Source organism: Rana temporaria, chromosome 3 (assembly GCF_905171775.1).
Source record: "Rana temporaria chromosome 3, aRanTem1.1, whole genome shotgun sequence".
In the NCBI taxonomy this organism is placed as follows: Eukaryota; Metazoa; Chordata; class Amphibia; order Anura; family Ranidae; genus Rana; species Rana temporaria.
The window spans coordinates 323,732,849-323,804,937 of NC_053491.1; positions in this window are offsets into that span (position 1 = coordinate 323,732,849).

Genomic DNA, 72,089 nt, shown 5'->3' on the forward strand with positions numbered 1-72,089 from the left:
TATATATTTTTTCTAGATTTACATGCAGGTCAAACAGTCCAATGAAATTGAAAGTGGCAGGTGTTTAGTCACACTACAGAACTGCTAGGACTGCATAAAATCCAGCGAAATTTGGAAATTATCCCTTGCAGTTAGGCTGTGTCCACACTGCAAGGGTTAACTGCTCATTTTTTCTAGGGGAGTAGAGAAAAATGCCTCCTCTTCCCTGGAAGATGGCGCTTTCCACTGCCCCTCTGTGTCATCATGTCCAGTGCAGGGTTTTTGGCCTTGATGACATAAGGACCTTAGACTGCTGGAGCATAGGAGATACTGCAAGGACCAGTTTAGCAGCATGGAGGATCAGGTAAGTAAATGTACTTTGACAGACCTAAACCAGAAATTGCACGTGCAGTGCAAGGGATAATTTTTAAGTTACCTGTTATTAGGCTTTAAAGTATTATTAAAGTGGTTGTGAACTGACTGGCCTCAGGTGATACACAGAGATGAAACAAATCCTGCTACATAGCTTATGTACCTGTTTATCCGCAGTCTTTTCTTCTCTACATACATTCAAAGTCCAGAATTTATAAAGCTTGTCTGAGCTGCTAGAAAAAGGTGGCAGAGAATTGAAGTTGCACTCTGGAGGGCTCAGCGGGGAGAGCTCTGAGAACTAATTGGAGGGAAGGGACACACCCTCCTTTACACAGCACATGGGAAAAGAACCGAGGCTGTCAATCCGCTGGAGGTCCGGTGTTTGGAGAACAGCTTGGTGTCAGAAGTGACTCATGCTGATAACAGAGGAACAAAGCAGCAGACAGAAATTACACTTAGTGCACATACTTGAGACAACCACACACTATAGAGGGATATGCTTTGTTCATATTTTATGTCTTAAGGCTTACAACCACTTTAGTATTGTTGAAAAACAAATCTTTCATTTAGAAAGCTGTTAATATCCTCCAAAATGTCATTACTTTTTCCTAACTTCTCCTAGCTTCTGACCAGGGAATGTGCGTCTAATCTTCCCCCCGTGCCTGGCAACACCCATAATACATTGCCTGCGTGATTCTAATACGCATGCGTATTACAATCAGAGTTTCAGTTGCTCCTTCCTTGCTTGTTATTTAAAATCATGTGGGCAGATCACGATTCTTCACGGATTGACTGAATGAGTCACATCTATGTGTCCTCACAGAGATTGATGTTTCACTGCAGGGAGGAGCACAAATGTTGTAGTGACTCCATAAGGACCAACTAGTGTAGTTAGCTTCCAGAAAAATCAGACGTCAGCTTGAGGTATACAATAAATCAGTCCTTAGAAGAGCAGATGACAGTGACAGCAAAGAGAAAGAACTTACCGCGCCGTAAAAACCTTTTGTTATGTGATCATGGCGTTTTTGATGTGGGATTATCACTTTAAAGCTTAACTCCAGACAGATGTAAAAAATGTAATGCAATTTTTATTTCTTTTAAAATAATTAAATGTATTTTTAAACAACTATCATATTCACTTAAACTCTACCCACCACTTCCACCACTCACCAATATACTCCAAGAGCCTAAAGAGTTATTTCAGAACCCTATTTACATATTGAAAGCATAATTCAATGGATTTGGAATAAACTGTCTACAGTACATTTTGACTTACCTTTCTGACAGGCTGACAAATGCGGTGGCTGTACACAAATATTACACACAGCAAGTGGTAACTGCACCCAGGGATGTATGCACTGCCCCTAACACAGACTGTATGTTTTCAGAGCAGCGCATATTTCTCTGTACAAAGTCACTGGGATGTGTGTAATACAGTGTAACGGTATCCTGAGTATGAGAGGTTTTAAAGTCGTTTAGGACAGTCCATTCCCGAACACCAAGGCAGCTACCGACACCCCAGTCAGGCGAACAAGAAACCCATACGAATAATTCTTCCCCAAATATGAGACAAGGCTCTGTATGAGGTTCAAGCAGGAATCACAATCTTTATTGAGGAATACAGGATCTTATATACACCAAAAGAGGAGGGACCTATAGTCTGCTCATATTACTCTAGCAATACACAGAGACATAAATTAACATGAGATTATTAACTAATTAATCCCTTTAAGCAGCCAAAATGACTCATATGCATGACCTTTGAGTTTCCTAGCCTGGCTGTCTCCTCTCCCTAACTATAGTACACATTAACACAGTACTCTTTCACACAATTACGGCGTCAATTGGCACAAGCCACAATGAAAGATCCTTAGAAGTTATCCTAGACTCATTTACATTATAACAGACAGACAGGTGGCTGGAGTTGAACACACAGGGCCGATGCTACCACTAGGCAAACTAGGCAGCCACCTAGGGGCGCACTGCTGCCTAGGGGCGCCTGGCCACTGGTTTCCCTCCGTGTCTGCATGCTCTGCAGGCTGCAGCATGCAACCAACTTAGGCAGCTGCTCCATCCGACCGGTTGTGTAGTTAGAGGCACAGTGCAGCACTGGAGCCAGCGCTAGAGGAAGCAGAGCCAATGCTTTGTGTATAGCGTCGCCTCCTGTCACATAGGAAGGGTAGGGAAAAGGGGGTGGGGTCAGGGGTGGGGCCAATGGGGGCAGCAAAACGAGGTTTCGCCTAGGGTGTCAAAAATCCTTGCACCAGCTCTGTGAACACATTAGCATCTCCTTACAGTATATGTCCAAACAGTATGAATGAGTCACGCTTTCTAATATGGCATATATCCTGGGAGATATTGTGGATAAACATCACTGTCCCATTTTAAGTAATCCATAACATTTCTTAGGTCTTGTACACACGACCGAACATGTCCGCTGAAACTGGTCTGTCGGACCAGTTTCCGCGGACATGTCCGACCGTGTGTAGCGCCTACCGGACAGTTTTCCGGCCTAGCGGACAGGTTTCCAGTGGACAAAAGTTTCTTAGCATGCTAAGAAACTTGTCCGCTGGAAGCCTGTCCATCGGACATGTCCAATGGTTAGTACGACTCATCGGACATGTCCGCTGGCCTGAAATCCCGCGCATGCGTCAAATTGATTTGACGCATGCGTGGAAGCATTGACCTTCCGTGTCAGAGAACGTTGGTGTCGTCTACGCCACCACGTTCTCTGTCCGCGGGGATTTTGGTCTGATGGTGTGTACACACATCAGACCAAAACCTCCCAGCAGACATGTCCGATGAAAACGGTCCGCGGACCGTTTTCATCGGACATGTCTGCTCGTCTGTACAAGGCCTGAATGTCCGTTATTTTCTTGCTCACCCTGTGCCCCTAATAGACACAGGGTCATTTAGACATAAGAGGTTCATAGGGAGCTGAAGCAAGGGTATCCCATACTTTCTAAGGGATTCTGGGTTCCACAGGCCCTCCCGTTACATACAGCATATGTGTAAAGCCATAGAGTCTCTCAGCCTGTCATTGGGGTAGTAAGGCTGGCTGGCTGCACCTGTACGCTGCACCAGTGACTCCGGGATGGAGAAGCACTTAAAAAAATGCTTGTTTGGCTATGTGCATGAACCCTTTGTGTTACTGTAGTTCACACACAGTATGTGTATTTCAACTGTCTATCTAGTTGCTTGTCTGACATTTAGCTTTAAACAGTTGCACCAACAGTTTATTTTTTTTTTAGTTACACCATGTCAATAACTAGTGACTGCTGCAGGCACCTCTGGATATGTTATCATTTTTCCTAAACTCTGTTACTGTTACATTTGCAGAACAGCTTTGTCAGCGTATAAATGTGAGAAAAAAAATAACATGAATGTGAAAAAAAAAGTGTTTCTATACAGCGTTCTATCATTACATATATAAAGTCCATATACTGTAACTCCTGAATAGAGTTATGAATTTTATAGAGGTCCTTTAATAACTAACAATTGAAGTTTTTTCCCTTTTTACATTATCACCTTGTGTTGCATAAGAAGTGTCCTAAAAGAGAAGCAAACAGTGGATCGTTCTCTAGACTTGGCACCACCCTGTTCCGAAACCCAATGCTATCAAAAAGCATTTGGTTATTATTTTTTCTACGCTCTCTAACTCCACTATCATGCTGGTTCTGGCTCTTGGAGGCTGATCTATATTCATTGCTGTTACAGATACACAAGCTGCTCGTAACCCAACCATCCTACTGTATCTCTATGATGTAGTTCCTTATGAATGACTTCATACAGGATTTCTATATCTTAGTCTTCCAGCTGCATGGTAAGAAAAATATTCCAGCAAGACTTTCAAAAGGAAATAACACATTAAAAAAGGAACTGAATTAGCTTTTTTTTCTTCCTTCTTTTTTGGTAAGTGTGAAGCATTCGTAAGACTCCCTGATTACCGACACTCCTGTTTCAGCAGTCGGTTAATGGGTAGTGCCCACACCCCCACCTCCTACCCACAAACATTAGCACAAATCAAATGGGTACATTCAAGCCCCATATAAATGTTTTAAATACTTCTTTGATTCCCATGTGATCCCGTTCAATTTCCTCACTAAGCTGAGATCATTAATATGTTTTATTTATTTATTGTAGCGAATGAGAAAAAATTGCTTGTTGGGCCCTCTGCCAGTCTGAGATACCACCTTTTTCATGCCTACTTATATCCTGTAATTTCATTTTCAGCACCTGCAGATTATTTTTTTTTTATCACATCCTTAACCCTTTTCCATAAGAGGGGCAAAGTATTACATCGCTGAAAACCTCCGCCATCCGGGGGATTAGCGACATCACACAGCAATAACATGGAGGCATGAAACCGATTAATCCTTTTTTATTGGTAGAGAGAAGACAGCAATGGAACTGAATAATTAAACGCATATGCAGACTTTAGCATGGGGCTCAGCAGCAGCCAACCACTACAACTTTAAATAATTACAATGAAAAATATAATCTAGCAGAGATTGGGATGCTCAGAACACAGACGACCATCTGCAAGGCTTTGGCAATGTAATCCATTTATTTTTACCGCCTGAATGTGGACCATTGCATTCATTATTGAATAGGTATCATTATGTTTCATATGAATGAAGACAGCAGGCAAATTAAACATTTTATAATGATGTTTATCCAGACAATGCCATTTCCTATGATTAAGGTGGATTTTTATGCTTGTTTTAGAACCCACCATTCTGTAGAGTTATACTTTTGTTTTCTGGCTATGAAAACAGGCATGGAAGAAATATCAGCGCTAAGAGTGTTGTCGTTGGAATTTCCAGCACCATACAATTGGAAGAAGAAATGAAAGCGTATCTCCCAACTTTTGAACTTCAGAATGAGGGACAGTTGAGGAAGGAAGTAACCTTACATAGTATGCCACGACAAATGTGGGCGTGGTCAAACTCCTGACAGTGGGAGGAGCATAAGGGGCATAATTAACCACTTAAAGCGGAGTTCCAACCACAATTAGCATTTTTTAAATGTATGTCCTTTCATCCTGCGTTTTTATAATATAAATCTGGTCACTTACTATTTTACAATCCGCTGCAGATCCGCATAGATATTCAAAAAAGATATCTACACCGTTGTCATTTTGCTTGTGGGCATTGTGAAGCCTACAGGCACTTACTTCCTGGAAGTCTTGGATGGGGAGTGATAATTGGACAGCACACTGCATCCTGGGAAATGATGACACACATTTCCCAGGAGTATTAGACGGAGATGATGTCAGAATCCTAGGTGGTTTCAAAGGCAGATTTTGTGGGACCGCATAGCAACAGGCATTTCCAGATGAGTAAAAAAAAAAAAAAAAAAAATTTCTTTTTTAGTCGTAAGCTACAGTTTAAAGCAAAATTGTTTTTTTGATGAAACCTCCACTTTAAGGACTGCCTAACGCCGATATACGTCGGCAGAATGGCACGGCTGGGCACAGGCACGTACAGGTACGTCGCCTTCAAGAGCCAAGCCGTGAGTCACACCCGCGGGAAGCTCCGTGACCGCGCCCGCGGGACCCGCAGACCTGATCGCCGCCGGTGTCCCACGATCGGTCACAGGAGCTGAAGAACGGGGAGAAGTGTGTGTACAAAATTTTGCAAATAAGTAATTTATCTTCACTGATGTGTACCGATGAGAATGCATTGATGGGCACTGATGTGCACTAATGAGGCTGCACTGATATGCACTGATGAGGCTGCACTGATATGCACTGATGAGGCTGCACTGATGGGCACTGATGAGGCTGCACTGATGGGCACTAATGAGGCTGCATTGATGGGCACTGATGAGGCTTCACTGATAAGGCTGCACTGACAAGACATCACTGATGGGGCTGCAATGATAATCAGGGCACTGATGGAGCTGAAATTATAATCAGGGCACTGATGAGGCTGCACTTATGATCAGGGCATTGTGTACTGCTGTAAAAAAAATGTACTCACTGCTCCAATCACAGATTCAGCTCTCCTTCCCTTCCATACACATACAGAGAACCATTAGCAGGCAAAGACCTGTTGTATTTACATCTGTGATTGCTTGTGCTAGGACACAGTGATCAGGGCCCTTTCCCCCCGCTCTTTGATGCGCTTTGTCCTGGGCACACAGCGGTCACAGTGAGTTCCCAACACCCTCCCAATACTAGAGAATGTCCATGAGGCCGTATATCAAATATAGTGTGGGCGGGAAGTGGTTAAGGCCTGCCCACAAACTGATTTAATTTACCACAGAAAAACATGAAGTCATAGGTATGGAACCACCGGGGAGAAGAGGTTGTGGGACCAGTTTAGCAGCATGGATGAGTCTATGGGAGCAGAGGATCAGGTGATTAAAACTGCTTTACCCGGTACCTTATGCCGCATACACACGATCATTTTTCGGCATGAAAAAAACTTTGTTTTTCAAAAACGTCATTTAAAATGATCGTGTGTGGGCTACACATCATTTTTCAGGTTCTGAAAAATGACGGGAAAAAAATCGAACATGCTGCATTTTTTAAAGTCATTTTAAACTATGTCGTTTTTCGGGTCGTAAAAAATGATCGTGTGTGGGCTAAAACGACGTAAAAAACCCGCGCATGCTCAGAAGCAAGTTATGAGATGGGAGCGCTCGTTCTGGTAAAACTATCGTTCATAATGGAGTAAGCACATTCATCACGCTGTAACAGACAGAAAAGTGCGAATTGTCTTTTACTAACACGGAATTAGCTAAAAGCAGCCCAAAGGCGAATGGAACTTCCCCTTTATAGTGCCGTCGTACGTGTTGTACGTCACCGCGTTTTGCTAGATCATTTTTTTAAAACGATGGTGTGTAGGCAACGTTGTTTTAACAATGAAGTTGGAAAAACGTTGTTTTTTGGACATGCTGAAAAACAATGTTTTTTTTTGCTGAAAAATGATCGTGTGTACACAGCATTGGACTTTAAAGAGGATGTCCACTGAAAAAAAAATATTAAAAGCCAGCAGCTACAAATACTGCAGCTGCTGACTTTTAATATTAGGACACTTACCTGTCCTGGAGTCCAGCGCCGTCCGCAGCAGAGGATGAGCGATTGCTCGTCACTCTGCTGCTCCCCCCGCCATCCTCGGTGAGGGAACCAGGAAGTGAAGCGATCCGGCTTCACTGCCCGGTTCCCTACGGCGCATGCGCGAGTTGCGCTGCGGCTGCTGATTGTCTCCCGCTGTGAGACAAGTGTTCCCAGCACACAACGGGGGGGGGGGGGAGTTGACGTAATGCCCGCAGTCTGCCCGAGACTGTGTGGCCGGAAGTGGGTGCAAATACTGGGGTAGATTCAGGTACATTTGCGCCCTCTTACGGAGGCGCAGCGTACCGTTTTTACGCTACGCCTCCGTAAATTAGGTGCGCTACGCTTCATTTACGAAGCAGTAGCTCCGTAATTTGCGGGGGCGCTCCATAAAACTGGCCGGCGTAAGCACGCGTAATTTAAATGATCCCGTAGGAGGGCGTGGATCATTTAAATTAGGCACGTTCCCGCGCCGAACGTAGTGCGCATGCTCCGTCGGGAAACTTTCCCGACGTGCATTGTGGTAAATGACGTCGCAAGGACGTCATTTGCTTCAACGTGAACGTAAATGGAGTCCAGCGCCATTCACGATTCACTTACGCAAACAACGTAATTTTTAAAAATCGCAACGCGAGAACGACGGGTATACTTAGCATTGGCTGCCCCTGCTAATAGCATGGGCAGCCTTACGCAAACTACGTAAAATGCGAACGCAGGGCGCGCGTACGGTTGTGAATGGGCGTGAGTATGCAATTTGCATACTCTACGCTGACCACTACGGGAACGCCACCTAGCGGCCATCGTAAGAATGCAGCCTGCGATACGACGGCATAAGAGCCTTATGCCAGTCTTATCTTAGGCTGCAGTCGGCGTATCGAGCTTTCTGAATATAGAAAAGTCGATACGCCGGCGCAACTAAGCAATTGCGCTGCGTATCTATAGATACGCAGACGCAATTGCTTACTGAATCTACCCCACTGTCTTTAGACAGGTATCTGCACCCCCTCCGATCAGCGGGAGTTTCACTTTAGGGTGGAGCTCCGCTTTAACGAGCTGAATACTGGGGTAGTATGGGCAGTATTAAAAGTCAGTATTTACTTTCTTCTTTGCAGGTAAGTCTATTATTCTGGTATTTATTTTTGTGACAGGGTCACTTTAACTGCAGTCTGTAGGGAGATCCTTGGCAAGGTGGTGCAGTCCGGCAAGGGTGTCTGCATCACATGAGTGGCTGAACAGAATTACAATTTTCTTAGTGGGTAAACAAGTTCATGTGTATTTCTGTTTGCCTGAAGTTCAGCTTTAAAGTGTCAGCTTAATCTATCACAAATTCCCCAAACTCTATTGAGTTATAGAGATAGTTTTCCCACAATTGCCCATGAAACTAACATTCGTCATCAGCTCCATATAGAATAAACTAGCGCATGCCTCTATTTAGGTACTAAACTGGGAATCTTAAAGCATTCCATTCTGTAGCAATACATCGATTTCTGCAGTAAATGTGTTTGGTGTGTTGGAAGGCATTATCCATAATACGTTGGCCCTTTATTTCTCTGTTCTTTTTTCACTTCTTGTCTATTTAATTCTTACTGTGAAAAACATCATATAATGTCCATCTAATTGTTATCCCCAGAAAACCATAAAAAAAAGATCATTGCAACGCAAAAAAAGCTGCTAGTAGTTTATTAAAGATATGGTTTAGTGTCCAATATATCAACCTAATGACGAAAGATCTAAAGGGATTTCTGCAGTTGATGGCATATGAGTCACCTGCATTACATCTTGTACTTGTATGCAATGTAATAACAAGTCTATATGCATGTGTGAAGCCAATTAGGATTGTGACAGAAAGTAATTAGAGATAAACAAGTCCTTGTTATTAGTGGAGCTACAACCAAGCAAGAGCTCAGTTACAGGTAGTGGGGCAGATCCACAAAGAAAATACGCCGGCGTATCTACTGATACGCCAGCGTACTTTCAAATTTCCCACGTCGTATCTTTGTTTTGAATCCTCAAACCAAGATACGACGGCATCTGGGTTAGATCCGACAGGCGTACGTCTTCGTACGCCTTCGGATCTTAGATGCAATTCTTCGGCGTCCGCTGGGTGGCGTTCCCGTCGTATTCCGCGTTGAGTATGCAAATGAGCTATTTCCGACGATCCACGAACGTACGAGCGGCCGTCGCATTATTTTACGTCGTTTCCGTACGGCTTTTTTCGGCATATAGTTAAAGCTGCTATTTGGTGGCGTACGCAATGTTAAGTATGGCCGTCGTTCCCGCGTCGAATTTGAAAATACTTTATTTTGTTTGCGTAAGTCGTCCGTGAATGGGGCTGGATGTAATTTACGTCCACGTCAAAACAATGACGTCCGTGCAACGTCATTTAGCGCAATGCACGGCGGGAAATTTAGGGACGTCGCATTCGCAGTTCGTTCGGCGCGGGGACGCGCTTCATTTAAATGAAACACGCCCCCTACTCGCCGATTTGAATTACGCACCGTTACGCTGCGAGAGATACACTACGCCGCCGTAACTTACGACGCAAATTCTTTCTGGATTCAAAAAGTAAGTTACAGCGGCGTAGCGTATCTCACATACGCTGCGCCCATGCAATTGTACGAGGATCTGCCCCAGTGTGTGCTTTGCTATTACATCCTTGTCATCTCTAAACTCTTGGTTTGAAGACCCAGCACACATGGGCATTTTTTAATCTTAGCATGTGTAGCGATGGCCCCGTGGGGTTGCTATGTGTTACAGCATCCACACATTTTACCCTGCTCCCAGACATCCATTAGACACACTTCTCAGTCAATGAACAGTCTCTTGTTGCTTGTTTTTGTTGTTTTTATAAAGCCTCATACACACGATCGGACTTCCATCTGACATTTCCGTGAATTTTTGTTCGAAGGGCATTGGCCATGAACTTGTTTGCATATACACGGCAGGATTTTCTCAGCCAACTTTCTCCAAATTACGTGTTTTTTTTAGCTCTTTACCGCCACCGTTAGAGCAACTTCTGCTATTGTTGTCTGATTTTTAGCATTGGTTCTGAGCATGCGTGTTTGTACTTTGGACTTTAGTCCGATGGACTTGTGTACACACGATTGGATTAGCTGATGTAGGATATTTGTTGGCAGTGTGGTGGAGGTAAATAAAATGAATATTTTTGTGTTATGATTACTTTCCTCCTGAGCTACTCAAATGTTACATACAGTATGTATGTGTGAAAATATGTTGCAATACTGTTACTTTCCTTAAAAGACATTATAGAGTTAAAAAAACCTTCAGGAAGTGATTAAGTGAAGACAGCTGTTATCCCTCCCTTGTACGCACTCCTAAACAGCTCCTCCCATGACTCCCTCCATCGACTAAAACAAATATGGCGATTGTGGAAGGAAAGAATGTGCCATGAGGGCTCCATGCCATATATGGACTGTATGAACTGACCTATCAAATGTGCTCTGCTCATGTGTGTGATGTCATGTTGTTTATAAAAGACCAATAAAAAGTCCAGCCCCTTCTCTATGCTCCTCACTCTCTGAATGCTTTCACGATTTGGGTCAAACGGCAGAATGGGGTTAAGCCCTGAGGTTGTGTCAGGGGTCAATCTTTATCAGCAGAAAGTTTGTCTGTTCTCACAGCGAACATTTGTCCGATGAAAAAGTTTGTCCGATGGAGCGTACACACAGTCGGATTGTCCGCTAAAACAGGTCCGTCGGACATTTGTTGTCAAAAAGTCAGATCGTATGTATGGGCCTTTAGGGGATTGAACTATGGCTAAAATAAGAATCACTATTTTTTTGCTTAGAATAAAGATCACAATTCTCTCATGATTTTTGAAGTATAACATCACATTATACAAAAAAATTGGCTACAAAAGAATTGCGTTTGAAAAGACCGCTGTGCAAATACAGTGTGGCATTAAATATTGCAACAATCACCATTTTATTATCTAGGGCCTCTGGTAAAAACAATATATAATGGCCCAGATTCAGGTAGATTCGCGCAATATTTGCGTGGGCAAAGAGCAAATATTTTTCTCTGCGCCCACGCAAATATTGCGCTTTGCCCGCGATTCACGGAGCAATTGCTCCGTAAATTGCGCGGGCGATATGTTAATCAGCCGTGCGTAAGGCTGCCTAATGTAAATGATCCCGCCGGGGGCGGGAATCATTTAAATTAGGCGCGCTCCCGCGCCGAGCGAACAGCGCATGCTCCGTCGGGAAACTTTCCCGACGTGCATTGCGGCAAATGACGTCGCAAGGACGTCATTTGCTTCTAAGTGAACGTGAATGGCGTCCAGCGCCATTCACGGTTCACTTACGTAAACGACGTTAAATTTGAACGTCGCGAGCGGGAAGCGCAGCTATACTTTAGCATTGGTTGCGCCTGCTATTAGCAGGAGCAGCCTTATGCTAAAGTCGCCGTACGGAAACTCCGTACCTTGCGTGCGCAGGGCCCGCGCAACTTTTGTGAATCGGTGGTAGTATGCAATTTGCATACTATACGCCGATCACAAAGGCCGCGCCCCCTAACGGCCAACGCAAGAATGCAGCCTGGGATGTGAAGGCATAAGGAGGCTTATGTCTGTCACATCCTAGGCTGCAGTCGGTGTAACGAGGTTCCTGAATCAGGAGCACTCGTTACACCGGAGCAAGTAAGCCCTTGCGCCGCGCAACCTATGGATCTGGGCCACTGATTTTAACATGTAAGCAACAAGTGTCAAAATAGGTTTAGTATTTAGCTACTTCAATAGTGGGAACTTTCACCCCCTTCCTACCCAGGCCAATTTTTAGCTTTCAGCGCTGTCACACTGATTGAATGACAATTGCGCAGTCATGCAACACTGTACCCAAAATCATTTTTTATCATTTTATTCACACAAATAGAGCTTTCTTTTGGTGGTATTAAATCACTGCTGTTTTTTTTTTTATAAAAAAATACAGAAAAAATAAAAGTTTCTTAGTTTTGGTGGTCAGTAAATGTTGTAAATAAGTAATTTTTCTCCTTAAGGGTCGGTTCACAGCATCGCCGCATCCGTCGCACAGCAGGGGTCCGGTGCGTGCTGGTTCACCGTTTCAGGTCCGATTTCAGCCCGAATTATGGTCTGAATTCTAACCTGAAACGCACCAAAAAAGGCACAAGTTTTTCCAGCAATTCGCACCAGACCTGCTGCGGAATTATGTGAACCAGCTCCATAGAGAGCCAGTCACATTCTCCTGCTATGCAAATTTAATGCGGAAAAACTTGCATTCAATTTGCATAGGTGTGAACCGAGCTTTACTGATGGGTGCTGATGACGCTGCACTAATAGGCTGCATTCATGGGCACTTATGGTGTGGCACTTATGGGCACTGATTAGGTGGCACAGATGAGGAGGCACTAATATGCCACACTGATAGGTGGCACTGATGAGCACTGATAGGGGGCACTGATAGGCAGCACTGGTGGGCACTAATGGGTGGCATGGATAGGCGGCACTGATGGAAACCTAAAGGCAGCATTGCCTGGCATCAATAAAGAGCACTAATTGGTGTCATTGGTGGGCACGAATTGGTGGCACTGATGGGCACTTTACAGTAATCAAGGCACTGATGATCAGTGCCCTGATTACATGTCCATGTGTTCCCAGCAAGGAGATGCCACTGATCGGCTCTACTCGAGACACACTCTGTCAGTGTGAGGTGATGAGAGCCGATCACTGGCACTTCCGTGTTTACATGTGACCGACTGTGACTGGACACAGCCGATCACATGGTTAGAGCCGCGTGATTGGCTCTTTACAGAGATCGGGGTTGCGTCGTGTCCTAGCCCTATTGCTTTGAGCCCTCCAGGTTCCGATGCAGGTCGAGAGAAATAGGTGGGAGCAAGGTAGAGTTGTATTGTCCTCCCCTACATCCATTTCACTCAAACAGATGGAACAGGTGGTAACCTCCTGATACTCCCTGGCCGCTGGTCTGGCTGGTGCAGGCTGGTCCTCAGCATCGACGCGGTCCCTTGGAGATCGACTTCGATTGTACCTGCCATTCTCTCCCTGCTGCCGAAGGGCTGCTGATGTTCGGTGAGCAATGGGTGAATACATGCCTGTAATAACAATGGCAGAGATTTCAGCATTTCTGTCATGTAACCCTTTCTATCACAATTTAAAACTTAAATGACAAGGGCAAGTGTCTTATTATCTAATTTTTAACAGATTTCAAGTGTGACAGGTGGCTGTCTCATAGATAAACCTGAAAATAGGAGATAATTCATGACTTCAGCCTCCACAGTGTACCCATACATCGCCAAATTGAATGTGATCATACCGGAATAATGCCTACAGCTACAGGCAACATCTCAGTATTATTTTATTTTTTTTTTTAGCCAGCAACACTCTTTAATGTAAAGCTGTCCACATAGACCAGTCTCCTCACCACCATTGATGTTACCCCTTCCACGCTGCGCTACATGAGTGGTTTAAGCCTTGCTTTCAGATTGCTCTACAGCAGGGTAGTCTTGCTGGTCACGATTGCAGACTGATAGCGGTGAGAGCCAGCGGTGAGGAGGACGGTCTATGTGGATTGCTTTACCCCGGATGCCTGCATACTTAGATGTGCCCCCTTTAATCATCAACCATGTGTTTTGCTAAATGTTGTACCTTCATTAATTGTAACCATGTTGCTACACTTGGAGGTGCCTCTCTTCTCTTTTATACTCTGTAGCTCCTGCTGGATTTTGCTTCTAATCCCCTTGTGGAGGCTTCCATTTGTGGATGGACATTTTATGGTTACACAACTCATCACATTGCTATAATCTTTTTATATGGACTATAAACTGAAGGACTTATGAAGAAATGGTTGTGGAAGAATCATCTGAGTTTCCATTATTTCTTATGGTGAAATTCGCTTTAATGTACAAGTTCTTTGGATTACAAGCATGTTTCCGGAACGAATTATGCTCGCAACCCAAGGTTTTACTGTAGCTCCGAAATTAGCCATTTTGGCAAAAGTGTGTTTAAACAGTTCATAACTTAAATCAAACTGATTCATGGATAACATGATCCAGTGCAGGTCACATGGTGACATTCAACAAAATTGCCTACAGGCGACACACAGTTTTAGAAATGAGGTCTACAGCCTCAGTATGAGACTCATCTTTTCTTTTGAGGTATATAAAGTAGTTTGTATGCAAACATTGAGCCGACATTTCACAGTAAAACACTATAAATCGGCAAAATCTGATGATATAAAAAAATCTGTGATGGATTATAAAAATGAAAATGATCACAAGCTCCCATTTCCCCAAATATCATTATGATTCCCTGGCACTTCCACTGAACAGTCCCCTATGTTGCTCTGTGAAAACTATACATTCTGTGTTAGAGGCTTCCATGTGTCCATTTTGTGATTCTTCTTTGATGACTTTTTGCTTATGCTTGCAACGGTCTCCTTGGCGGCATCGTCCAGGTTTTCGGAAGAGGTGATTGACAAGCCGCTCTCATCCAGAATTCGCTTGGCCTCGTGGACGTTTTTTCCTGGTGTGACAGGAAGTCAGGTAAATCTGTGGGTGTTGTCACAGACGGGACATGCATTTCTGCCTTGTTTAGACAATACACAAATTGTTATTGGGCGTCGGCTGCAAAAATAGCCAGACAAGGTCTAAGGGCGTTGAAAGACTCCAGACTCCAGAATGAGGCAATTTAGGCCTCTATAAGTAGTCCAATGGATTACCACTGAATGGCTGCATCATTCCTAAGGCTTTGTGAGTAGGAGAGCAGCACTGAAAGTCTTCTGAGGAGGTGAGGAGAGGAGTGATTTTTCTGTGTGATAAAAATCAAAAGACTATTGTTTTGTGCTGTACGACCAGCACTGTCTGCCCAGCGCTAGGCTGAGTCAGACTCCATAGATAGGTTCCTGTGTGGAAGGTAGACGCCCAAAGTGGCTAGGGTTTATTTCATGTTTGATTTTATTTATGCTGTTTGGATGCTTGCAATTGTTTTTCAGCAAGATGGAAAAATGAACCAAAAACGTTGTTTTCAACCGTCTTCGACTGCCAGTCTGCATACATTCAGTGTGTGGTGAACCCATTCAAGGGGTCACACACCCCGCTACCGAGCTAACCCCTTACACTGGGGAGAAATGAAAAAGATTCCTTGTTAAGAAATCCCCACCCGAAAACATACTTCTTAGCTTCGCAGTTACAACATCTTGCAAATTGCGGATTGGAGGGAGAGGGGAATCCCGGTACATTGATGCTAATAGGGGCACCACATAGGACATTAATGGAGGCACTCGAGGCTGGCTCGTTTATTCACAAATGTCCAACTATAAAACTTATCCTTAAAGTATGGCAAACAACAAAAACATTGATGGGCTATAAGGGAATAACAACGTTTGCCCCTCTCTGGTGTAACCAAAACTTAAGGGAATTAAAAGATATTGAGAGATGTAAGGAATGGGAGAGACAAGGGATAAATCGTTTAAACCAATTGTACGATGGAGAACACATGAAATCCTTCGCAGATTTGCGACAGGAATTCAATATAGCAAACAAAACATTTTACAGATACCTCCAGATCCGGCACGGTATCCAAGCCCAGTTTGGGTCACAACCCATTGTATGGTCCTCTGCCCCCACCCTCCTGAAAATAACCTCTTCAAAAACAACTAAAGGCCTGATCTCCGAACTGTATTCCAGAATAGGAGCCAAGACAATAAGCAGGGCAGGCCCCATCAAGAGTAGGATAGGGTGGGAGAGAGACTTAGGGCAAATGTCCACGGAACAGTGGAGCGCGATTTTGAGGAGGGGGGTATTGGTCTCGATCTCCCCATCCCAGCAAGTATCACACTTGTTCCTCCTGCATAGAGTATACTATACCCCTAGGAGAATGTTCAATCTCGGGTGGAGAAGTACTGACGAATGCCCAAGGTGCAGAGCGACCGGCAGCCTCATCCACATGTTGTGGAAATGCCCTAAGTTATTCAGATACTGGGAGGAGGTGATAGACATAATAAATAAAACTTTTAAAACAAATTTGAAAGCTGAATCCAAGGCATGTCTATTAGGTAGTATTGAGGAGGATAGAGTGCCCGTCGGCACCCTTGAGGTAGTGCTGAGATGCCTCTTCCAGGCAAGGAAGCAAATCGCGTGGAGGTGGCAGGCCCAGACTCCACCCACTGTTAAATCCTGGGTTGAAACCATTAATACAATGATCTGGAGCGAGAGAGTGACACTTACTAAACAGGGCAATTATAGAAAATTTGTAAGGATGTGGAAACCTTGGCTAGATATAACGGGATGCTCGATATAAGAAGAAGTCTCTCAAATTTAATAGATACTTTAACCCGCTATGGGACATCCCTTTACGGGGGGAGGACGTATTTTAACGAAGCAAATTAACCTAAAAAAACGGCTTAAGGTGTGATGGGAGGGTGGATGGGAGGGTGAGGGGTGGAGGGGGGGTGGGGGGGACGGCGGACATAAGGGTAGACAATTTGGAATTAAAGAGGTTTTTCTTTTTTCACACAATTATAAAGATACAGAGATAGGGGGAGGGGAAAAATGTATGCTTGTATATGCACTATGTTAAGTCCTTGCAATTGGACGCACTATTTTTTGTACTTTACATATGCAAACAACAATAAAAAAATGTTATAATGAAAAAAAAAAAAAAAAGAATTAAAAGGACATGTACAGATTTGTGCATGATCTGACAAATAAACAAATACGAAGTAGACAATGGGGTAAAAAGTAATGGCAGTCAAAAAGGTAAAGGATTGCCATTAAAAATTCAGATGAATTTCCATTTGCTGTTCCACTGTTATGCACTAGAGATGTAGTAGATTGTACATATTTACTAGACATGTCGTAGATTGTACAAAGATGCCACAGAGACTTTGCCTCCCTTTTTGTGCAGATGGTTACATTGATAACATCTCTTGTACATGGCTCTGTCTCAAGAACCAATTTGCATCCTGTTGGAAGATCAGTTTGCTTGAAATCTGCCAGTACTTCATTTCTGTCGCAACCCTTTCTTTACAGTGGGGAAATAATTATTTGATCCCCTGCAGATTTTGTAAGTTTGTCCACTTACAAAGAAATGAAGAGTCTTTCATTTTTTATCATAGGTGTATTTTAAATGATTGAGACAGTATATCAACCACAAATCCAGACAACACACAATACAAATATTAAACATTGAGTTGCAGTTCAGTGAGTAAAATAAGTATTTGATCCAAAAGCAAAACATGACTTAGTACTTGGTAAAGAAACCCTTGTTAGCACAAGGTGACCAGATTTTAAAATGTAATCCGTGGACATATTATATTTATTGGCAAATGATAAACAATTTTATCTGCATATCCCTGCCTGAGAAACACCCCCCCCCCCAGAAAGGTGGTTCCCTCAGACATGACAGTCTAACACTCCATCACCCAGTTCACCCACTTGACAACAACTCCTCCCACAGCAGGCTGACCATGGGTATATGTAGGAGGCCTGCCCCTGCCAATCCTAGTTGGGGATTGGTCAGGGCTCCCACATGCACCCCGTGTCACTCCAGCTCTCTGCCCTGCCCCTTTTCCAAAACGTTCTCCCTGGAAACAGAGAAGGTGCCCAATTTACCTGCGCTGGCAGCTTACAAAAAAACCCTCCACTTAGCACCTAACTACCTAAGGTAGAGGGTGCTACACATGTAAATACATTTACAAGAAGCATTTTAAAAAGACTACAAAGCATCAATCAACTGTCACTTTGCACTTTACCTGCAATAGGCAATGCAACAGGGATTGATTGAAAGGCTCCACAAAGAACATATACTTACCTTTGCCTCTGCCATGCTTCCCTACCACCCAGCATCTACAGCCCTTGAAATTTCCTTAGAAATGTTGATGTGACATTAGCACTTAGGCCTTGTGATTTACTGTTCAGGTTTCAAGCACTGCTCCGTGGGCAACAACAAGAGGAACTGTCATTCCACCACACTCAGAAATACAATTATTTTTTTTTTTACTAATTGCAAAGACAGATTGGGGTGATGAATGCGCATAGATGTCAGGATGGGCATGCCAGTAGACAAGATGGCTCCTCTGGACAGACTTCTGTGCATTTTCACAGACTAATCTACATTCTTTCTTGTGGATGTAGATATTGGGCACATGCTAATAATCATGTGCATACACATCCGTGTGCATACACGTGGGCGTTGGCATGCTCATGTGCCCCAGTGACATATAGTGGTGCCAAATAGGCTATTTAAACTAAGCCAGTGCTCAAGTTTAGTGCTGTTTTGTCTTCAGCCTTCTGTGTCCTGAGAGCATGTGATCCTGTATCCTGACTCCAGTTGCTGATTTGTCTTGTCTTAACTACTACTTGAACTCTGTACCTGATCTGTCTTGCCAGTGTATGACCTTGCCTAGAATCTACCTACCACTACCAACCAGCTGTGTCTACTCACCCACTGTCTGCTTACAGTATATGACTCACCTCCTGCCTGTTATTGCCAGTACCAGCCTGCTTCAGTCTACTGCTCACCAGCTGCCACCCAGCCTAACTGCTTCTTTGAAGACCTCTGGCGACTACCCCTGCCTGGCGTTGACTTACAAGTACTTGTGCCACTCTGCACTTCTGCACCTTCTGTTCACACTATCACACACTATAGGCTCTGTGTGTGAATAGACACGCAGAGCAGCGGCTCGAGAGTAAGCTTGCTGTGGGGGCACTCGGCAGGAGGGAGGGGCCAGGAGCACAAGTGGGGGACCCAAGAAGAGGAGGACCGGGGCTACTCTGTGCAAAACCACTGCACAGAGCAGGTTAGTATGACATGTTTATTATTTTAATGTAAAAAAAAAAAAACCTTTAATATCACTTTAAACCCGAAAGGTTTATTTTTGGAACTACTTTTCCTTCATATTGCTATAATTTAAAGGTTGGATGAAAATTTTATTGCAGTATAGCACTTTTGGTAGTAAAATAATACATTTTACTGAGTTCTATAAGTCAGGCAAATAAGAGAAATATGGGAGCTATGGCAGATTAGCATATATAATTTTAATGTGATTAGTGCGTTGAAAGCAAATTTGTGGCTAGTTAAACAAATCTGTAGCTAGTTGATAAATTTAACCTATTGTTTTTCTTTTTCTTTATATTGTTCTTTTTTTTTTCATTTTTGTGAATTTTGTTTTTTTAGGATATTCTGTAGGATGATGTTGGGATAAAGTACAAATAAGAGTAAGAGACCACCATATGCCATAGCTACAAAAGCCAAATGAGCCAAACTTATTAATTATTTGGTTATAGATAAAATGGGGAAAGTTTAGATCCTCTAGTAGGATTTTATTGCTGTCTACTGTTCCCTTTACTTTGCAATCACATAATGGCTGTGAGAAAGAACATAAAGATAACTAAAATCTTGGGGTCATAGTCTTAATTTATTATCAAATTATCTCAACTTAATGAGAACACAGACAGAGTTTAAAATCTGATAGAAGTTGTTTTAAAAAAGTTTAGACTGGAGTTGTACATTAACTTCACCACTTCTGAACATATGGGGAGATCCTTTAAATATTTTACAATGTGCAGTACCATCCTCTTCACTTGCAGGGAAAAATGAAAACCGTATTTAACCATCTTGTTGCCTTTGGGGAAGGAACATATGACAATTCTTTAGACACAACACAATACAAAAGAAGGGTATATGAAAATAGTTTTGTATACAGTTAACCTTGTCCCTGCTGGCATGAAGAAAGTATGGTATATGTATCTGAGATTCTGACTAATCGCTCTCTGGCCAATAGAGAGGGAGAATTGAACAAATTATTAATAAGGGGTGTGGTAGGTTCTCTAAGTTGTCATTTCCAGTGCTTTTGATGCTTAGTATCACTAAACAACAGCAGGATTCAACACAGGATTGAAACACTGCTACAATCAGACAGTCCCTCAATCAAAATGCATGAGTTTTTTGAAGGTGGTCTATTTTGTCAATATAGGTTGTGATATTGATCTCAAAATTGGGTTCCCTGGTTTATTTCTTTATTGTCAATAGAATTTCCTTGCTACAATTGCAATTTAGTGTTACTGTCAAATTCTAGTTCAATGTGCAGCCATTGGTGGGTTTCTGAATCTGGCAAAAAGAAACAAACATGGCTTCCTTGAATGAGGACATTATGTATAGGGCTGGTCTACAGAAGTTCCTCAGAAATGTAATCTCCTGTTCATATGATTTGTTAACTGCTATTACCAGCAATTTCTTATTACAACAATAATAGGATGGATCAAGTAACTATAGCAGGAAGCAGTGGCTGCAAGAAACAGGAAGTGAACAAAATCCATGTATACGTTTCAGAGCAATTGGGGATCATAGGACTTTTCGATGCTAAATATCCTTGCAATGATGAAGATGGGAGGAGAAAATATATATTGTTCCTGGAAATTACGCTTTAAGCAAAACATACTATCTGCAAAGGGATATTTTATACTCAATATCTTGCAATGGTCTATTCTGTAGATTTCAAACTTATCACATAAAAGTAAACTTTTGCTTAACAAATGAATAAAGTATATTAAATGCCCAAAAAAAGTTTTTTGGCAGATAAGGGAAGAGTTTAAATCAATGTCAGGTTTGTATTGCTGTCTGTGTTCTCACTGATAAGATTTACCCTCTGTTTGTTATGGTGTTCATTGTCACAGAGACTAAAAATGAATGAAATTCTAAAATGATGCGTTATCATCAGAACAGGGGGGGCAAATTCATTGATTGAGGGACATTTGTTTAAATAATATCTACCCAAGAGTGGATTTCACTTACATTGGAGAGATTTCCTTAATTTCCTGTTGTATCTCAAGCCAGAAAGTGAAGAAAAATCTACAAAGAGTGGCTATATCCAAAACTAAAATTTTGGGCTTTGCATATACTTTAACCTTGGGGGGGGGGGGGCACAGGCGTATTCGTCATAATGTAAAGGATGCACAGGATGCCTTCCTCCCGCAACACTGTCATCTTTTCGATGCTTCTTAAATGTGTTGTAAAGAAAAAAAAATTCCCCTAAATAGCTTCCTTTACCTTAGTGCAGTCCTCCTTCACTTACCTCATCCTTCGATTTTGTTTTTAAATGTCCTTATTTCTTCTGAGAAATCCTCACTTCCTGTTCTTCTGTCTGTAACTACACACCGTAATGCAAGGCTTTCTCCCTGGTGTGGAGAAAGCCTCTTGAGGGGGCGAGCAGGCAAGTCAGGACACTCTCTACTTCGCAGATAGAGAAAGGAGCTGTGTGTTAGTGGGCGTCCTGACACTCCTACTCACCCCCTCCCCCCTCAAGAGGCTTTCTCCACACCAGGAAGAAAGCCTTGCATTACGGTGTGTAGTTACAGACAGAAGAACAGGAAGTGAGCATTTCTCAGAAGAAATAAGGACATTTAAAAGCAAAATCGAAGGATGAGGTAAGTGAAGGAGGATTGCACTAAGGTAAAGGAAGCTATTTTGGGAAAAAGAAAATTCCTATACAACCCCTTTAAGCATCCAATGTCTTCCTTCTTTGGCCATTGAGTAGCTACTGAAGATGTAACTTCAGGTTTTGCTGGAATGTATCTTGGCAATCAGGAGAGGAGAGCCATTCTATACAAAGTCTATTCTACCACTCTGCATACATTTTTTTTTTACTTTTGTTTTCGCTTAAGGTCTGAGCATTTGCCTAATATCAATAGTGGATCAATGGCATAGGTTCATTTACTCCTAGCAGTGGGTGCCGCCTCTGCCTATCCTCGGGATTAGAGCTGTTTGTTCAGGGATTAAAGCTCGTTTTAGCAGCGCTGTAGTTACAGAAGAGAAGTATCCCTGCACTGTTTTAATGATCTCCAGAGTCTTCCGTAAAGATTAATTCTGTGTTCACAGGGATTACAGGCTTTAGATATATTGTTGTTTAGGAATCTGATGGATACACGATACAAAATTGTTATAGCACAGGCAAGCTTGTACAGTGAGATGGGAAGAAAATCTGGTTATGACATATCGTGGAGCCACTTGTCTGCTTTCTAACGAGGACACTCAGGAATTTAAAATGGTTTGTACATTTTCTTGTCAGTGGTGATTTATGCAATTTTTAGGAATTAGAAACATAAAAACGCATAATAAATCACCACATAGCAATCAGGTACAATAAATTGCAAGCAAAGGAATCACTACAGATGGTATTCGCATGAGTCATCAGCAACCGTTGGAGGGGAGACAAAATATCTTGTAAAATTGTTCTTTTGCCAGTTTCTTTGATGAGAAGGGGTGCTGGCATGGTTTTGAGGCCTGTTTATAAAAGAAAAATGCTTTTGCAAACTACTGTATTTGTAATAATTTTATCAATGTACGCAGTCAACCACAGATCTGTTACACACAACCATTTTCATAGTAAGAGCTGTGAAAATGTGGAATAGACTCTGTCCAGCTCAGTAGATTGCATTAAAGAAGGCCTGGATTATTTTCTAAATGTACATAATATTACATAATGGACAAAATGGATACTAACATTTATAGGTAAAGTTGAACCCGGGGAATGTCCGACTGCCTCTCGGAGGATCAGGAAGGAATTTTTATCCCTGCTGGAGCCAATTGGATCATGCTTTGGGGTTTTTTGCCTTCCTCTGGATCAACTGTGGATATAGTATTGTGTATATGGGATTGTATGATATTTTTTTTCCCCCTTTATAGGTTGAACCAGATGGACTTGTGTCTTTTTTTCAACCAGACTAAAGCCCCATACACACGATCAGAATATCGTACAAAAAATACCGCTTTCAAAATGATCATATGATAATCTGATCGTTAGAACACAGTTGTCTTCCGAAATTTTCGGAACAGACAAATACAAAAAAAATTCTCGTACAATATGAGATCGTCCAATTTTCGTTTTACTCGGTACAGTTTTGGTTTGAAAATACAATACAATACATCACTTCCGAATTTTTACTCTGTTAAAGGAGAATTTTCGTACTTTAGTAAACTAAATGTAGATTAGGGTCCAGGATCATGTATTAGGGGGGCAGCGCCGCCACTGTTCATAGGGCAGCAAGGGTTGCCACAAGTGTAAAAGAGACTTTAGTGATCATTTGGGAAATTCCATTGTTGCTAGGGGAGGTCAGTAAGGGCTTGTTTACATTTGCTTCAAAATGTGGCATTTGTCACACTTTTTTAAAGCACTCTGGATGTCAATCAAAGCACTTATCACTATATAAAATGTATACCCTACAGTCCTGTTCATACATTGTGTTTACTTTGCTTTGTTAAAAAAATTATACCCCATGTCACTTTCTTGGTGCTTCAAAGCATCTTCAAAGTCTCTATAGAAGTCTATGACAAAGCTCACTTACAGCATCTGAAGCTTTTGAGGGGCTTTTATTCAGTGTTAGCTTCACTTTGTTTTGTAGGTATGAGATATCCCAGGATGCACTTGGAAACCTACAAGCGAACTGGAAAGACGTCATCAGCAGTCACTTCTGGTTCATTTGTATATTATTAGCCAGATTCACGTAGTTTGTCGTATGTTTAAGCCGGCGTAGCGCAGCTCATTTGCACTACGCCAACGTAAAATAGAGAGGCAAGTACAGTATTCACGAAGCACTTGCTCCGCAAGTTACATCGGCGTAGCGCAAATGGGCCGGCGTAATCACGCTTAATTCAAAGTAGGCATGTAGTGGACGGGCTACATTTAAATTAACCGTGACCCCATGTAAATGAAGGATGTTCGTACGGCGCATGCGTGCGCATGCTCAGAATCATGTCGCAAATACTCAATGCTTTGGACGTGAACGTAACCTACGCACAGCCCCATTCACGTACGCTTACGCAAACAACGTAAAATACGACGGCTGTTCCGTCATCCATACCTTGCATGGGCTGCGCCATCTTTTTGGTGGTTTATCTTTACGCCGGCGTATGTCTTACGTAAACGGTGTATCTTACTGCGACGGGCGTACGTACGTTCGCGAATCGGCGTATCTTGCTCATTTACATATTCGACGCATAAATCCATGTACACGCCCCTAGCGGCCAGCATAAATATGCACATAAGATACGACGGCGTAGGAGACTTCTGTCGGTCGTATCTTGGCCAAATTTAAGCGTATCTGGTTTCCAGAATACGCTTAAATATACGACGGCGCTCATTCGGACTTACGATGGCGTATCTACTGATACGCCGCCGTAAGTCTACCTGAATCCGGCTAATTGTATATATTAGACATGTGCACAGAAAATGTTTTCGTTTTTTTTTGTTCTGTTTTGTATCGTTCCGTAGGTTCGTTTCCGTTCGTTTTTCGTAAGACGCCCGTTTTCCTGTTCGTTCCCGTTCGTTTTTCGTACGACGAGATTTTTTCATATTCCGATCGTTTCGTATTTTCGTTACCATTTTATTTTCGTACATGCGGGATGGTTCGTTATTCTGTTTAATTCATGTTCGTTACTTGTTAGACAATAATTTTCGTGAATTTTCGTCAATGATTTGCATTCTGTGTTTTGGATTCCTTTTTCTGTTCGTGTTTTCGGTCGTGTGTTCGTGTGACATCTATGACAATTTGTTGTGGATGTCATGTGGGCATGCGACTGAAGATACGAACAGAAAAAGGATTTTCGTCATTTTGTACTTTCGTAAATATATTGCGTGATTCGCGGCACTTTCAACACGCGGCTCATCCATATTAACGATTGTTAAGCCCCATACACCTGTTCAGACTTTTTTAACAACAAACATAAAAACAATCGTTTTCTGTTCGTTCTCAGAAAATTTGTTTGTTTTTAAACTCCATCAGAAAACCATTTTTGGGTTCAAAAGTCTGGCCAACTGATCTCCCTTCAGATGAAAATCCACAGAAAAGTTTATTTGGCTTTACTGTACTACTCAGCACAAAAGAGAAGCTGCTTTACTAACTACACTCACTGCCCATTCAAAAAAACGAAAATTACATCTGTGGCAAGGGATTTGCATTCTGTGTTTTGGGTCCTTTTTCTTTTGGTGTTTTCGGTCGTGTGTTCGTGTGACATCTGTGGCAAAAGATTTGCATTCTGTTGAATCCAAAATACGAACAGAAAAAAGGAATTCAAAATACAGGGTGCGGGTCTTTTGTTGTGAATGTCGTGTGAGCATACGACTGAGGGTGCGAACAGAGAAGGGATTCAAACAAGATACAGAGTGCAAATCTTTTGTTGTGGATGTCGTGTGAACATACGGCTGAGGATACGAGCAGAGAGGGGATTCAAACAGGATACAGAATGTAAATCTTTTGTTGTGGATGTCGTGTGAGCATGCTACTGGGGATGCGGACAGGGAAAGGATTCAAACAAAATGCAGAGTGCGGGTCTTTTGTTGTGGATGTCATATGAGCATACGACTGAGGGTGCGAACAGAGAAGGGATTCAAACAAGATACAGAGTGCAAATCTTTTGTTGTGGATGTCGTGTGAACATACGGCTGAGGAGACGAGCAGAATGCAAATCTTTTGTTATAGATGTAATTTTCGTTCTTTTGCCGTTTTCGTTTTGTCGTATTTTCGTCAGATCGTTCGTTCGTATTTGCGGTTGTTCGTTATGCGGCTCATTCGTAATCCCGTCGTTTTCGTATTTTGGTGCTTTAATTTTTTCGTATGTACACATTATTCTGCGGGTACGAAAATGAACATTTTCGTACGAAATTAACATTCGTACAAACGGGAATGCACATATCTAGTATATATGCAGACGTCACAGCGTGGAGCATCTGGAGCAGAGCAGACTGGAGCAGAGCAACTAGCAGATCACACATGTGGTGTATAGAGTTTGGCCGAACACCTCCCGGTTCGATTTGTGCCATAGCTCTCGAACGTCGCAAAAATTCGGACCTGAATTCAGACTTGATTTTTCAAGTTATTTGCCATAAAAAGGGTATGGGGGCCCGGCTATTGCCTGGGGGGCATGTATCAATGCAAAAATGGGAACAGCTCCCCTCCAGCCATTGGCTGAGAGCGCTGATCAGATGCTGATCAGCAGACCTTTTTCAGTCACGCCCCTTCGACAGTTTTCGGCCCAATGGCTGGCTTCTGTCAGACTAACTGCTGTATACACAGGCCAAATGTCAGCCAATTTCTATTAAACCAGCCGATGTCACCAGATATGTGTACTAATCTAATCTAATTTGTCTCATTACTATAGAAAGCCTAATCTGCCAAGGCTGTTTACATTTCTTTTAAACATATCTCCTTTTTTCCGAGCTATGTTTTGTAGTTTTCCATTCAAGTGTTTACAGTCACAGTAATAAACTCTGAACACGGTTGCACTGAGCTATATGATGAAGTTGCGCTTCACAGCTTTGACTATGTCAACCGAGCATTTCAAGTTCTTCATTTATGATGCTTTATTTTAAAGCACAACTTTTTACAGCTCACCCCTCCCCACATCTCCTCTTCTCCTATAGCTGTTCTTTATTTTTACATTCTGTGTAAGATATCTGCTTGTATTTTTTTTTTTTTTTTTTTAAGGTGAAATGTAAAAATGTCGGCACTTTGCAATCGTAAGATGTAATGGTTGTCGAAAAGCCTATTATAAGGATTTGAAAAATAAACAGCTGAGCCACGTTATAAGTGGTTTGGAAATTCCTGCTTTTTGCACAAAATTTATTTCTGAAAGAATAAACCTTGAATGTGCTGGAAGTAAAAAAAAACTAAAATGTTGAGAATGATCTATGACAATAAATCCATACAAAACCTTGTATTTTAGATGTGAGGTCTGAGAATTGTGCTTGTATGCGGCTGTGAAGGAACTTATACGACTGAGCGTGGGGTCAGTCTGGACACAGCTCAACGGAGCAATAGGTGCCATTTCCTCTACAGCCTTATGTACTTTTCTTTACTGTTGTTGTGTAATGATCTTGTGATCAAAGGTCTACAGTAACTAAATAATGCCCTACCATCAGGATACACAAAAGCCAGACACACACATTTCACATATCAATGTAGATGGCCTTACAAAATGTATTATCTGTTTTTTGAATTTTAAATAGTAAACTTTACAAGCCTTTTGTTTAAAATAATTTAAATGCTTCATGTAACAGTAATGGTCACTTATCTGTACAGCCTTGCCCTGTAGTGATACATTTATTTTAAATTAGCTATGGAGTTTCCTGGCACATACTTGACTTATTCCTGAACGCTAATATCATTTAAAGGAGAAGTACCGTATTTATCGGCGTATAACACGCGCCAGCATATAACACGCACCCCTTAAGACGGAAGTTTCAGATACGCCAACGTAACTTCTTTGTGGATCTGGCCCATATTTTTTAAATAAACAACTTTGAAGCAAATTAAGGGTTAGTGACCATCAATGTCCATTTGCAGCCCAAATAAAGTCCTCAATGCAGCCTGATCAATGCAGCACAAATAAAGTCCTCAATGCAGCCTGATCAATGCAGCACAAATAAAGTCCTCAATGCAGCACAAATAAAGTCCTCAATGCAGCACAAAAAAAATCCTCAATGAAGCACAAATAAAGTCCTCAATGCAGCACAAATAAAGTCCTCAATGCAGCACAAATAAAGTCCTCAATGCAGCACAAATAAAGTCCTCATTGCAGCCTGATTATTGTCATTAATGCCTTTTTGAACTAATATCATTTGCAGTCTCACCATCTCCCACACCAGCAGCCTGAATCAGGAAATTACTGAGCCGTCATCTCCTCTGCATTTGGCTCTTACCTTACACACACAGTCCCGCCTCCGCCATCGGCATTGGACCAGCTACTGTGATAGGCAGAACACTGGTCCAATGGCGGTGGCGGAGGCGGGACTGTGTGTGTGTGTGTAAAGTGAAAGCAGAGGAGCCGAACGGAGAGCAGATGACAGCTTTGAGGTACGCTATCGGCGTATAACACGCACCCCTGCTTTGTCCCCGATTTTCAGGGGGAAAAAGTGTGTGTTATACGCCGATTAATACAGTAAGTTCAAAGCTCTTTTGGTCCTCCTTCTTTTGGTGGTCACAGGAGTGCACGTATTGTAGTTCTGCACACCTGTAACCCAGATTCAACCGTCAGCGAGCTAAAGTCGGTTGACATCACTCAGCCAGTCTAGGCTCTGGAGAGATCCCCACTTTAATGTTGGGATCCACCCAGATGCCTGCTCTAGCAGAAAGCCGCTGAAGCCTCCTAAACAGACAAGCACTCCAGTGAGCATTGTAGTCAATCAGAGCCTCAGGGTGGTGTCCCTGTGCCCTGCATGAGCGACCGCCACTGATCAGCAGTCTTTGATTGCTCAGTTCTTGGTCTTGGAGGCAGCAGGGGATGAATGCAGCATCCAACTGATGCTCAATCCACCTAGGTGAGTATGATTGTTTGTTATTTTATAATCTCTCAAAGACAGTCCCATGTTACAAACAAGCTACATCCTGTAGATTTTTATGTAAGTTGGAACAGGTACATTTTTTAAGTGGAACTCCAGCCCACAAATTATTTTTACGTTTTGGATAGCATAGGGACGAGTTAAAATGCCTGTAAGGTTTGTTTTGCTGTCTATGCCCCTGTTCAGAAGATTTCACCTCACTTTCTGTCCTTGTGACAATTGGATTTGGAAAATTTTGGGTTGTTGTGAAACAACTATTGGTGATAAAGTTTTAGTGGAGACACCTTTTTCCCATCATAACTCTTACAGGAGTGGATTTTCCTTTCTAGGGGTAGATTTCCTGTCGCTTTCTGTTGTCTCCTTCTGTTTGTAACTATGAATTGTATGTATGTCAGATGTATGTAACTCGGGGGCTGCCTGTACTCTTTTAAAATAACACTATATGACCAAAGAGGGACACCCCTCCAAATGATTGAGTTCAGGGTTTTCCAGTGAAGGCTACTACAACATAAACACACAGGCCCAGATTCACAGAGATCGGCGTATCTCTGTGCGGGCGTAACGTATCTCATTTACGTTACGCCGCCGCAAGTTTTTCAGGCAAGTGCTTTATTCACAAAGCACTTGCGTGTAAAGTTGCGGCAGCGTAACGTAAATCACCCGGCGGAATTCAAATTCGGCGGGTAGGGGGTGTGTATCATTTAAATGATGCTCATCCCCGCGCCGAACGAACTGCGCATGGCCGTCCCTAAAATATCCCAGCGTGCATTGCTCTAAATGACCTCGCAAGGACGTCATTGGTTTTGACGTGGACGTAAATTACGTCCAGCACCATTCACGGACGACTTACGCAAACAACGTAATTTTATAAATTTTCGACGCGGGAACGACGGCCATACTTAACATTGACTGCGCCTCATAGACCCAGGGGCAACTTTACGCCCGGGAAAAGCCTAACGTAAACATCGTAACTTTACTGCGTCGGCCGCGCGTACGTTCGGGTATTCGTGTATCTAGCTAATTTGCATATTCGACGTGGAAAACGACGGAAGCACCACCTAGCGGGCAAAAAAAAAATTGCAGTTAAGATCCGACGGCGTAAGAGAATTACGCCTGTCGGATCTACTGAATATCTATGCGTAACTGATTCTATGAATCAGTCGCATAGATACGACGGCGCAAGGCAGAGATACGATGGCGTATCTGGAGATGCGCCGTCGTATCTCTTTTGTGAATCTGGGCCACAGTATAAATCTGTGTTAGACAATTGTTTGCTTCCAACTTTGTGGCAACAGACAGGTTAGTCCGTTTTCTGTTCAAGCATGGTTGTGCCCCTTTGCAGAAAGCCTAGCCCATAAAGACATGTTTTGAGGAGTTTGGTAGGAAGAAACTGAAATGGCGTGTAGAAAAAGAAACTGAAATGGCGTGTAGGACCTCAGCCCTACTAAAATTCTTTGATATAATACAGAACACCATTTTCACGTCAGGCCTTCTCGTTCAACATCAGTACCGACCTCATAAATGTACATTTGACTAAATAGCTACAAATTCCCACACACTCCTATATGTTGTGGAAACCGCATAAAAGTGGAGGCTGGTATTGCTGCAACAGAAGGATGGGGGGTAGATACTTAGATACTCCATAATAATGCCTAAGGTTTTGGAGTGGACTGTCCAACAAGCTCATATAGGTGTAATAGGTCAAGTGTTCATAAGCTGAAGCACATCTCTGCTCTGGTCTTTTGTTGCAACAAGGAATCTTATTTGAGGTTTCACCAGCTTGGCAGGACTGATGGAAATTGATTGTAAGTAAAGATTACAAGTAATTGATAGGAAACAGTTTAACAAGAAACTCAGAGATTTATAAGTGACTAATAGGGACCTATATAATAGCAATAATAGCAGCAGAAAATCGCTTGCAACTAATCTTCAATTGATTTCTACAAGCTGGGAATTACAATTTCAACAGTGCCCAGCCCTTGGAGATTGCTTTAAAAAACACAATTTAAAAAAAATCAACACAATATATAATTGTTTCACAGTCTCTATTGTATTTGAATGGTCTACAATCCACATCCAACACCTTTGAAAAGTGTCTTTTATGACACTTGGAATGGCTAAATATGTAGTTAGTTTTATGTTCTATGAACTTTCATGACTATTTGTCCACCTTTCTTTTACATGCAGGCTATTTATTGGACAGTCTCACAAAATGTGCACTCAGTATTCTTTGCTAAGACAAAGAATGAAGATAATTTTGTAGTTGTCTGCAACAGGAAGCCCTGGGTGTAAAAGCCCTGTATGTAAAAAGAAATATTGCTGCGTAATGGAGTGAATTGCACTCTTACAATTAGATTGGAAGGGTTATTGGCAAAAACTGATGGTTTTTGCCAGTAAAAACCATTCGTTTTTACTGGCAAAAGCTTTGGATATGAACAGGTGGCAAGCTTTCGATATGAAAAGAATTTATGACAGATGATGGACTTTGGAAACGTATTATATTAAAAATTGAATATTTATTGAAAAAGGACATAAAAATCATTAGAAAACATATAAATCACAATTGAGGACATTCCTAAGAATGCCTAAGAACACAAGAAAAATGGCATAACACAACACCTATAACCTGAGGGTGCAGTAATGAATAAAAGTGGAGGACTAGCAGCCACTTCCTACTAATAATTGTAAAAACGCACTTATGGTTTACAGAAGGTGATGTGTCAAGGCGAAGCTCAGCCCGCGCGTTGAGGGAAAACGCTTCTTCAGGAGCTTTAAACGAGTTAGTCCAAATGTGGGAGATGAAAAAGAAGAACACAGCTCTCTTGTACGTTGAGACTGTAGCTACAGGCGGAGGCAAGCTGTGGATTGAACACCACTAATGATGCTTTTTTTTGGAGAAGTCGGTTCCTCCAACTAATGGTAATGTCCATCCTTACTCCATGAACTTTATTACTAGTAGCATCCATTAGCAAGCAGATCTCTTGTATGCACCTCTTCCAGTATCAGACTCCTGGGTAATATTCCAATTAAGGATTCCTACCAGAGTTTATGATTATTTGAACTGGATTTGTCCGGAGTAAAAAAAGGATTATATCCTGTGTACCTGTCTGCATTTTCGATGATTGATACATTCTCTGCCCGTATCCTTCTTCTTTTTCATACTCCACATTTGGAATATCTTGTTTAAAGCTCCTGAAGAAGCGTTTTCCCTCAACGCGCAACATGTCGGGGCTGAGCTTCGCATGACACATATACTTCCGTAAACCATAAGGGCGTTTTTACAATTATTAGTAGGAAGTGGCTGCTAGTCCTCCACTTTTATTCATTACTGCACCCTCAGGTTATAGGTGTTGTGTTATGCCATTTTTCTTGTGTTCTTAGGCATTCTTAGGAATGGCCTCAATTGTGATTAATATGTTTTCTAATGATTTTCATGTCCTTTTTCTATAAATATTCAATTTGTAATATAATACGCCTCCAAAGTCCAACATCTGTCATAAATTCTTTTCAAATCTGATTTATTGGGACGTGGCACTGTATATTCCTTAAATTCATATCCACAGCTCCACTCTGTGATGATCTGATTTGTTATTTCAAGCTTTGGATATGAACATGAAATATCTTTTTTACTTAGGGTAACTGTAGACTAACAGATATCTGTCAAGGAAAGTAACAGGTGTTGGAAGATCTGCCTAACCTAGGGCTCTGCCTTTGTAAAGTACCACACAATGTTTTCCTAATCTGCCTGACTTCTCTTTTTGGTGCATTTGTGGTGACCTGGTCCTTCTTTTTTGGACTCAATTTGAAAAGAGATTGTACAACATGTCTAGGAGGCATTCTTTAATGCCAATTTGTTAAAGCCAATCTTAAGACACATATACACTCTTCCTTCTGCCCTACCCTTTGCCCACACAATCAGAAATTGGCTCTTTTTTAACTCTTCAAAAAATTCATATTTTTTTACTGGAATGCACAGACACGTTCCTCCTTCTTCCTGGACAAAGGTTATTTATCCCACTGCTTACTGTTCCCCATTGTTGTGACTTTATCATACCATAAAGTCTCCTTGAACCAGACAGGACTTTAACATTGGAAAGCCTATGACGAGTGTCCAAGTCTTTCAAGCAGTGACATGGGAGCACAAAGCATGACCTTCCCACTCTGCAGTCTAGAAAATAGAAGATTTGGGGCTTTACTCATCAGATGACCACACAATTAAATTAGTATTTAGAGTATTTACTGTTGTAGATTTGTTTTTGTTATTGCTGCTGTGATTAGTTAGAGGGGGGGGTTGGAGTATTGTTTGTTTGGGGGGAAACCCCTGGCAGGAGCACAGCTTTTACCAATTTCCAATTCTACCTGAATTTCACCCAAATACTCTGATGTATCACTATATACAGACTTGATGAACAGCCAATGCCTAGTACACAGGATGAGATAATTGGACCAAGCATACTGCTTCCTGAGTGATCGTCCAATAATGTGATCATTAGTACACAGCTTTCGAGAGCCAATCATGGCAGTTCATGCACAATTAGACAAGCACAAAAAATGTTCTTGTACGATAACAGAACAAACCATTTTTGTTTTATCAGTAGAGTATTCATCCATCAAAAATCAAGTGTCCAACACCGTGCATGCTTGGAAACAGAAGCATACTGTACATTACAATATAATACACTACATTACATCATCACGGGAAGTTGTATTCTTACGAGAATTTTCATAACTCTAGTAGTCTATTAATTTCCAATATGAGACTAGCATGCAAAAACAAATGGACGATCATTCGTCCGATATTCTCCTTGTGTGTACCAGGCTTAAAACTCCACTTTAGGAACCTTATTTATCTGTTGCTCTTATTGTTTGTATTTTTAAGCTAATAAATATGTTGGATGCAGTCACAGAGAAGTCAGGGTTGATGCAAGCAGACAGTTGTCAGGCTGGTCTATGTATTCTGGGAGTTTAATGTTACAACAGGCTTAGTACTGGGATCATACTGGGATTAAAGACGCATTACCTCTTTGTTAAAGTCTGATGTTACCAGGATAATCTCTTGGTTTAAACTAATACTTTATTATAAAATAAAATGAAATGCTTGTAAAAGTGAAGGGAACTTTCCAATGCAACTTTTACTAACTTATTCAGTAGGAATTTTCTGGGGACATTTCATACAATCATACATTTTGGTTCCAGAAAATGTAGAGTTGTTCATTACTAGTTTTCTACCTCTGAGTTTAAGTACTGAACTTTACTAAGTTACAGCACAAATGTTACCTATTTTTGTGTTAAACATATTTCTGCTTCTAGAATGTTGAATTAATGCCTCCCTTTGCCTGATCCAATCTCCAATTGGTGACCGCTGGCATTAAGCTTACAGACATGTATATCTTTTTTTGTCTGTTACTACCTGTATCAACATATTCTTCAATAAAGATCAAGATTTAAAAACAAAATGTGAGCTTCCTAGCCATACAGTAAAATTATTGTAAGTTTTGACCCTTCATTAAAAAAATAATAATAATGGGGGCGTGGTTAGCCGTGGAGAGAGGTGGCTGCTTGAGAGTGGAGCTCCGTGACTTCGGAACATACAACTGCACGTATCGGCATCCCAAGGGTCACACAAACACCCCACCCTGGCGACCAGCGACCCACACAGCCAGGGGACCATGACCAAAAAGCGCAAGGAGAACAGGCAGCCACAGAAACTGACAGAGTTCTATCCGTACCGGCAGGAGGGAGGTAAGCAAGATGGCGCCCGCACCTCCTCTAATCCAGCACACATCGCTCGTTCCCCGCCATCTGTATCCACCTCCTGCAACAAGCATGGAAGCTCCATGGTGAGCACACAATCCTGCCCCAGCACTCCACAATCAGCAAGACCTGCTAAGGCTAAATTTTGGCTGGAGGACCCTAGCTGCAGCCCAGTGATAGGGATGGAGGGTGATTCAAGGGAGGACACTCGTGAGTTATAGGAGAGGATTGAGGAGTTCCCCACCACTAACAAGCCTGTAATGGACACGATGTTAAAGGATATGCTGCTTTCACAGCGTAGCACTATACAGGCAGACATGGTGTCCTGTATGCAGAAATTTCATACAGATATCCAGGAGGTGGAGGCGAGGGTGGATCACATTGAATGTAAGATGTGGGAATTTGCATCCACTATAAATGATTTAGTGGAAGCACAGGAAGGGAATGAGGATGAAATGGAGAGTATTAAGGCAAAGCTGGCAGACATGGAGGATAGGAGCAGGAGAAATAACATCAAAATAAGAGGCGTCCCTGAATCTGTCCAACAAGGAGACCTGAGAGCCTATGTCACTGCCCTTTTCATATAACTCCTTCCTGATCTGACTGCACTGGATGTCACTATTGACAGGATCCATCGCCTCCCTAAGCCCTCTTATCTCCCCGATCAGGTTCCGAGAGATGTGATCCTGAGAATGCACTTCCATCATGTCAGAGCAAATCATGACGTCAGTGCGTACTAAAGATCGCATCGCACCCCAATATCGTAACCTGCAATTTTATGCGGATCTATCGCAGTACACATTGAAAAAAAGGAGAAGCCTGGCCACCATTACCAAAGCGCTCAGGAATCATCAGATATCCTACAGGTGGGGGTATCCGACCAATATCACTATAACCAAAAAGGGGTCCACGTATGTTGTGTCGTCACTCGATAAGGGCCTGGCTTTGCTCAAGGAATGGCTAATTGTCCCTGACTTGGACAATAATTCCAATCAGCCTAAGAAAGCTCAACCGGAAGAGTCGGACTGGAGGCTAGTCACTGCAAAAAACTCTAAAACACACGCCTGATCCTTGGGATGTGTCCAGGAACTTTAAGTCCCGGAGGTGGAAAGGATGCCTCCTAACCACGAACTTAATCCCTTTACTTACTATTGAGCAGCAGCCTGCTGCACTCGAGCAAATTGCTTGACTGTTTTGACCCGGGTATTTAACCATTGGGCCCAATATGTTCTTCTCTATCCAGGAAACTGGACTTCAGTTGTGTTCTCTGGTTTTTTTTTGTGTTTTTTTTTCTCGTTTTTCCTCTTCATACATCGCAGACCGCTTCCACTAGCAAAAGGCATCAGCTTAAATGTCGCATCCAGGAACCTACAAGCGCTAGCAGCCCACGGTGGGAAAGTAGCAGTATGGTCTTCAATTCCCTCATCCTGCATCCTGTAAGTCCACTTATAGATCCACATATGGGTCATCCTCAAAATGTGAGTACCTTGGCCGGAACTTCTGCATATCTTTTTTTCTGCTATATAAATTATCTCTTTGGCCGGTGGTGGAATCACATGCCGCAAGTGTGTGCTCTTATGCTGAAACCTCTATGTTACAACATCTACAGACCGTCCACATGGGGGTGACTTTTTTGTCAATTAATGCGAAGGGCCTCAACCATCCAGCTAAACGTAAATCCTTGAGTTCTGAGGCATTGCAATTTAAGAGCGACATCTTGTGTGCCCAGGAGACTAATTTCTGCGCTACGGCGATGCCCAAATGCTCACACAAGAGCTTCCCTTATGTTTTTATCCCCAATGCTGAGTCAAAGAGAAGTGCTGAGTCGGCAATCAGGGATACGGTTTCATTACAATTGCATGAAGAAATTAAAGATCCGGGTGGCAGGTATCTCATCCTAATCTGTGATATAAACTCTACCACATACACGATCGCAAATATATACACCCCTAATATTCGCCAACTCAAATCTCTTAACAAATTGCTGAAAAAACTAGAGATGGTTAAAAGGGGAGCGAGCGTTGGTGATTTGACTCCAGATAGATCCCTGGACACAACTTCTACATCTACTAACCGGGACCCTGCTCTTTTGGACACAATGCATCAACATAACTTGTTTGACGCATAGCGATGCTGCCATGCGGGAGAAAGAGACTATACCTTCTTTTCATCACCCCATTGTTCTTACTCCAGCATTGATCTCTTTCTTGTGGACCAATATCTATTGCCCCGCGTTGCCAAAACGACTATCAATACTATTACGTGCAAGAGTCAGGATGCTCTCTACGTTGCAGATAGAGAAAGAAGCTGTGTGTTAGTGGGCACCCTGACTCTCCTGTAGTCCAAAGGAGGGAGCTAGCACGACACTCCACACCAGGGAGAAAGCCTCGCATTACTTGTGTAGTTACAGACAGAAGAACAGGAAGTGAGGATTTCTCAGAAGAAATAAGGACATTTAAAAGCAAAATGGAAGGACGAGGTAAGTGAAGGAGGACTGCACTAAGGTAAAGGAAGCTATTTAGGAAAAAAAATTGTACCTTTACAACCCCTTTAATATGACAGCACCTATGACACAATAAAAGCAGTAACCCAGAGCGACCAGTTTAAAATGTGGAGTACTAATTAGTAAACTTTATAGTAACACCTTTAGGTAGGTGGTGCTAATTGTCTTTTATACACCATACTATACATGCAGTTGATAGATGTAAACCAAATTACTAAAATCTCTCAAATTTATTTTCAATTTTGTAAAAGCTAAAACTCAAGGCAAACATTAAAGACAAACTCATTTTTTAATACATCATTAATTTTTTTTTTTTTAATGCAAGCAGTTTACATACCATAATTTAATATGGTGTCAGTATCGTGATGTTCATGTACAGCAGAGGTCAAACTGAGAAAAAGAAGCAGCACAAAGAGCAGTTATTCTGTTATTCATGTGCTAACAATGAATATGTTGATAGAAGAGTTCAGAATCAGAAATCAGAAAATGTATTGTCATTTTACAATAATAATCATAAAATGAAATAGAGTTGTAGCTTCATCACATTAAAGAAGAAATTCCAACGTCCAGCATAAAAACAGCACACATACTGTAATAAATACATACTATAACTCCCAATCAATTTTTTTTCACAAAACCTCTAGTGTTCAAGAGCCGCACTGATCAAGGTAAAAAACTATTCCACAACCTGGTAGTATGAGAGCCAATACTTCTATATCGCCTACCAGACAGTAGCAATGTATACAGAGCATTACCAGGATGTGAAGTGTCTTCCAATATACTGTATTAATCACTCTCCGAAGAAGCCTCCCCTCCCCCAGTTTATCAATACACAGTAGACGAATTCCTGCAGTATTCTTCTGTGCTGTTTTAATACCCTCTGCAGGGTATTTCTGTCATGGATTGTGTATGATCCTTGTCACAAAGAAATGTGATACTATAGCACACTTTCAATAGAAGCTTTATATAAGCTAAAAAGGACCCGCTCTGAAAACCCTGCCTTTCATAGCTTTATCAAAAAGTACCGTCTCTGATGAGCCTTGCCCACCAATTGGGATATATGCCCCCTCCATGACAGGTTCTCCCTAATTATTTTTCCCAGGAAGTGGAATTCCTCTACCCTCTCAACCTCCATCCTATTAATCACCACTGGCTCATAACTAACCTCCCGTACTTTACTAAAATCAATAATAATCTCCTTTGTTTTTTCAAATGACAGACTTGAGATAATTAATATGCCTCTTCTTCTTTCACTGTCCAGTCACACGATATGGGGGATGGGACCTGAAAGTGTTACTGAAATGCAGTAGAGGAAAATCAGTCATTTATATAACTGAATGTGTATAATAGGGTGCCTCTTTTGGGGTTGTCCCTACAATGATTTAGATGTCTAAAAATAAAAATGACTTGATTTAAAAAAAGAAGAGAAAAGTCAGATCTCCTTCCCTGCCACACAGGGTTGTGTTGTATGTCAGAGCTGTGTAAATTTCTAGACTGGGCGAACAGAGAAAGTTTATTAAGCTGTTTTGCTGGAGTTCAACCTTAAATGTATAGCTTTTATTAAAATGAGGTCCTTAAGTCACTCTTTCCTGTCTCATAATTATTTTCCTTCATTTATAACCTGCTACAGGTGCTTCTAGGATAGAGGATAAGAAGCTGTTAAGACATGCATGGTCTTCCATTTTCAGGTTACCTGACCAAAGATGTGCAACCACCCCTGTAGAAAATGAACACAGATGAGAAGGGAATGCAAAGAGGCCACAAAAGACTGCACTCAGATGCAACAAGGGTAAAAACATTATTAGGTTATTTCCCCCAAAAAAAAAAAATACAATTGTTCATGATACAAAGTACTTTAATAAAATAAATCCAGTTAGGCTTTATGTGTTTACGTTTTTTTTTTTTGTTCCACAGCCACAGTTATTTTAGGACACATGAAGCTATTTAACACAAAGCTAAAACTAAAAGGATACATTACAGTAGCTAGAGTTCTGTGACTTTGACCATGGCCCTGTTCACACAACAGCTTGGGAGAGAAAAAATTATAGGCTGAAAGAAAAACAACATGAATTTGATAAAAAAAACATAGCGAAGATATAATTCTGCTTTAAAGGAACACTAAAGGCAAAAAAAAATTTTTAAAATATCAAACATGTTATACTTACCTCCACTGTGCAGCTTGTTTTGCACAGAGTTGCCCCGAATCCTGTCTTCTGGGGTCCCTCGGCGGCTGTCTCGGCTCCTCTTTGCAAAAGCTTTCCACCTTCGAAAGCTTTTGTGGGCACGCTCCCATGATACAGCGGCGGGCATAGCCGCCGACTGTATCACTCGGCCCCGCCCCCGGGCTGCGCCGCGTCATCGGATGTGATTGACAGCAGCGCCAGCGTCCACATCAGCATAAACTGTAGCAAGGCCACCTTGAGTGCAGCAGTGAGCAGTAGTAAAGTTCAATCTACCGAGTGCTGAAACTATACTGCCAGTGTGCATTTATAGAGGTAATGCTAGTCCTGGACCAACTGGGTATGAACTGTCCAAAAAAAAGGGGGATGGTAGCGGAGGGGACAGGAGGACACAGGAGGATTGCAAAACAATTACTACAGGAGGGGCAGTCCTTTGAGATGTTCTTCTGCCAGCCTCGTTGGGGCCCTTTAAGAGTGTCAGTGCACTTAAAGATAGTCCAGTTAACCTCCATGTAGTATAGGTACAGTATGGGTACAGTGAAGTCTCGGCATGGGTACAAGGTAGATGTGGTTCAGTTGCAGTAAACTTTAGGTACAATGCGGTATAGAAATGGTATAGGTGCTGTCTAGGTTTGGAATAAGTGCAGTACAGAGTACAGTATAGATGTGGTATGGATTGGGTACACTTGGTGTCCTTCTCCAAGTGTCTCAGTTTCTGTTAGCAGTATCAGCAATGGGTAATTAGCCCTCTCAACCCTTGGTCTCTTCCTGAAAGCCTCCAGGGGATCAGCGGTGCAGGTGCCATGATGTGGGCAGTGCTACACTGCCCCTAGGTGTCCTCACTCCCAGTCTTAGGATCTCAGATGTTATGGTCTCCTGCTGGCAGACAAGTATTTAGACAGAGGTGCTCTATCTCTACGTCCCTCAAGGGGATTAATAATGGTTTATTAAAAATCATCTCTCAGCTCCCACTGCCCAGCATCTGTTGGGATGTGTAGTGTAACCCTTCTAGTGTAGCCATTATATGGCTTGCTGCCATCATAAACTACAACTCCCTGGATTCTCAGCACTCTTCCATATCTATGGGCTGTATTTGCTTTAGCTCACCCTCTGCTGGCCAGAGGAGGATGGTGCAGCATATCAGTATCTCCGTAGAGGGAAAGAAGAATAAGGGGCAATGCCTCCTTCTCTGTATTACTATAGCTCAGCAACTGGCTATAGGTTAAAAAAATGCAAGGCATGTTGTGTTTAGACAAGAGGAAAGGTGGAGTGTATAAATGATGCTACAGCCTCTCTGTATGATAACAAACGAAGGCTGGAGGTATAGCGGGAGCTAAACTATCTGGTATGCATGAAACTTTAAATATTAAAGGATAAGTTCACTTTTTTTATAGGAGTCTGGAAAGCAGATAGCTGGTGCAGGGCTCCTGCAGACTGTCAGTGTGACAGTGGTCTGCATGTACCTCGTAAGAGCAGGCAGGTTCACACTGACAGGTAGACTCGATGAGCTACCACAGAGGTTAACAGCACCATGGTGGTTCATTGAAATCTACAAGCCAACATCTGCAAAGGACTCTGTGAATGAATGAATGGCGTGTATATGTGGGCGGAGCCCCGCATAGCCACCCTTGTATCAAAAAGTGACAGCTAGTACAGGAAACGCTTCCCCATACTGCTGTCATGGGGAGAGAGGGCAGAGGTTGCAGTAGTGGGAACATGTTACATGCGCCACCCCAAAAACGGATGGAACATGTAACATTTTCCCAAAGGTTAACTTATCCTTTAAAGAAAAGGCAGAAGTTCTGTAGGCGGAGCACACCTCATGAGAGTTGGTGTTTTTTTTTCACCTTAATGCTTAATGCTTAATCCTATGCATTAAGGTGAAAAAACACCTTGCAGTCACCGTTCCCCCGGAGCCCCCGTTTAACTTACCTGAGCCCCAAATTTCCATGGGTGCAATGCCGCGTTGCTTTCCCTAGGTCTTGTCGGCTCTTCATTGGATAAATTGATAGCAGCGCAGCCATTGGCTCCCACTGCTGTCAATCAAATCCAGTGACGTGGCCACTGATTGTATGGCACGGGAGCGTGCCCGCAAGCTAACCCCTTCGGAGGGGGTTAGCTCTTGCGGGGAGGAGCTGCGAGAGTTGCCGTGGGACCCCAGAAGAGGACGATCTGGGCCACTCTGTGCAAAATAAACTGCACAGTGGAGGTAAGTATGATATGTTTGTTATTTTAAAAAAATCGAAGCTTTGGTACCACTTTAACTATTTGTTACACAGTACATTTGAATAAAACATTTGGGCCCAGATCCACAAAGAACTTACGGCGGTGTATCTATTGATACGCTGCGTAAGTTCTACGATGCGCCGGCGTATCTTTGTTTTGTATTCACAAAACAAGATACGCCTGAATAAGGGCTAGATCCGACTGACGTACGTCTTAGTACCCCGTCGGATCTTAGGTGCATATTTACGCTGGGCGCTAGGTGGCGCTTACGTTGATTTTCGCGTAGAGTATGCAAATTAGCTAGATACGCCGATTCTCAGAACGTACGTCTGCCCAGCGCATTTTTTTACGTCGTTTACGTAAGGCTTTTTCCGGCGTATAGTTACCCCTGCTCTATGAGGCGTACACAATGTTAAGTATGGACGTCGGGCCAGCGCCGAATTTTCCATCGTTTACGTCGTTTGCGTAAAACTTTCGAGAATAGGGCTTTGCGTAAATTACGTTCACGTCGAAAGCATTGACTATTTTCATCGTGATTTCGAGCATGTGCACTGGGATACCCCCCCCGGACGGCGCATGCGCCGTTCAAAAAAAACGTCATTTACGTGGGGTCAAGATGCATTAACATAAAACACGCCCACATCTTAGTCATTTGAATTTCGCGCCCTTACGCCGACACATTTACACTACGCCGCCATAACTTACGGCGCAAATTCTTTGTGGATAAGTAACCTCCGCTCTAAGTTACGGTGGTGTAGTGTATCTGAGATACGCTACGCCGGCCTATATATGCGCCGAGGTACGTGGATCTGGCCCTTGTAGTTCTGCTCTAAAGCTTGTTTACTACTTGTTAAGAATATGTAAGCAGGTGAATGCCTATACTCTTGTCACAAACTTACTTTACAGAGAGCACCACCATTATATTCTGATCTGGACCTAGACCTAGCAATCTAGAGCCAACCACCCACAATTTCTCTTGTTTAACCCTTTTACCGCCTCCTGGCTCTTTAGGAGACTCTAAATGCCAGGAGGCGGGCAATCTGCTCATGTTACTGCTATGATTAGCTATCACACTGGGTCACATGATCAGAAGCCCCCAATCGCAAATATGCATCAGGAGCTTTCAGTGACATTTTAGTTACTCTGTTGAAAGCTCGCACTGAGTATATTCTCAGCACAGGAAAGTGTTTCCTACTGACACATATATGCCGCCACTCAGTCTTAAATCCCAGCCGCCCAAAGGCAGTATATAGCCAGCGGGAACAGGTTAACTATATGTATTATATGTATACACTATGGGCCAGATCCACAAAAGAGATACGCCGACTTAACTCGATTTTTCTAAATTTACACGGCGTGTATCTTTGCGCCCGATCCTCAAAACGAGAAGCGCCTGAAATTCGGGCTTTTCCGTCCTACCTAAAACTATTACGCCGGCGCATTCTCGTGCGCAAATTACGCTAGGCACGCCGCTTTATTTGATAGGCAAAGATGCAAATGAGGGAGATAGGGCGATCCACAGAATTAAGTGTGTGCGCCGTAGATTACGCCCTGTGCGCACCTGTTAGTTTTTTGGTGGGATTTTACACATTATAAAAGCAGCCCTAATTTTACACATGCCGTCTGAATGTCTGCTGAAGCAACACCATTCAGGAAGAGCTCAGCACACAAACGTTCAGGACTGAAATCTCTCTGCCAAAATGCCAGGACCAGCAATGATACTAGCTGCATTAGTTGATATAGAGACACAAAGAAGGAGGAGGGCACAGAGGAGGAGGATGAGGGCACAGGAGAGGGTCTACCGCCCACGGCAAGATTTGTTTGGCATGCCTGCTTGTGAAGTTTACCGCACCTACAGATTTACCCGTGAGGCCATCCTGGAATTAACATCAATACTTCAGGATGATATTACCAGCCCAACCCAACGCTCCCATGCCCTGCAGCCACTCACCAAAGTACTGGCCACTTTGCATTTTCTGGCCACTGGCTCATTCCAACGCACAAGTGGAGGCGTGGCTGGGATGGCACAATCCTCCATCAGCAGGTGTGTGCACCAAGTGGTCCCTGCAATCCTGCTGCGCATGGGAAATCAGTTTCAGAAACCCACCCAGGAGGATCAGCGTTTAAAGTCAATGACCGACTTTTACAACCTTGCCAGATTTCCACGCACCATCGGGGCCATTGATTGTACCCATGTGGCACTACAACCACCCCATGATACTGAGCACATGTTCCGGAATCGTAAAGGCTGGCATTCCATTAATGTGCAAGTCATCGTCGATGCCCATGGCCTCATCTGGCACGTCTGTGCTAAATTTCCTGGATCCTGCCATGATAGTTACATTTACCGGCAGACACAGATCTCAAGAGATTTTGACCAGAACATGTATGGAGACAGCTGGCTGATTGGTGAGTGACATGTGTGTCAGGTATGTCCCCCCCATGATGCTGACATCACAAGGGGCACATGCATGACTAATATCCTCCTGTCTTTTCCCTTACAGGTGACTCTGGATATGCCTTGGGACCTCATCTAATGACCCCATTCAGGAACCCCCAAACCCCAGGAGAGCAACGCTACAACCAGGCGCACATACGAACCCGGGGAGTGGTTGAACGGACCTTTGGGCTTCTGAAGTCCCGCTTCAGATGCCTGGATAAGTCTGGGGGTACCCTGCTGTATTCCCCTGACTTTGTGTGTCAAATAATTGGGGCATGTTGCATACTCCATAACTTTGCCCTCAGAAGGGGACTGCATATTGACTTATGTAATGACCTGACCCCTGACCCAGGCAATACTATCCCAACCAACTCTACCCGGTCTGCTGAGGGCACAACAGCTAGGAGACGCCTTGCAGAAGGCATTTTTTCCCAGTAAATGTACATGATTAATGTCACAATAAGTATGTTTTTTTTCACTGTAAATGCACATCAATAAAGTCACAATGATAATGCATGAATGCACACCACTGTGGTTCCTTGCACAGACACATCACATGCACATCGAATTGGATTAGATCCAAGTCCCCCCCCCCCCCCTTGGGACTTGGGAGCAGTAACGCCACGCCACGGCTCCAATTATGTCACTGTGCATTCATACACCATTCAGGAACCTGGGATTGCACTTCTCCCTGGTCCTGGGGATCCCTTCTCCACCAAAACTGAGGGTGACAACCTTAATTTCTCAGGAATGCCACCCCCCCACATTCACACATCATTCACACACATAAATCAAATCATAAGTACAGAAGACCAAATTTAAAAAAAAAAAAATGCATAAACAAAAAAAAAAAAGTATCCCAGCAAATTTTTTAGCGGCGGCGATTGCTACGCCTTGGCTGGGCAGGGGCACGGGCAGGGGCACGGGCACGGGCAGGGGCACGGCCACGGCCACGGCCACGGCCACGGCCACGCCGTCGCGGAGGATGTCCATTGGGGGGGTGTTGAGCTGGGGAAGGAGGAGCCTCCTGGGGGGGTTGAGCTGGGGAAGGAGGAGCCTCCTGGGGGTGTTGAGCTGGGGAAGGAGGAGCCTCCTGGGGGGGTTGAGCTGGGGAAGGAGGAGCCTCCTGGGGGGGTTGAGCTGGGGAAGGAGGAGCCGCCCCTGCTGGCCTGCCCTCCATGGCCCCTGCAATGCGAGTGATACAGGCAGTGAGGGCAGCCGCATTGGCCTGGCCAGACCTTGTATTGTCCTGCACAGCCTGGGTCAGGGCACTCAGCTCATGGGCCACGCGCGTTGTGGCGGTCTGTATGTCATTCAAACATGTTATGACCGCCGTTGAGTTGGTGGCCACATCACCGAGTGCCTCCATCATTTCACCATGGCTGTGCTCCATCTGCGTCAGTTTTTCCAGAATTTTACCAAGAATGCGGGTCTGCCGGGCATTGTCCTTCACCACACTGGCCGACAGACGCTCGCCCACAGCCACGGTCTCCTGGGTTGTCCCCCTGGCTGCCGCTGAGTCTTGCGGGCCTGGAGGAGGGGAGAGAGTGACCCTGGTGACTGGAGGCCTGTTGGGGGAGAAGTGGGAGGGGCTACCCCTGATGGTGGCCTGACTGGTGCCAGCCTCAGGGGTAGTCTCAGGGGAAGACTCAAAGGTCATCATATCAGTGGCCAGGAGGACTTCCCGGCCAATCTGCATATTTTCCTCCTCCTCCCCCTCATCATCCTCCTCCCACTCAACCTCAACCTCCTCCCCCTCAACCTCCTCATGAGTGTAGGTTTGGCCAATCCCCTCCCCTGGGGAATCCTGCCCTTCTTGGGACTCATCATCTGCCTGTCTTGGGGGTGGTGCTGCAGCCTGGCCCGATGGGCCTGCAACCTCCTGGCCTCCAACCTCCTGGCCTCCAACCTCCTGGCCTCCAACCTCCTGGCGTGGAACCTCCTGGCGTGTAACCTCCTGGCCATCTGTGGAGGACACAAAACAATCACATGTTTGAGGAACCACACACTTGGCACATCTTCCCTTCCCCCACCCACACATGCTAATCAACAGAGAATAAACCAAAAAACATACCTGTCCTCCTAGGAACATCTGACGTATAGCCAGGCAGGCCCACCACCTGCTGTGGGTGGAAACACTGGGCCACTGCCCATTCCTCCTCCGTCAGTCTGACTGGGCAGGGTCCCCCTCCTCCAGTGCCCCTGGTATGGGCGTCGATCCTTGCCATCTTAGTCCGGACGACGCTTCTCAGATCGTTTATTTTTTTCTGTATGCCAGCGGGGGTCCTAGTCTCCCCCCCCCCGCCGCATTGATCTGGTCCGTTATCTTTTTAAGAAGCTGCCTCCTCCTGGCCGGGGTGGTGTTCTGGCTCTCAGGGCCATGCAGAAATCGCCCATATTTCACAATGCCCCGAGCAAGAATTTGCTTCTCTCCCAGGGTGAAATTAAGCTTCCTGCGTTTAGGGGGCATCTCATACACCACCCAGCAACAACAAACACACCCGACAAACAATCGACAATACACACCCAAAAACCTGACAAAAATCTATACCACAAAAAAATCAAGAAAATCTAAACACACAAGGACACAGCTAATAGTAATTCAAAAAGAAACACGCACCAACAAACAAACAAAAAACAAACACCAAAAAACAAACACCAAAAAACAAACACCAAAAAACAATCAGCAAAAAACAATCAGCAAAAAACAATCAGCAAAAACAATAACAAACAAATTAAATAAATACACTTCTCAAACACAAACAACAACTAGACTCTCCAACTCCTCAAACACTTTTCTCACAAACACAACTTACCAACACACAAACAAACAGAGCAGAAGCAAATTGCTCATGGAAGGGGAACAATGGGATATACTTTAGCAAAGGAAGTGTGTGTGTGTGGTGCTTTCTAGACACAGGGCGATCCTCAAACTAAGTACACTTGGCCTTTTACCTATCTCACTGATTGCGCCGAGATAAGTTCTGCACATGCCCAGTGAGGTCCCGATTCGTGCGCGCATGCGCAGTAGGGCCGGCGCCTCATTTGCATGGGGTCACGGCTCATTACAATGAAGCACGCCCACTTCCTTCCCACTTGCAAAAACCCCGCCTTACGCCTCTGAATTTAAGTTACGCTGGCGCACATTTAGACGCAAATGCGCTGTGGATACGGCACTTACGACACCAACTTAGGGCAACGTAACTTAAATCACATAAGTTAGGAAAAACTAAATTTGCACCGCTGGCTGAGGATCTGGCCCTATATTACCAAAAGTATTGGAAAACCTGCCTTTACACACACATGAACTTTAATGACATCCCAGTCTTAGTCTGTAGGGTTCATTATTGAGTTGATCCTCTCTTTGCAGCTATAACAGCTTCAACTCTTCTGGCAAGGCTGTCCACAAGGTTTAGGAGTGTGTCTATGGGAATGTTTGACCATTCTTCCAGAAGAGCATTTGTGTGGTCAGACACTGTCCATTCTAATTCATCCCAAAGGTGCTCTATTGGCTTGAGGTCAGGACTCTGTGCAGGCTAGTCAAGTTCCTCCACCCTAAACTCGCTCATCTTCATGGACCTTGTTTGAGCACTGGTGCGCAGTCATGTTGGATCAGGAAGGGGCCATCCCCAAACTGTTCCCAAAGTTGGGAGCATGACATTGCCCAAAATGTCTTGGTATGCTGATGCCTTAAGCAATCCATTCACTGAAACTAAGGGGCCAAGCCCAATCCCTGATAAAAAAATAGGATTTTTAATAACAGCTTACCTGTAAAATCCTTTTCTTGGAGTACACCACTGTGTTCCGTGGTGTACTCCAAGAAAAGGATTTTACAGATAAGCTGTTATTTAAAATCCTATTTTCTTTATCGTACACCACGGGACACAGAGTTTAAGTCATTACATAGTGGGAAGTTCCAGAGCAAAGCTCAATATGAGGGGAGGGAGACACAGATCAAGCAAACCGCCATAAACAAGAGACCCTATACTGCTGCTTGCAGTACACTACGCCCAAAGGCGGCATCCTCGTGTCCTCTGACATCTATTTGGTAGAATTTGGTAAATGTATGTACTGAAGACCAAGTTGCAGCTTTACAGATCTGAGCCATCGAAGTCTGAAGATGCACTGCCCATGAAGCACTTATTGTCCTGGTTGAGTGCGCCTTAACAGGAAAAGGAGGAATTGTATTCCTTAAACCATAAGTTTGAACAATAACTTGTCAAATCCATTTAGAAATGGTCGATCTTGATGCTGCCTGGCCCTTTTTGGGACCGTCTGGCAGGATAAATAAAACATCTGTTTTACGTCTCTGGGCAGTCGTTGCAGATAAACCTTCATTGCTCTCACAACATCCAGAGAGTGCAATCATTTTTCCCCTGCTGACTGCGGTTCAGAAAAAAGGCAAAACAATATCCTGATTTAAATGGAACGGCGAGACCACTTTAGGAAGAAAAGAAGGGTGGTGCTGTAATACGATTTTGTCTTTCTGACAAACTAAATAAACTCTCTACAGGAAAGAGCTGCTAGTTCTGATACTCTCCTAGCAGAGGAGATATCAACCAAAAAAACAAACTTCCGACTCAAAAGGATCAACGGGATATGACAGATAGGTTCAAAGGACTGTTTCTGTAGGCCCGATAAAACCAGATTCAAATCCCAGGGGCACAAGGGAGTTTTGACTGGCGGATTTACCCGCAACATCCCCTGAATAAATGCCCTGACTAGGGAATGAGATGCCAAAGGTCTTTGAAAAAAGATAGATAGAGCCGAGATTTGACCCTTAATAGTACTGAGGGCTAACTTCATATCTACCCCCAATTGCCAGAAAGCCAGAATCCTACTAATGACATATTTTTGAGGGTTACACCCTCTTGATTCACACCAGGAAACATATGCCTTTCAGATTCTATAATAAATGAGCCTGGCTTCCTAGCATTAATGAGAGTGGAAAGAACCGGGCCTGAGAGGCCCCGTTTCTTCAGTATGTAGGATTCAACAGCCAGACCATCAAATTTTAGCTTTTGTAAAGAAGGATGGAACACCGGACCTTGTGATAACAGGTCTTGGCGAGGCGGAAGAATCCAAGGTTTCCCCACCGGCATCCTTACAATCTTGGTGTACCAGGATCTTCTGGGCCAATTTGGGGCCACCAATAGAACTGGTATTCCTTCTTCTTTGATCTTGCACAGAAGTCTCTGGAGGAGTGGTACTGGAGGGAATGCATAGACTAGGGAAAACTGATCCCAGGGAATCATAAGTGCATCTGTTCCGTAGGATAGAGGATCTGCTGTCCTCGGTCCAAAATTGTCTAACTTCCTGTTGAACCTGGAAGCGAACAGGTCTAAGTCCGGGGTCCCCCATTTCTGGCATATATCCTGAAAGATGTCGGGGTGGAGAGACCATTCCCCCGGCGATAATTGCTGATGGCTCAGGTAATCCGCTGGCCAATTCTCCACTCCTGGGATGAAGATCGCAGAAATAAAGAAAGTTACCGCTCCAGGTGGATTGTGTTAGGATGATCAGTATGGTCTCAGGAGATCAAGGGTGCTGGCAATGCACAAGGCAACAAATGGAAAAAGAAAATATGGACAGCCGCACTCCAAAAAACCTTGATGGTTGTCTTTATTTAAAAAAAAGGAAAAATGCACTACAAGTCACAGCACACTACACGGGTGCAAAACATCTGACACGTTTCACACTATAAATTAGTGCTTAATCATAGCTTATGAATCATGAAGATCGCAGAAATGCAAGGAATATAAGTTTCTGTTAAAATCTTGCTCACTTCTCTCTGAACATTCCGACTTCGGGTGCCCCCTTGGTGATTGATGTACGCCACAGCAGTAGCGTTGTCGGATTGAATCCGAACCAGGTGACCCTGTAATCTGTGTGACCAGGTTAAGAGGGCTAGGTATACTGCCCCGAATCTCCAAAATGTTTATAGGGAGGCCCTTCTCGGACTTGGACCAAGTTCCCTGGGCTGAGGCTTCTTCTAGAATTGCCCCCCAGCCCGACAGGCTGGCATCCGTAGACACCACCTTTCAAATGACTGGAAGAAAGCATTTCCCTGATCGTAAATTCCTGGAGTTCAACCACCAACTGAGGCATCGGTCAATCAAAGGACTGGATCTTTCTGTTCCAGGCAGTCAATATGCTGTTCTGGAGGAGTCTTGAATGAAACTGGGCATACAGGATGGCCTTGAAGGAGGCCACCATTTTCCCCAACAATTTCATGCAAAGACGAATTGATGTTTTTCCCTTTGCCCTGACCATGCGAACCAGATCCTTTAAGGATTTGATCTTTGGTTCCGGAAGGAATACCTTGGTTTTATTTGTGTCCCAGATCAGATCATGCCCAAATATTCTACCCTGCTCTGGGGGTGTAGAGAGGATTTCTGGAAGTTTAGGATCCAACCTAGATACTCTAGGTATTTTACCGTGCTGAGTACGCTGTGGTTTAACCGACCCACTGACTGTTCTACCAGAAGAAGATCGTCTAGATAAGCCGTTACCGTTATGACCTGCGTCCTTAGATTTGCTAGAAGCGGGGCCAGAACCTTTGTGAACACGCAAGGTGCCGTGGCCAAGCTGAAAGGCAGAGTCACAAACTGATAGTGTCGGTGTTCTACAGAGAACCTTAGGAACTTTTGGTGAGCGGGATGAATAGGCACGTGTAAATATGCATCTTTGATGTCTATCGACACCAAAAATTCCCCTTCCTGTAGGGTGGAAACCGCTGTTTGAATTGTTTCCATTCTGAATAACGAATGTTTAAAAACTGATTTAGGGCCTTTAGATCCAGAATGGGTCTGACGTCCCCATTTGGTTTCGGAACTACAAAGAGGTTTGAATAGAACCCCGTGCCTTGTTCCTTTAGAGCATTGGTCTTCAAACTATGGCCCTCCAGTTGTTCAGGAACTACAATTCCCATCATGCCTAGTCATGTCTGTGAATGTCAGAGGTCTACAATGCCTCATGGGATGTGTAGTTCCGCAACAGCTGGAGGGCCGTAGTTTGAGGATCCCTGCTTTAGAGGAACTTCTTTGATCACCCCTTGGGACAGCAAGTGTTCTACTGCTTGGAAGAAGGATCTTCTTTTTAATGGATCTCTGGAGATATTTGAGTTTAGGAACCGATAAGGTGGGATCTCTCGGAATTCTATTTTGTATCCTAGGGATACTGTGGAAATTACCCATCTGTCTAGTATCTCTGCTTGCCAAGCTGTTGAAAACTGCCGAAGCTGTTCCCCCACTCGACTGAGCGGGGGCGCCCCTTAATAACCTTCATAAGGGAGCTTTAGGGTTCTGTTTACCCGACTTCTGGACCCACTGCCTTTTGTGACCCTGTGTCTGATTCTGGGTCTTAGGCTTTGTGGTTGACTGAGAATGCCGTCGCCACTGCCTGGAAGCAGAGGTCCCTGGGACTGGAGAGAGGGACCTTTTAAAACACGGGCGTTTTTTCTTTTTCTCTGGTAAACCACTTGATATTTTCTGGATGTATTTATCCAGATCGTCCCCAAAAAGTCGTTCCCCATGAAAAGGAAAACCAGCCAGCAGCTTTTTACATGGAGCTTCCGCTGGCCAATGTTTTATCCAAAGAATTCTGCACATATGCACCAATTGGAGTGTAAGACAAGAAGCCTGTTGAATAGAATCTCTCATGGCATCGACCGTAAAACATAAGGCCTTAGGTAGGTTCTCCCAAAGCTTAAGCTGGTCTGGTGGAAGGTCCTTGAGCCCTTGTTTTACCTGCTCTTTTAGGACCTGACACATACCAACAGCCGCCATGGCAGGTTGGGTCACTGCGCCTGCCAGCACAAAGGAAGATTTAAGTAAAGATTCTAACTTCTTTTCAGAAAAATCTTTAAACACCTGAGCATTGTCCACAGGACAGGTCAGGTTTTCGTTTACACAAGAAATGGCTGCATCTACCGCCGGTAGATTCCATTTTTTAATACATTTTTCCTCCATAGGATAAAGGACATCAAATTTCCTGGGAGGAGAACATGTTTTATCTGGATGTTGCCAGTCGGTGTAAATAAGATTTTCTAGTAAAGGATGAATCGGAAAGGAGCACGCAGCCTGTGGGGACTTTAAAGAACCCAGGGAGGAAACAGGAGATTCAGTTAGCTCCACAGTTGGCAACTTGAATGTGGAACGTACAGCTTCAGCATACATTGCACCTGCATTTTTTGAACCTGAGAAGCAGGAAATGGCTCCTCTGATCCACCTGACCCATCCAACTGCTCCTCATCCTTATCCTCCAAAGGGGCCACATCATCCTCATCTTTATCAGACCTTTCTGATTAGGGATCTAGAACAACGGAAGGGGACCTGCTTTGCTTTTTATCTGTTTTAATGGATTTAGCGATCAATGTAGCTATTCTTCCTTCCAAATTGTCTAGAGCTGCTGACAAAGTGTCCTCAGTGACATATGAGGAGCCAGCACAACAGGGGATGCTGTTATGCCTGACAAAGGCAATGACTCATTCTGTACAGGTGCTACTAATTCTTCAGGAGAGGATGGTACCTGGCCAGAATGGCTAGAGCCCCCTGTCTTAGGCGGAGTCTCTTTTTTTGTCTTTCTTCATCCCTGAGCTGCTTCTCCAGGACGACATATTCCTAAGCTACAAGCAGATGTAAAAGACAGTGCATACACTACTGTGTTAGTTTAGCAATTTACAATAGTAAGCCACTTCACACAGTCTGATGCTTTAGTGGTGCCTTTAAGTGCCTGTAACCAACCACCTTTGATAACTCATGTGCCCACAGGCTGCTGTGCCTCTTCCTATGGTGTCCATCACGCTTGTGTGGGCGATTTTGAATCCTCACGCCTCGCGCATGCGCAGTAGAGCGGCGCGCACCTATGGGGAATGAAACGTGAGGAAAAAACAATCCAAAGTATGCTCCCCTGTTCCACAGCCTTCCACTGACCTGCCCCCTGGAAGAGACTTCTCAGACCTGTTTGCAGAGGCTGCAGCGGAGGTAAAAGACTCTGCCAGACTTTTGTGCGTTTTACGTTTTGCAAAAGTACTGGATCCCAGAGCCCAGTCCTCCGAAGAGGGACATTACAGGCACTGCCTCTGTCTTCTGCGAGGGTTGGGTAACAACCATTTGGTGTATTTAATAAGCACTTTGGATGGACCCGGCGGAGTGGCTCTTATACCCAGAGGTATCCAACAGAGCTCCTTACTAGCACATCCTTCTCGTGCCCTTCACCTTAGACACTGGCGAAAAAACTGAAGTGCTTCCCTTATGGGAGGGGTTATATAGAGGGGAGCCTGTCTTCATTGGTTGTGCCAGTGTCCTATCACCTTTGGTGAACTATACAACCCACTATGTAATGACTTAAACTCGGTGTCCCATGGTGTACGATAAAGAAAACAACCCAACACCATAATTTCTCCTCCACCAAATGATTTAGACCAGTGCATAAACTTAGGATGGGAGAAGTGTGAGGGTGGTATTGGATACTCAAGGCACACTGAATTGTAGCAGCAGGACGATCTTGATTAGGCTAGGCTTCTCTGAACAGTCATTCTACCAAGGGTTACTAGGAATTGCCAGAACTGAGACCCTGTAAGAGTTGTCTTAGAAAGACATACAGATGGCACTTATCCTTCAAAATAGCACACAGTCACTTGGATCTTGAGCTCAGGTCTATTCTCACAATGTCTCTCCAGGACAGTTTAAATTTCCCTGGTCTCCTAGGTTTGTAGCCTTCAGGCACTCTTCAGTGATGGATAGGTTAAGACTCACAATGCCACAAGAAAGCTACACGCCTAGCTTCCACCAGGCACTCTTCTGTAAGCCCCCCAGATCAGATTCTTACGTGAAACTGCTTGGTTAGCTCTAAATATAATTAGGAATAGGCCCCCAGCTCTGCAATGGTTGGGACCTCAATGAACATCAGCAGAATCCAGCAGAACTGCCTCAAATGAGCAGTGGCCCCTGAGACTGGGAACTTATTTGGCAGGACAAGATCCTGGCTGCTCCAGACCCCAGGCTATTTATGTTCTTCCCAGCCATTTACTTGGCACACCTCCCCAGGGATTTGCTGTAGCACAAGAAATATTCAATCTGCCTATTTGACTTAACCAGCCCTCTATGTTCTGAAACCCTTCAGAATGCAGGAGAAAGCAATCAAACCTGCAGCCTGGGAGATTTACAACAGCTCAAAGAATTCTAAAGCTGCTCTAATGATTACAGAGGAGCCAAAAATAACAAAATGTACCTATCACCCTACCTAGGCTATATACAGAGTATGGTTAATTAGTAGCAGACGTAAGCTTAAATAACAAAAAGTACTGAGGCGATTTTAAAGTGTTTAATGATCTTATCACCACATAAATTAGATAAACACCATTAAATATCATACAGCTTATTTGGTTACCTAGGAAACCTTAAAATGATTTAAGAGACATATTAGGTTGCTTTAAAGATGCTAGTTGTTGGTTTTAAATTTCGCTATTTATCTTCATTTTCTCCTCTTTATTGACTAGCATGCAACTCTGTCATAACTGCACACATCAAAGCCTAACACCGCTTGACTTATTGTAAAACACTGATGCACAAATGTCTAACAAAAATTAAAGGACACATTAAAGCTCCAGGCAAACAGCTAAATACACAAAGGAAATACATTATTATTATTATTATTATACAGGATTTATATAGCGCCAACAGTTTATGCATCGCTTTACAATGTAGGGAGACACAGAGGGGCAGATTCACGTAGATCGTTGCAAAATTGTGCGGGCGTAACGTATCTCATTTACGGCGGTGTATCGTAAATCACCGGCGGAATTCAAATTCGGCGGGGTAGGGGGCGTGTATCATTTAAATGAAGCGCATCCCCGTGCCAAACGAACTGCGCATGCGCCGTCCGTAAAATATCCCAGTGTGCATTGCTCCAAATGACGCCGCAAGTACGTCATTGGTTTCGATGTGAACGTAAATGACGTCCAGCCCCATTCACGGACGACTTACGCAAACGACGTAACTTTTTAAAATTTCGACGCGGGAACGACGGCCATACTTAACATTGTCTGCGCCTCATATACGCCGGGAAAAGTCTAACGTAAACGTCGTAACTTTACAGCGTCGTCCGCGCGTACATTCGGGAATTCGCGTATCTAGCTAATTTGCATACTCTACGCGGATTTCGACGGAAGCGCCACCTAGCGGGCCAAAAAAAAATGCACTTCAGATCCGACGGCGTAAGAGACTTACGCCTGTCGGATCTAATGGATATCTATGTGTAACTGATTCTAAGAATCAGTCGCATAGATACGACGGCTCAACGCAGAGATACGACGGCGTATCTGGAGATACGCCGTTGTATCTCGGTTGAGAATCTGGGCCCAACAGTACAATTCAAAGCAAGAGGATTAGAGGATCCCTGCTCCTGCAAGCTTAAAATCTAAGAGGGAGGGGCTGGTGAAACAAAAGGTAGGGATTGTGAGGGATAAACTGATGAGGGGAGTAGAAGATTCAGTTGTTAACTGGAGGTAGGATAGGCCACCTTGAAGAGATGAGTTTTCAGGGATCGCCTAAAAGTAAACAGAGTAGGAGATAGCCCAACAGATTGTGGTAGTGAGCTCCAGAGGATGGGAGAGGCTCTGGAGAAGTCCTGGAGATGAACATGGGAGGAGGAGACAAGGGAGCTAGACAGCAGAAGGTCTTGGGAGGAGCGGAGAGGACAGTTTGGGGGATATTTGGAGATAAGATTGGTGATGTAGCTCGGAGCAGAATTGTGGATGGCTTTGTATGTTATTGTTAGTGTTTTGAATTTAATTTGTTGGGCAATGGGAAACCAGTGGAGGGATTGGCGGAGAGAAGTCGAGGACACTGAACAGTTGGTATGGTGGATGAGTCTGGCAGTGGCATTCATGATAGACTGAAGAGGGGGTAGCTTGCGAAGAGGTAGGCCAATGAGGAGGGAGTTACAATATTCAAGACGAGAGATAATGAGGGAGTGAATAAGTTGCTTAGTGGTCTTGATTAGTTAGAAAGGGATGTATTTTGGAGATGTTTCGGAGGTTAAGTCTGGACAATTTGGATAGTGATTGGATTTGGGGCCGAAAGGATAGGTCAGAGTCTAGGATTACACCTTGTACCTTGGCATGAGGGGAGGGAGAATTCAGGAGGAGGGGCATGGGCTGGAGGAAAAATTATGAGCTCAGTTTTGGAAAGATTGAGTTTGAGGAAGTGGTGTGACATCCATGTTAATATGTCAATTAGTACGTTTAATAATGCGAGAGAATACTGAAGGAGTGAGGTGAGGCGTAGAGAGATAGATTTGTGTGTCGTCAGCATAGAGGTGGTACTGGAAGCCATGGGAGTTTATTAACAGACCAAGGGAGGAGGTGTAAATGGAGAAGAGAAGGGGTCTGAGGATAGAACCTTGAGGTACCCCTACAGTAAGAGGAAGTGGGGTGGAGGAAACAGAGTTATAGGTCACACTGAGATAAGTAGGAGGAGAGCCAGGAGAGAGCAGAATCTTGAAGGCCAAGAGATTGGAGTTTTTTTGAGGAGGAGGGGATGGTCAACAGTATCAAAGTCTGCAGAGAGGTCGAGTAGTATGAGTATGGAGTAGTGGCCATTGGTTTTAGCAGTTAGTAGGTCATTAGTGAGTTTAAGTAGGGCAGTTTCCGCAGAGTGTAGCAAGCAGAAGGGGTCAATAAGGTTGTTGTCAGTGAGGTAGGAGCTAAGATGGTTGTAGACTAAGATGTGAGTGAGTAAGATAGAAGAAGAGGGCAACTGTAGTAGATGTGAGGGAACAGGATCAAGGTGACAGGTGACAAGACGGGCTTCTGAGAAAACAAACTTTAGAGACCTCTTCACTAGTAGCTAGATCAAAAGAGAAGAGTGTTGAGAGTGGATTACCCTGTGTATGTTAAGTGGGTGTCTGTGCAGTGGAGATGTCCCCACAAATTGCATCAATCTTGTTTTGGAAGTGATTGGCAATCTCGTGAGCAGTGAACAAGTTACTGGGTGGAGATGGTGGTAGAGAAAGTAGAGAGTTAAAAGTAGAAGAGAAGAGACGATGAGGACTGGAGAACAGAGTATTATTGAGGGTGACAAAGTAGTTTTTTTTGGCAGCATGGAGGGAGGAATTGTATTTTAAGAAGGCAGATTTATATTGAGTGAATGCATGCTGGGAGTGGGTTGTATGCCACATTAGCCCCAGTGCTCGGCTATGTCTCCTAAGATTAAATACATGCAAGGGAGTTCTTTTATCTGCCAAAAGAGTTGCATTGCTGTCCATTCAACCCTAGGATTTACACAGCTCTACTACACAGCAAAGCCCTGTCTGAGTAGGAAAAATGTTTTCTTTATGCTGCAGTTAGGAACAGTTATGCCGTGTACACACGGTTGGAATTTCTGATGAAAAAAGTCAGACGGAATTTTTTCATTGGATATTTCGACCGTGTGTATGCCCCATCGGACTTTTTTTGTCGGAAATTCTGACAGACTTAGAAAGAGAACATGTTCGCTTGAGCGGAATTCTGTCGGAAAAACCTGTCTGAGTTAATTCCAATGGAAAAACCGGTCATGTGTACGTGGCATTACAAGGTCTTATTCCTCCCCCAAACCTGTGACTGGACAGTGAAAGGAGAAGCAACAGACTGATGAGCTCATCTCTCTCTCTCTGCTTTTTTCTACTTTCTGCAGGTGACCTGTTAGCACATGAGCACTCCATCTATTGGGGCAAATTATTGGACACATGTATGACAAGCATTATATATATTTTCCTTAAAATGGTGCTGAAGCCCTATTTACACTTACCCTATGCTATAGTAGAGTACAGTAGGCTTGTTACTGGAATGAGAGACCTGCATTGTCACCTCTGCCATTTGCTGGACACTTCTCTGAACTTCTCTTAGCATGGTTATTCTGCAAGCTGCACACAATCTAACTTTGGGCACAATAAAAAAAACTACCTTTGCAGAGTAAGTTTCATGTCTCCTGCAGGAGTCCACCTTATAATGTGATAACTATGAAGGTTTTCTAAACAATATCAAAGTAAGGCGCTCGCCGCTCAACATATTCCATACAACAAAAAAATAGAAAAAAAAGTGAAAAAAAAAATATCAAAAATATATATGCGATCATAAAAATTGCTAAAATTAAAAAGTGAAAAAAGTTCAACAAATATAAATCCAAAGAAAGAGAACCAGTCCACCAGTGGTTTTCCAAGTCATCCACCAAGTGCACAACCAGGACACTTTCAGTTCTTCCCCATTATCCTCTTGTACTGTGCACCAAACGACCATCACCACACATAGACTGCTGCGCACTCACTCACCACAAGACCATGACCTCTAAGTGAATAAAGGCCATGCCACGCTGTTTAATGAACCAAAGGTACCATCTGTCAAGGTCCAAGTGATTCCCAGTATCAATTAGCTTCTCATCACTGCTCTCTATAACATCCTTGTTTACAGTCACCAAAACCAGTGAAAATTGCTCATAGTATAATATTTATTAGTGTACATATATAAAGCCCATAACATAAAAGTATAAAATGCCCAGTTTTATTTTTTTGTGTGCAGGATTGGCACGAATGTAAATAGCTCTATGCAATGGCCCAGCCACTCCACTAGAGTGCAGCGTGCACGCCAAAGACTGGATATCCGGGCCGGAAGTGACGGATTTGCGCTCCAATGTGTTTCGTTAAACTTTCAGAAGACACTGATTCAGCTTTTTAATACATTTTTAAAAGCACTGTTTATGTTTTTTTTATTATTATTATTAATATGTTTTTTCACATTTTTTTAAATTTTTTGCAGTATAATTGCGCCTTACTTTGAAATTGTTTCGATTTTAAAGCGAACTTCCACCCAAAAGTGAAACTTCCGCTTTAAGGACTCCTGAACCCCTCACATGCCACATTTGGCATGTCATTTTTGTGGGGGGTACCTTGTTTTGACAGAAGATTGCTCGGCCATTCAGAATGTGTAGCGCAACTCGCACATGTGCAGTGCGCACCCAGCTGTGATGCCACAAGCTGTCACAGACGAGTGCTCACACTTGCAATGCCGACACCGCGGAGAAGAGAAGGAGAGAAGCGAGGCTTTGGGTGGCCGCATCGCTGGACCATGGGACAGGTGAGTGTCTGTTTATTAAAAGTCAGCAGCTACAATTTTTGTAGCTGTTGACTTTTAATAAACACAGAAATGGCTTTAAGGTGTGTGGTCAGACTTAAAGGGGCAGCTTCACATTTAGGAATTGTATTTATTTACATTCACTCTACTATTTAGACTATTAGGTCAAACATGGTAGGTGCTTTTTTATATGATTACTATGATTTCAAACTGATTTTTTTAATTTATTTTTTATCTATTCACTTAGATAAACAATTAATACCAGATTCAATTATGCACAATGGGGTTTCTGAAAAGAGAGCACAACAGAAGCTTTATTTTTAATCTCTCTCCCTATGATTGAAATTTGGTATGTAGCCCCTGAAAAAAGCAGGAGGGAGGGAGATAAGTCACTAATAAAACGTATTTTGTTTTGTTTAAAAATGTAAACCTCAGTGTTCGAGCTCTTGATACAGCAGGGCTTCTCCAGCAAAGCAATCTGATGTCGTGAGCATAACATAATATAATGAGAATGAGCACTATATACACATTACAATACAGTCATCAGAAGAAAACCTCTTCTACGTCCTCACCAAAAAAATCAGCGTTTGGACGTTGCAAACTTTTGCAGACGCCATTTTTTTGTTGTTTTCTGTCATTTTGAAAGTGTAAATGATGGAAATAAAATCAAACTTTTTTTGACATATTATAAGAATGTCTAATCTGTAATTTGATGCCTTTTGGAGATTTTTCCATCTTTCCTTGGCTTCGTTATGCACATTAATACAAATTTTTACCTGGGGTGCCCAAACTTTCGATCCCCACTGTAGTTGCCAAGTTTGCACACATCTCAGGAGGGATTTTGGTTAACTAGTCGTTTCAGATCTTTTTTAAATCCTTAAGGTTTTTTGGTTGTTGTTTGCCAGCTCGAATTTTCAGCTACCTTCATACATTTTGTAAAGGATTAAGTCTGGAGGCCACTCCGTGACCTTAACCACTTCAGCCCCGGACCATTTTGCTGGTCAATGACCGGCCCACCTTTTGCGATTCGGCACTGCGTCGCTTTAACTGACAATTGCGCGGTCGTGCGACGTGACTACCAAACAAAATTGGCGTCTTTTTCCCACAAATAGAGCTTTCTTTTTTTTTTGATCACCTCTCTGGTTTTTATTTTTTGCGCTATAAACAAAAATAGAGCGACAATTTTGAAAAAAAAATTCAATTTTTTAATTTTTACTGTAATAAATATCCTCCAAAAATATATATAAAACAAATTTCCTCAGTTTAGGCCGATACGTATTCTTCTACATATTTTTCGTAAAAAAAAATTGCAATAAGCGTTTATTGATTGGTTTGCGGAAAAATTATAGCGTCTACAAAATAGGGGATAGTTTTATGGCATTTTTATTAGTATTTTTTTTACTAGTAATGGAGGCGATCAGTGATTTTTATCGGTACTGCGACCTTACGGCGGACATTTCGGACACTTTTGACACATTTTTGGGACCATTTTTAGCGATCAGTGCTATAAAAATGCATTGATTACTGTAAAAATTCCACTGGCAGGGAAGGGGTTAACACTAGGGGGTGAGGAAGGGGTTAATTATGTTCCCTAGGTGTGTTCTAACTGAAGGAGGGTGGGACTGACTTGGGGAAATGACTGATCGCTGTTCATACATTGTATGAGCATGCGATCAGTCATTTCTCCCCCTGACAGGATCGGGAGCTGTGTGTTTACACACACAGCTCCCGGTTCTCGCTCTGTAACGATCGATCGCAGGTGCCCGGAGATGATCGCGACCGCCAGGCATGCGCGTCGGCACCAGGGGCGAGCAGGCGCCCCTATTGGCTGCAATGCGAAATTACGTATAGCTACGTGATCTCGTGCAGCCGAGCCGACCTGCCGCCGTATAACTGCGGCGGCTGGTCGGCTAGTGGTTAATGTGATATTTCTTGAGCCATTCCTTTGTTGCCCTGGCGGTATGTTTTAGGTTATTGTCATGCTGGAAAACCCATCCATGACCCATCTTCAGTGTTCTGGCCGACGGAAGAAGGTACTCATCCGAGATTTTACAGTACATGGCTCCGTTCATTGGCCCCTAAATGCGGTAAAGTCGGTCTATATCTTTAGCAAGAAACAGCCCCAAAGCATAATGTTTTCACCTCTGTGCTTGACTGTAGGGATGGTGTTCTCAGGGTCATTGTCATTATTTTTCTTCCTCCAAACATGGTGAGTCAAGTTAATGCCAAAGAGCTCAATTTTGATCTCATCTGACCACAACACTTTCTCTCAATCCTTCCTGAATCATTTAGATATTCATTGGCAAACTTTGGTTGGGCCTGCACGTGTGCCTTATTGAGGATGGGGGCCCTTGCAGGCACTGTAGGATTCCAATTCATGGTGGCGTATTGTGTTACCAATGGTTTGTTTGGTGACTGTGGTTCCAACTGCCTTGAGATCATTTTCATGCTCCTCCCATGTAGTTTTTTACTGATCCCTCAATTTTCTCATTATCATCCTTAGCCCATGAGGCAAAATCTTGCATGAAGCTCCAGACCGAGGGCGATTGATGGTTATTTTGTATTTATTTCCAGCGAATTATCACTGCAGCAGTTGTCTCCTCCTCACCAAGCTTCTTGCTGGTGGTCTTGTAGCCCATTCCAGCCTTGTGCAGGTCTGCAATTTTGTCCCTGGCATCCTTTGACAGCTCTTTGATCTTGCCCATGATGGTCAGGCTTGAATGGAAGAAAGATTCTGTGGACAGGTGTCTTTTATACACATAACGAGACCCTGCATTTCTTGAAGTTGGCAAACGTACAAAATCTACAGGGGATCAAATAATTTTTTCCACCACTGTATATGCAATATATATATATATATATATATATATAAATATATATATATATATATATATATACCTTTTAAAACGGAATGAAATCCTTCCAAAGTTGAATATTCGTGCATCCACAATTACAGTACATGATTAAAGGGTCACTAAAGGCAAACTTTTTTATTTTTTTTAAATAACAAACATGTTATACTTACCTCCACTGTGCAGCTCGTTTTGCACAGAGTGGCCCGGATTCAGAGAGCAATTGCGCCTGCGTAACCATAGTTACGCAGCGCAATTGCTGACTTGCGCCGGCGTTACGAATGCTCCTGATTCAGGAACATCGTAACGCTGACTGCAGCCTAAAATCTGCGTGGCATAAGGCTCTTATGCCACGCATATTTTAGGATGCATTCTTGAGATGGCCGCTAGGGGGCGCTCCCATTGTGCTCAGTGTATAGCATGCAAATTGCATACTAACACCGATTCACAATGTTGCGTGAGCCCTGCGTACGCAAGTTACGTCGTTTCCGTACGGCGTGTTTAGCGCAAGGCTGCCCCTTCTAATAGTAGGGGCAGCCAATGCTAAAGAATACCCGTCGTTCCCGCGTCGCCAAATTTGAATGTTACATCGTTTGAGTAAGTGATTCGTGAATGGCGCTGGACGCATTCACATTCACTCTGAAGCAAATGACGTCCTTGCGACGTCATTTGCCGCAATGCACGTCGGGAAAGTTTCCCGACGGAGCATGCGCTCTACGCTCTGCGCGGGAGCGCGCCTAATTTAAATGATTCCCGTCCCCTACGGGATCATTTAAATTGTGTGCTCTAGCGCCGGGCAATTTTGCCGGCGCGCCCTTGCAATTTACGGAGCTACTGCTCCATGAATCGAGGGCATTGGAGCAAATTTGCGGGGCGCAGGGCAGGGCAGGCCAAAAAAAGCGCAAATCTCTTTGAATCCGGGCCAGTGTCCTCTAACACTGTCTTCTGGGGTCCCTCGGCGGCTGTCTCGGCTCCTCCTCGCAAAAGCTTTTCACCTTCATTCAAGCGAGCATGGTGGAAAGCTTTTACGAGCGCGCTCCCATGATACAGCGGCAGGCATAGCCGCCGACTGTATCACTCGGCCCCGCCCCCTGGCATGCCGCATCATCCGCTGTGATTGACAGCAGCGCCAGCCAATGGCTGCGCTGCTATCAATCCGTCCAGCCTAGCCAATCAACGGCCAGGCTGGGAACCGAAGAGGATCACGTGGACGCACGCGGGACTTTCGAGGGGTGAGGTAAGTAAAACGGGGGTTCGGGGGTCGGTACCGTCGGATGTTTTTTCACCTTAATGCATAGGATGTATTAAGGTGAAAAAACATTTACCTTTACAACCCCTTTAACTCAAAGTGCATTGGTGTGCTGGAGTCCGTCAGCAAAATATTACAACACATGGCGCCTTACAGGACACGTAAAGGAGAAAAGAAAATCTGTCATATATACATTGGCTGTCACCACTATATAAAGACACACATACACTGTTGGCGTTTACCCTCAAACCTTATATCTTCTCCCCCACAGAAATCCATTAAGACTGAAAGTGTCTTTGGTAATCTGAAATCCCAGCAGTGAAGCGTAAAGTAAAACTTATCGCCTAATAAAAGGAAACATATTAATATTTGTATGGCAGGTGCTTCCGCTCATACCAGAATGATTAACCAGGCTGTGTGACCATCATGACCCTGGAATGGATATTATAGCACATATATTTTCATCTGACTGCAGGGGACAAACATATGATCGCCTTTATATCACTTTCCTAAGCTAACGCTTTTGCTCAGCTGGGAATTTGGGTAAAATAGTGGCTCCTATATCATGCAGACTTCCCCCAGGGCAGCTGTGCGGCGAGGTGTAGTGGCCATTTAAACAAATTAAACACGGTTGCAAATTAAAGCCCCCCCTTTCCATTGTCAAGGACTGCCCTTTTTCAGCTCCTGAAGTGACAGTAATTTAAAATTCCTTTGGCTGCCTTGACAAGACTCTCCACGAGAAGACAAATGGCTAATAGCTTGATGTGCCACTTTAAAGATATTACACAACTAAAGAGGAACTGCTTCTAATCCATCACTTTTTTTTTCCCCATCCAAATAAAAGAAAGAGGGGGGGGGGGAGCAAGCGATAATAAACACACAAGAATGAATAGGCTGCGTAAGAAAGGTTTATGATTATTATTATTTTTTTATATTCCTCAATTTAACTCCTTGCCAGCAAGAAAAGGAAAACAAACAAATTTAGTTGGCATTTAAAAAAGAGCAGCGATGTGGTTCAAAAGACCCATAGCAACCAATCAGATTTCACACATTTGACTGCAGCGAACTGGAGTTTGACTTTAGACATCTGCTTTAATTAACTCCTGTCTTCTAAGCTCTTTTAAAGTGAATACATGGCCATTATACTGTAATTTGAAGCCTGAATCCCAGTTGCAAGAAATGTAATTACCTTAATTCTTACCCCTGGTCACTGTGCACGCTTTGGTGGGGTTAAGGTCCTATAAATACCGTGATTTATTTCTCAAAGTTGTGGTCACGTGAACTCCTCAACTGCACAAGGATTCTTTCTGTCATCTGGTTGTCGACAGGGAATAGCAGCGCGCACCTGTCACACACCAGTGACATCCCCTGCCACTCAGGGACTACATGTCCCAATAATTATCCCTGCTGGCAAAGGCAAGTAGAAATTACTGGGCATATTGTGGAGAACTGAACTCTGCGACTAGTAATGCTGGTCTTATGACATGAACCCTGTAGTACAGGAGAAGTGTTCATGACAGCAGGAAGGGGCTGCAGCATAATGACCAGAAATACAAACGTAAGGGCTTTCAAAAACAGAAAAGTTTCAATGCTCGCAGCAAGAACGAAACATGAGAGTGTACGAGAGGAGCTAAAAAATTTGAAGGACGCCATCCACTACTAAAGGTCACTAGGGTTGGGATTCAAAAATATTTTTTCATAAATATATAAGTAAAAATGTTAGGATCCAATCAACACTGAATACATCTGTGAGGGTTCTCATTTATCTAGTTTAGCGTGGGAAGTCCTACACTAAACTAAGTACCCACTCCCCCCCAAAAAAATGACATGCCAAATGTGTCATGTCAGGGGGCGAGGAGTGCGTAAAATGGAAGTTCCACTTTTGGGTGGAACTCCGCTTTATTTCTTTATCAGTGGCAATTTTCTGAACAACTTTTCTCACAAACAACTAGTGACCATCGTACTCAAATATGTTCATAAGAGCTACATTAGGACCTGGAAAGCCCTTCATCATGTAATACAACTGCCTATTGTGATAGGCCTCGTACACACAATCGTTTTGCTCGATAGAATCCATCAAGAAACTTGGTGGCAGAGCTTTTTTGCCGAGGAAAACGGTCGTGTGTACGTTTTTCATCGAGGAAACTGTCGAGGAACTCGACGAGGAAAAAAGAGAACAAGTTCTCTTTTTCCTCGACGGGAGTCTCAATTTCCTCATTGTGTTCCTCGTCAGGCTGGTTTTCGACGAGAAACGCGAGCGTGTGTATGCTAAGAAACCCGCGCGAGCTCTGAAAAAAAGTATGAGACGGGAGCGCACCTTCGGTAAAAGTAGCGTTTGTAATGGAGATAGCACATTTGTCACGCTGTAACAGTCTGAAAAGTGCAAATTGTCTCTTACCAAACTTTTACTTAACACGCAGTAACATGAGATTAGCAAAAGCAGCCCCAAGGGTTGTGCCAGTGGAATCGAACTTCCCCTGCCGTTGTATGTGTTGTACGTCACCGCGTTTGTGAACAAGGAGATTTTGTCTTGACCGTGTGTACGCAAAGAAAGCTTGTGGAGTTCCTCGACAAGTCTAACAAGGAACTCGTTGAGGAAAACGATGTGTCTTTTCCGACGAGTTCCTCGGTCGTGTGTACGAGGCCATAGAGTAAGACATGATTGGAGCTTGGCAAAGGCTGCAAACTAGACAATTACCTCAACAAACACACTACTAAAGTCTTGAGGTGTCCTTGAAGGTCCTTGTTCCGGAAATTCTCGTTGTAGGGTGACAATGCTTTGTCCCCCATGTTTCTTCAGCATTGTCACCAGTAGTGTATTTAGGTTTTGTGCTGCCCTAGGCCTGACTAAACTTGTGCACCCCCTAATTTAAATATGACCCACCCCTTCCTGTCAAGGCCACACCCCTTGCTGTTTAAGACCCGCCCTGAAAACTTCACATGAGGACACTAGTTCTGAGGGCCTGGGGGGGCAATGGAGTCACTTAATTTGCATAGATTTCCTCTCATTTCCTGTTTGGCTAAGGGTCAGAAAGTGAAGGGGAATATCTGCAATGGGACAGGGATGGTAAAAAAATAAACTGACCGGGGCTATAACCCTCCCTTACTCTATCCAAAATGAAAAAAGTGTTGCTTAAAGTTCTACTTTAAGCAAAAATGGTAAAAAAAATTATGGAGAGGACTAAGAACATATAACCATGCCAGTGGTGCAGCAGGAAACATATAGCACAGTGAGGAGGATTTGTGGTCCAGGATGATAGGACAGTTAAAGCTAGAAGCAGCTTGCGTTACACTAACACTATCAACGCTGTATCCTGGCCTAGGCCAACAAGGTCCAGGCCTAGGGCAGCACTTTGCAGGGGGCAGCACAAAAAGAGTCCCCGCCATGTAGCGCAAGCTGGCGGGGACTCTTTTTGTGCTGCCCTCTGCAAAGTGCTGCCCTAGACCTGGACCTTGTTGGCCTAGGCCAGGATACAGCGTTGATTGTCACCCTGTCAAACAGGCTTTTAACACAGAGATAAAGTGCACAAGTAAAAAATCAAGACGGTTGCGCTTCTTTGTTCTTCAGAGCAACACTTTATTTATTCAAAAACACTTTGGGGTTTATATACTAAAGCTGGTAAGTGCAAAATCAGGCTCATTTCTGCATAGAAACCAATGAGCTTCTAACCCCAGATTGTTCAATTAAAGGAGTTGTAAAGGGAAAAAAATGTTTTGCTCAAATGACTGTTTACAGGGTATAGAGACATAATAGTTAACTGATTCCTTTTAAAAACGATTAAAAATAGATAAAAACAATCATATAATGTACCTTTAGTTTCAGTTTCGTTTTTGCATGTTATGCTTCCTCTGTGCTGTATAGAGCCATAGAGAAGTGAGGGTTTGAAAACGAAACTAGAATCTTCCAGTACTGTGGTCCAAAGAAAACAGACAACCAGGAAGTGTCCAGAACAGAGCAGAATTACAGCAACATCAAAGCAAAAACGAACAATGAGGACATGAAACCAGGACTGCAGTAAGCTAAAATATCTTTTAGTGACCCTTTAAGCTTTGGTAATAAAACCTGGAAGCTCATTGGTTTCTCTGCAGAAGTGAGCCTGATTTTGCATGTTCCAGCTTTAGTAAATAAACCCCATTGTACCATTGAGCTGCTTTTATGGACAGTTTTTTTAAATAAAGTGAGTGTTTTAATACACATTATGAAAGAGTTGTGTACTGCTATTTCCTCCAGGTGTACTGAGAAATGCCATGCAGCTATCACTGGAGTAAATGTATACCGGAAGTGGTCGCAAATAGGCCACAAGTGATCAGCAGCACTGCCATATCACAAAGTATTTTATTTTAAAAAGGCAATCATTTATAATACATAGTGCTTTTGTAAACAGTGTCATTCAGTAAAGAGTTTACAACTACTTTAACACATACTAAAGACTTGTTATGGGATGTCAGCAGATTTAATCCTAAAGTGCTACATATGTGAATAAAAGGTTACAGCATTACCCTGTATGAACAATCAGCAATTTAAATAGCTAAAAGTGTGTCATTTTTTGCCTCACATATTCCTACACTGCGGTTTACTTGGTATTCAAATTGTCTTACTTTGCATAAAAATACATATTTTATGTGTGGTTTCTTAGGGAATTTAAAGTCTACATACAGTGAATAAAAAAAAGTGACTAAGCTGACACTTGGGGAAATAGACAGTGTTCTCCAAAAGCATTTTTTGCATGCATTATTTTTTTCTAGTCATTTGTGAACACAGAAGTTTCCCTGCTTTACCCCCTCCCTTTAAGTGGGTCTTAACATCAGAATGGACTTCCCATTCACATGATCATTTTGATTGGCTGTCAGAATGGTAACATGACCAGGAGCATTATGTGGGGATACATTTTCACACATATGTGTTACGTAGCCGGTAAGAGGTTAACAAATACCTAAAATAATGGGGGGGCCTTTTCTGTGGACTGCAACCTATGCTCAGGAACCCTTTCATCCTCTCCATTTGTAAGCAGGTGCAGTTAGCTAGCCTGCCACTAGGTAGCTCTCTCTGAAAACATTGGGCTAGATTCAGGTAGCTGCGAGCATTATTACGGCGGCGCAGCGTATCGTATTTACGCTGCGCCGCCGTAAGTTAGAGAGGCAAGTGCTGTATTCACAAAGCACTTGCCTCCTAACTTACGTCGGAATAGCGTAAATGGGGCCGGCGTAAGCGCGCCTAATTCAAATGAGGATGAGGGGGCGTGTTTTATTTAAGTTAATGGTGACTCCGCGTATTTTAAGTTTTTTACGTACGGCGCATGCGCCGTTCGTGAAAGAATCCCGGTGCGCATGCTCGAAATTCCGCCGCAAATCGTCATTGCTTTCGACGTGAACGTAAATTACATCCAGACCTATTCGCGAACGACTTACGCAAACGACGCAAAAAATTAAAAATTCGAAGCGGGAACGACGTCCATACTTAACATTGGCTGCGCCTCCTAATAGCAGGAGTAACCTTACGCCAAAAAAGCCTAACGTAAACAACGTAACTAAATTGCGCCGGGCGTACATAAGTTTGTGAATCGGCGTATCTAGGTCATTTGCATATTCTACGCGGAAAACAACGGAAGCGCCACCTAGCGGCCAGCGTAAATATGCTCCCTAAGATACGACAGTGTAAGAGACTTACGCCAGTCGGATCTTAGGCTAATTTTGGCGTATCTTTCTTTCTGAATACAGAAAAAAGATACGCCGGCGCAGCTTTGAATTTACGCGGCGTATCTATAGATACGCCGGCGTAAATCAATGCTGAATCTAGCCCATTGTGTGGTAAAAGAGAATAGTGTAATCCAGGGGTGGCTAATTAGTGGCCCGCAGAGGCCTCTGAAGTGGCCCGTGACTTCCTGCTCTGGAATGGCTGGTTGGCAAGCCCAGATTGCAGGTTGCCGACCCGACATACCACAGCATTCGTTTTGTGAATGATGCTGATGGCAGAGAAAGAAAGCAGTTGTGGAGCAGAGCCCCATAAGCAAATGCTTCCTGTACAGCGCCGGCTTTTGCCACAGGTGGAGTCTATAGCAAAGTTAAGCTAACCCACAGGATAGATACAGGTGCACTTCGCTGCACACGCAGTGTGGGTAAACCGCAGCACATCAGTTTAAAAACAGTCTTAGGCCCTTTTCACACGATTGGCCATACCCTATCGAACCCTCAATTTACCTCTACAGAGTGGCAGATGTAAACAGACTTTTGTTCGTTTACGTCCACCTACCTCCAATCCGATCCTCTAAAAAAATTAAATAGAAGAGAATTTCTCCCCTTCCAATTGGGGCAGATCAGAGGGCCTATAGAGTAGCTGTGACCAATCATCCGCCAGTTCTGCTTATTTGCCACGCAACTGGTTACCAAGTTGCTTAAGTGGCCCTCGCTCTTCAAAAGGTTGGGCACCCCTGGTGTAATCAGTCCCTTTTAGCTAGAGCCCTCCTGTAGTGATATCATAGGTGAGTCAGTGCCCTTATATAATATAGGTTGGGAGGAGCCTTAGGCAGTCAGGGCATATTCATGGTCAGGGCATGTCCATGGTCAGATAAGCTCCCATCATGTCAATCAGCATATTGAATATGCTGCTGGACTTGATGGGAGCATATGTGACAATATGATCCATACTCTTTTTTGACCTTTTACACCCGGCATAAGTTAGGAGTCCCTGCTGCTCTTTTTGACTAATATGGAATGAGTCTAATACCACATACACACGATCGGAAATGTTGTCTGAAATTCCGAACGTCAAGAACGTGGCCACTTACAACACTTTCATCACAGTAACCCTGGAAAACCTTGATCTTATTTTTTTTTCTTCTATATTTTGAATTTGTATTCGTTTTTTTTTTTATTTACACTTTGGTTTGTTTACATTTTACTCTTCATTCAAAAGAGGAAGATACAATGTATCTGACTGATCATTGTATAAAACTGTATATAAAAAGTGATACCGCGCTCAAGAAAAATACATTTGATGTATTTTTCTTGATCGCGGTATCACTTTTTATATATTTATTTATTATTGGTGCACAGTGAACACTATTTAGATATCGCTGCTTAGATATCAATATACACTTTTCATTATTCACTATCTACTCAGAGTAGCGCGAGAGATTATTATTTATTTTGCATGATCACTGTGATAGCCAATCAGAGACTATCACAGCGATCAGCTGACCCAAAATTGAGGGTCCAAAGTCCTAAACGTTAGTACGAGACTCGAGGCCCTCAATGAGTGTCTGGTCTCTGCGCTGTGAGCACTGAAAAAGGCCCACTTCTGTGGGGCCACATATATATGTGGGGTCAGCAGGAAGGGGTAAAAACTGCTAACCGGCTTGTGTACAGTGTGACTAAGCAAGGATGATGCACTCTGGTAGTGAGAGGGTTTCTGAGTGCACCTCCCACCCTAGCGGCTGATGCACCATACCTAGGACCAGACCTGTGACATGTATGTATCTAGCTGGGAAGTCACAAGAAGAATAAGAAGAGAGGTCCTCAAAAGTGCAAAGCGTCAGCAACCATAAATCTCACGTTAATGCATGGTTAGAAGATTGTCACTGGGAGTGAGGTGGCAGCAAATCTTGGCTGGAGAGCAGGATACAGACTCAGTGGCATCCCTTCACAAGTGCTGCACTGTGTTAGGATGATTATTGTTGATCCAGTGTAAAGCCACTTTGAAGTGGATGAGACATGAAGAGTTAATTGTACATTTGCTCGCTTGTAAGTTGGAGTGCTGCCTTAATGCAGATTTATCATGGCCGCAGCCTCCACTTGCTTAGTTGGGCATTAGTGAGCAAAGCTTCTAGAGTTCCCCCTTAGGGCCCGTCCACATGCCTGTACAGTATAACTGCAGGAAAGTAAAGTCAGGTTATCAGCCTATTTCTTCTGTCTGGTAGGATTGTGTAAATCTCAGGATTAGCTGAAAAAACAAAATACCAAACCTTTGACATGTAAAGCAGCTCTCAAATATGTATTTAAAGCAGAAGTAACACCATAGATTTAACCGTTAAACAGTCACATTTCCAGAATGTTTTTTCTCCGTCGGAATTCCATTACAGACAAACGGAATTTCCGTCTGAAAAAAAGAGAACTTGTTCTCTTTCTAAGTCCGTCGGAATTTCCGATGGAAAAAGTGAGATGGGACATACACACGGTCGGAATACCCGATGAAAAAAATTCTGTCTGACTTTTTCCATCGGACGGAAATTCCGACCGTGTGTACGTGCCATTACTCTCACATTGGTTGTGATCTTAACCAAACGGTCTAACTATCCAATGGCCGGTGTCATAACTGATCATATGTGCAGCATTATGGCAGTTAAAGATTAAACAGAGGCCAAGGTGGCAGCTTCCTTGGCTGAAAACGATAGGAGGGTTTACTTCCACTTTAAAACTGTGCATTTAGTTGTTTGCTTGGAATTCAGCTGTAAAATGATGTCTTACAAGTTTGTGACAATATCCTGAACTTTTCAAACCCTGTAAGGTTCATCCACTGGCCACCATCAAGTTCTTTGTTATACTTGATCACAATCGAACTCCAGCATGAAGTAAAATGAATCTTTATGAAATCAGCATGAAACCCAACCACAGTGTAAGTCATCTGTAAGAAGCATATTTAGCCTTATATAAGCTGCGAAGAGATGTTTGATGTTGTCAGCTCAGAAAGGCAAAAGTTTCCTCCTCTATATCATCTTCTTGTCTGTCTCTTTTGTTCGTCTTACTGTTTTTCTTCTGTTGTTGGAATGTGTAACACAGAAGAATAAAAGAAATGTGTAATGCAGTGGAATAGAAGAATAGTCTCTTGTGGGCAGGTAAATTAAAAACCACTGGTTTTCTGGGTCTTCCATTGTATTTTTCTTTTACGTACCATTTGGATGAATAGTATCTTCTGGTGAGACAACACTTGATAAGTGAGCACTTTTGTTCCAGATGCAGGCTGAAGGTTTTTTTTAACACAAAAATGAATAGCCTATTAGAAAATTGTCCAAATTTCTATTTTTACCTTTTGTGAATTGTTGT